This window comes from Sapajus apella, unplaced genomic scaffold (assembly GCF_009761245.1).
Source record: "Sapajus apella isolate SASKATOON/1434 unplaced genomic scaffold, GSC_monkey_1.0 scaffold78, whole genome shotgun sequence".
Taxonomy (NCBI): Eukaryota; Metazoa; Chordata; class Mammalia; order Primates; family Cebidae; genus Sapajus; species Sapajus apella.
In genome coordinates this window covers 4,639,002-4,711,090 of record NW_022437018.1, presented here as the reverse complement: position 1 = coordinate 4,711,090, position 72,089 = coordinate 4,639,002, and the positions used below count along the sequence as shown (strand labels likewise).

General features: G+C 40.6%; 1 long non-coding RNA gene across 1 annotated transcript; it reads left to right on the top strand.

Annotated features, from left to right (window-relative positions):
• The first annotated feature begins 35,170 nt into the window (after positions 1 to 35,170).
• Positions 35,171 to 63,817, top strand: LOC116532987. The gene is made up of 3 exons (XR_004261027.1): positions 35,171 to 35,276; positions 59,668 to 59,827; positions 60,294 to 63,817. It is a non-coding gene; the product is annotated as an uncharacterized LOC116532987 (long non-coding RNA).
• The last annotated feature ends 8,272 nt before the right edge of the window (positions 63,818 to 72,089 follow it).

The following is a 72,089-nucleotide window of genomic DNA, read 5'->3' as shown; positions in this document are numbered from 1 at the left end:
CTTCTATGTCATCCCCACCTCATCCCACAGGCCTCCTCTCCCCAGGCAGCTGAAGTCATTTCAGTGACATTATTGAGTGTGCCACATTATTTCACTTCTCTTGCCTTTGCGTGTGTGTCCTGTCAACTGGATGCCATTTCTACTCCTTCGTGGCTGGTGAACAAGCATTTCTTCCTTTCCATCAAAGCAGAGCTGTCCGTTCTGTGCCCTTTTCACATAACTGCCTATCAAGCTAGAATGCATCATATCTTAGAAATCTGCTTGCTCTCCTAGGCCATGGATAGTCAAGTGGCAAATAGGATTGTGTTCAGCTGCAAGTAATCAAAAGCCCAGATAATCAATATATTAGATGAATTAGGGGACTAATTGTTTCTAGGTAGTCAAGGCTACCATGAAAACTCTATGATTAATCATTAGGGCTCCTGTTTCCATGTAGATTTCTGCTCAGCTGTCTTTAATTTGTGGCTGTTTTCTTTATGCTTGTCATGCAGTGGTCAGAAAATGACTGCTCTTTCTCCACATCCAACTTCCAGACTGGAAGAAGGGAAGTTAACAAGGCATTCGCTAACGAAGCCTGCTCCTTCTACAGAGCTTTCCTGGAAGCTGCACTTAGTGACTCTTGCTTCTCTCTCCTTGGTCAAAATGGGACTGGATGGATATCCCTAGTGGCAAAGAAAATGGGAGATATATTCGTTCACTTGAATGAATTGAAATTCCAAATACAATCAGTATTTGGGTCGTAAGGCAGAAGGGGAGAATTGATATTGGATAAGAAAGTATCTACCGTATGTGGGGATTATGTTGCATTTTTAATTCTCTCTCTGGGACTTAGCATAAGGCATGGCACATAGTAGGTACTCAATAAATAAATGTCCAAGAAAGAAAGGAAGTGACGTTTTGTAATTTCCCAGTCCACTGCTATTTGCATAGTGTGACTCAGCACATGTTTGAGCTTTCAGATATGAAGCGAAGCTTTTTGGGGGGTGGGGAAGAACAGCAGGGGGAGAGCTTCCTGGGTGGCAGAGTTCCAGCCAGAGCTTACCTTTTCCAGCTGGGACCATTCAGCTTAGCAATGCTTAGGAGCTAGGAGCAAGGAAAAAGAGTCCCTTCATGATGTGTACAGCTGAACCATCTCCCCCCCCCATCTCCATTCAAAAAGAACGTGTTGGTCACTATGTGACATTAAGAACCTCACTAGGTCCTTGGGACATCCCTTCCCAGTCCCACACCCTATATTGAGATTCCTCAGCTAGGGAGCCAGGCCCAGCCTTGGGTCCTCTAAGGCCAGGTGCTATTTCTGTGTGTCATGTTTGTTTCCAGCTTTTCACAATTATAAACAACTTTTCAGTGAGCATCCTTGAAATACATCGTTAGGATCATTCTTGTACATTTTAATTATTTTTTTCTGTAGTCTAAATTCCAAAAACAGTAGAAATTCTGGGCAAAAGGGTATGTTCATTTTTAAGGTTTCTGGGGAAACATCTTGTTGCTTTATGGTCCCATCTGTCATGAATGGAAATGCCTGCCACCATTCTGGGGGTGGGTGCTGTCCCCCTCTGAAGGCTTCAGTTGTCAAGCAATCGCTTCAAGGGTCTAGTCCTTTCTCCCTTCTGAAACAACGGCAGAACAACTATAAACCAGAAACAAAAATGGAGGACACAAGAAGATAACATGCCTTGATTCCCCTAGCTGATTGTAAGTTTTACTCTGGAAAAAATGAGGATCATACACTCCATGTGCATAAAGGGAGCATTCATTAGATGCTAGGGGAGGGAGCTCTGAGATGGTCCCATGGGCCCAGCGAGGGTCCTGGGGGCCCTTCTTGACTTCTTCCTATTATTCTCTGTCAAGTCACCAAGTCCTGTCAACTCTACCTCCTACATGCCTTTGTAGTCAGCCACTCCCCGCTTCTAAATCTCCGTTGCTGCTACCTCTGACCCTGACATCCTCATGATTTTCCCCAGTGAGCTGCTTTCCCATCCTTTTCTTTGCTTCCACCCCTTCAATCCTTTTTGCATATAGCTCAAGGTGTATTTTTCTGAACACCTATGACCATGTCACCATTCAGCTTCATTCCTTGTTTTAAATCCTGCCCCTACAACCTAGCAGCTCCCCAACATACTATGTTCCCTCATGACTGTGAGCAATGGGAATTCCACAAGCAGAATTTATTGCAGGGAAGCCCCCCTGTCTACTCTTCCTACTGCCGTCTCTCCCGAAAACCATCTTAAAAACCATCTAGTTGAACTCTCTTGCATTATAGAAGGGGAACATGGAGAACTTGTGCCTAAAACATCCCTTCTTTCTACTTAAAATAGCAAATTTACATTCCCTGTTAAAATCCAGCTCATCATCTCTTCTAAGAAGACCTGGGCCACCCCCTTTTTGTAGCCCAGGTTAGGGGCCCCTTCTACATATGCTCACAGCACCCTGTGCTTACCAGCTCTGTATCGTGACTATTTATTCATTTGTCTTCCTGCCTCCCTCAACTAGACTATAAACCCTTGAGGGCAGGGATTGGGGCTTATTCATCTTTCTATCTCTACAGACTAGTGTACATATTAAGTTATTGCTTCATGGCTGTTTATTGAATGAGTAAATGAATATTGGTTACAGATTGGAGGAAGGATTCATGCTGTAGAGAAAGCACATTGACAGTGACTCCCTCTGAGATGTGTAAATTGAGGGGTCAGCTTCCCTGTCTCACATTCACATGGCTTGGGTGCCTTCCCTTCCATGAAACACCCTAGAAAGGCATGTCCAAGCATTGTTTCCATTTGGATTGGAAACACAACTCTTCCCTTGTGGAATATTGTTTTAATATTTTTATGTGTGTGGTAGAACCAAGTGAGGACGTAGAGCATGTGTCTCACCTGTGCAGAATAAGACAGGGTCTGAAAACATTTTTGCTTCAATAGCTATGTTTTTTAAAGCTACCATTTATTAAGAACTTACTGTGTATTGGCCCCATCTAATCCACTGCATACATTTTTCACCTATTCCTTACAACAATCCTGTGAATTCAGTGCTATTCTTTTCCCAAAATGACAAGCAGAACCTGAAGGGTGGAGAGATTAGAAACCTAGCCAAGGCCATGCGGTGAGGTATCAGTTCAAAGCTGTTCTTTTAGTTTCTACTGCAAACACGCTTAATTATGACATGATACCCATCCATGCCAAGCACAGCCGGGCTTCTTAACCACCCAGTGAAATTGGCAGGACCTGTGCCCCCTCTTCCCACTTACAGATAAAGACAATGAGCCTGATTGGTAACAGAACCTGATCTACTAGAACTCTTGTCGGTTTAGTAGACATAATTTTTGAAAAAAATGAGAAAAGTGCAGCTTGTGTTTATTCAGTGACAACCCGGTGCACAAGTAGGTGGCTGCCCTGCTCCCCAAACCCCCAGGCTGGCCAGGCAGGGGCCTCTCACACAGGCATTCTAAGGAAACAGCTCCCTCTTTAGGTCGACTGGAGGAACAGCCCCCAAACTGCCTGGAGCATCTGCCAGCTTGGTAGACATCTCCCAGGTATTTTGTGGGCATCTTCAAACAACTCGACTTACAGTGTTATTGGTGGTGTTGTATGCCCATCAAGAAGTCATACTTTATCCAGGACTCTGCAATTGAGAAATGTGGTGGTTAGCATTAAGTTGCACATTATCTCAGCTCTTTGTAATTTCTATCTGTGAGAGAATCTAATTCCCCTTTTCTCTGTCTCCAGCATAATGGAAAATAGAGGGGAGGAGAAAAGGTTGGAGGTGAGAGCAGAGGCTGCAAAAAGAGAAGGGATGGTCTTTCTGAGCCACATCCCAGGCTGACTGGATGGAGGAGGAGGAGAAGGGGCTGGGTACAAGGCCCTCAGTGGTGCAGACCCTCTGCTGCATCTACGGAGGAGGAGTGAGAGGATGGAGGAACAAACGGGGCATGACCTGAGCAAACATGAAAGGCCAAGGGAGAAAGCACAGGTTGCAATCTCTCTTCCCCACTCAGCACCAATTCGTATTCATGGTTGGACGCCCTAAACTGACTGATCTGGAAGGATGCTAGGGGTATCAGACACAGATCCAAAGTGATCTCCTAAATCCTCATCCACTCATCTGACACAATGTTCCTCAAAGAGTTCATATTCACTTTCTTTTAGAGGCGATTTTAGGATGTCTAAATTGGGAAGCAATTTCCTGGGTGGAGAGTTGAGAAGTCATAAGGTTATAGCCAAAATACAGAGCCTTGCTATCAGAGAGTCCTCAGTGACACAGCTTGAAGCTCTTTATTGTGCCATAGAACAAGTTGCATTTCCAAAAATCGGATAAACAACCAATACCAGCTCTACACTGAAGCCACCTGGATAACCTGCAGGTGCCTACACACCCTGATGATGATGCAAACACTTAGTGGAATGTGCTCTTTCCCCCACTGGCACAGGGACTCCCAGATGGAAAAGTAACATTTTGGGCCCCAATGCGTAGCACTGGGTAAGCCCCGTTCATTCCTGGGCCTTATTCCTATATCTGAAATGAGGGGGTTGACAAGATCGGGGGTTTCCAGCTATGCTCTGCAAAATCTAGGGGCGCCTGGGGTGCAGCCCTATCAGTCTTACCCGGACAAGGTAAGTTCCTCTTGCATCTGTATCACATTGGGTGTCTACTGAATAGTTTGAACAAAGAGCCCACAGCTGAAAACATGTTTGAAAACTACTGTACCGGATGAGACCTGCTGTGGTCCACTCATTTATGCACTCATCCGACAATTACTTATTGAGCACTTGCTGTGTACCAGGTACTGTTGTAATGTCAAGGAAACAATGGTGAGCAAAATCCGGATTCTCTTGTGCAATATAGACTATAATTTTAAATTGAGGCATTTGGCCTTTCACTGTAGACTTGACTTTAGACAGAGACCGCATCCTCATCCTCAGAAGGGCGACCAGCATGCGTACTTTTGTAAACATGTAACTTCCTGTTTTCTGGTTGTCCCACTTGCCCGTGAAAACCTGAAGCTTGCTTGTTGAATATATGGTATTCACAGAGTCCTGAAGAGTTAAAGAAACATGATTTTCCTAACCAGGAATTAGGACAATTGAGCTGATGAAAGAAGTTTTCTTTTGTTTTTCAATGTTTTGTTTATTTGTAGAAAATTATTCTGAAAGATAATATATTATGTTTATTGCATCTTACTAGATGAATATTCTCTATTAAAAACAGTGAGATTTCATGGGAAGAAATATCAAATTTATCATAACAAATTAGTTAACATATTATTTGTGCAGTCTTTTTCATCATTTGTCCACTTGTAGTTATTGGAGAAAAAAAGCAGCTGAGATTGATTGAAGCCCTGCTCTGTGGCAGGTATTTTTCTAGGCATGTTCATATTGCATCTCTTGCCTCACTTAATCACTTAATCTTCAGAGCAATCCGTCGAGAGCTATTTACCAATTTCTAGAGATAATGAAACTGAAGCTTAATAACCTTCCAGAGTTCACAAAGCCAGTAAGAAATTCACCTTTAAAGTTCACGGCAGTTGGATTCTAAAGCCCATCTGTACCCTTCCTACCAGGTAGTACAGCCTCCCTTGCTCGATATTATTGATTCCCAGTTATTTGCAATCACTTTTTTGCACATCTCTGAGTAATCATTAGGAAAACTAAGTGATATTTCATTGTTTCACAGGTCATCAAGTGGCTTCTCTAACTCCCTTCTTCAGCAGTGAAGGGACAACCATGTACATTTTCTGATTTAGCAATCAGGAAATTTGCCAACAGTCCAGGCACCAATCTGCTGATCTGTAGACATTTTCACCTTGTCTTTTAAAAGTCAGACTTTATAAAGGTGTGTAAAAATAAGAAAATAATTTTTCCCCCAGATTACCCCACTTAAAGCTTTTTCTCTTCAAATCAATTGGAGATAATTGGTGAAGACTAGCAAGTTTTATGTCCTCAAGGTCTTCATCATTAAAACTATTCTTATATAATTTCCTTATAAATTTTTATATCATGGTAATCATTACCAATACCTATTTCTCAGAGAATTTTTACTTTGTAAAGCAAAAATAGGCTTCTGTCTTCAAGATTCTTGTATCAGCACACATACTCACATTTGTTTTCCAATGCAAGCATTTTCTATTTCCCACCCTCTATTCCCGCTCCAATTTTGACAATTGTGTTGTGAAAATTAGCAGTAGAGATACAGAATACTCAAAACAATGTTGAAAAAGAACAAACTTGGAGGACTCACACCTCCCAAACTCAAAACCTGTGGTAGTCAAGATAGTGTGGTACTGGCATGAGTGTAGATAAATAGATCAGTGGAATGGAAGTGGGAATCCAGAAATGAACTCTTACACTCATGGTCAATTGATTTCTTGACAAGGATTCTGAGACAATTTAATGGAGAAAGAAGTTTTTTCAACAAATGGTGCTGGAATAACTATATACCCACATGCAAACAAATGAAGTTGAAGCCTTACCTCATTCAATATGTAAAAATAAGCTTAAAATGTACCAGAGACCTAAATATAATAGCTAAAACTATGAATCTCTTATAAGAAAAGATAAAACAAATCTTTGTGACCTTGCATTAGATAATAGTTTCTAAAAGTAACAATGACAAAAGAAATAGATAAATATTACACTTCATCAAAATTAAAACACTTAGAGAACGAAAGAAAATGTTTACAAATTAAGAGACTTGACAGACTTTTATCCAGAGACGTAAAGTCTTATAACTCAACACTTGCTATGGTTTGACCGTGTCCCTTCTGAAATTCATGTTGACACTTACTCCTGTTGTAGTGATATGAAGAGATGGGGCCTTTACAAAGTGATCAGGTCATGAAGGCTCTGCCCATATGAATGGATTAGTGCCTTATAGAAGGGCTTGAGGAGGCAAATTTGTTTCTTCCGCTCTTCTGACAAAACACAGTGTTTGTCCCCTTTTTCCTTTCTATCCTTTTTACCATGTTAATGGTGTCTTTCTACCTAGATGGTGCCATCCATGAGGAATAAGCCCTCGCCAGACACCAAACCTGCTAGCACCTTGATCTTGGATTCCCAGCCTCCAGAACGGTGAGAAGTAAATTTCTGTTGTTTATAAATTACCCAGTCATATGTATTTTGTTATAGCAGCACTAATAGGCTGAGACTATATTAAAAAGAAAAATAACTGAATTGAAAAATGAACAAAGGACTTGAATAGAAATTATATCTAAAGAAGATAAAGGAATAGGCAATCAGCATATGAAAAGATGCTCAACATCTTTAGCCATCAGAGAAATTGCATCTCAGAAACTGTTTTATTAGGTATGTAGTGGTATCTCACCACATTGTGGTTTTAATTTTCATTTCCCTAATGACTAAATGTGTTGAGTCTCTTTTCATTTGCTTGTTTGCCATATGTATATTTTTGGTGAAAGATCTATATAAAACTTTTATCTAATTTTTAATTGAGTTGTCTTCTTCTTATTGAATTGTAAAAGTTCTTCATAAATTCTGCTACAATACCTTATGAGAATGTGATTTGCCAATGTTTTCTCCCAGTCTGTGGATTATCTTTTCTGTGTTCTTAATGATGTCTTTTGAAGCACAAAAATTTTTAATTTTGATGAAGTCCAGTTTACCAGCTTTTTCTTTTATAGATCATGTTTTTGGTGTTAACTCTTTGCCTAACCCAAGATCATAAAGATAGCTCTCTAAAAGTTTTACCATTTTGTTCTTACATTTAGGTATATAATCTAATTTGATGTAATATTTTTATATGGCATGAAGTTAGAGCCAAAGTTCCTTCTTATATATGTGGATATTCAGTTGTCGTGCACTAGTTGTTAAGCAGACAATTCTTTTACCCCATTTAATTACCTTGGCACCTTTGTTGAAAATCAGTTGACCATAAACATAAGAATCTGTTTTTGTATTCTCAATTTTCTTGCATTGTTCTATATGTCTATTCTTATGCCAGTTCCCTGGTGTTACCATTTATGACATATCTTATTATGACAGAGGCAACATTTTATTTTTTATTTTTATTTATTTATTTTTTATTTTACTTTAAGTTCTGGGATACATGTGCCAAATGTGCAGGTTTTTTACATAGGTGTGCATGTGCCATGGTGGTTTGCTGCACCTGTTTATTTTTTTGAGGCAGCTTTTTTATACTAATGGTAAACCAAATCTATTATGATCGTGAGGTATTAATATTTTGCCCAATACCTTGAGCTTCTGGAGCAACAATTACTTTTGTATTACTCATATTCATTAAAAGTAGGTTTCAGCAAGGTGGAAATTAGAAGTGAAGTCTAAATGCTTGGAGCCCAAACTATGTTTTACAGAATTATATGTGATTTGCCAAAAACCGTATTTTAAAAGACATATTTATAATAAATTCCTCCAATTTAACACTGAAAGCAATAGGGCTGAGAGCCAGCTTATGTTTATCTAATATAAGAAGTATTATCAAAATTTCTACTTTGGACAACATTTTCTTCACTATTACTGTATATATTATTAAATCCAAGATGCCATTAATTATAAAGTACACCAATTATTTATATATCACTAAGAAATAAAAAATGCTTTCAGTTAGAATATATAGTAATACCAATTGAAAAAGATAACGTTCTAATTTCATAGATGTAAAATTCTAAGTAAATGTGCATCTTAAAATTGATGAAATATATCAGACACAAAATCTTACTTTTGAGTTGTCACCTTTCTTCTAAAAGGGATTTTCCTATTACAGGATCTCTTTAAGGATCTATTTTCTTTTTCTTCTTTGCTTTGTATACATTTTCAAAGTAAAGTAAAATTCTGTAATAACTCCAATGCTTTTGAATGTGTTTCAAATTATTTTGAAGTGGGAGATTGAATTTAGCCAGCTTTAGACACATGGCATATCTGTTGGCTCAGTGAATCATTAATATTTCCTCAGCCAGCAGGAATCCTGTCTTTCAAACCCTTGTGCACCCTTACTGTAATGCCCACTAGTTTGAATTATTTTGAAACTATTTACCAAATATTAAAACTTCTGGGATAAATCAATGATTTATAGTAACCCTGGAATGGAATAATTTGAAATCTGGACAATCCCAGAAAATTTAGGATGTAGACTCCCTATACCATGGGCGTTAGTCACTGGCGAGACTGCCGAGAAGCCACAAACTCAGCCCTCTGTGGAATGCACATTCCGAAGTAGAAGCATTGCCAGATGTCAACAGATGCTATAATTTGCTCCAGGATCTAATTCCTCCCATAGAGCTGGACCTGCACATAGGTAGTCTGAGCAGCTGCATCTGCAGGGTCATCTAAGGGGCACTGAAACCATCCTCACTATCCTCAAATCTCTCACTTGCTGGCCTGCCCCAGGGCCTTGGTCTCACCTCTTTGAGGTAAGACACTACCAGAGAGTCCCTGTCTGTAAGAGGTGACACCTAGTAATACATCATCACTTATTACTGGCCTGGAGGAAAATAGCGTCTTCAGGGGAGAACACAGGGCTTAGGGCATCAACTTCTCTAGGTTTTCTGGTTATAAGAAAGCTGAGACAACCAGTTGGTCCACCTTAAAAAGGAAGAGGGGCTATTGTAGAGCACTTATGCTAAGGAAACATGGACTGAACCAGGAGTTTCGAAGTGGTTCAGAGGCTAGTGTTGCTCTAGAGAAGCCTCAGGCCCACATTCTCTGGCCTGCAGGGTCTCCCTCTCATGTTGAATCTGCTGCTGCCTGCATATCTGCTCCACTCCACTCTCACCTCCTACTAACTAATCTTTAATATACCTTCAAAAACCTGCCAGAGTGCTTATCCTAGCTAATGATATGAACCCAACTGGGGAAAGCCCTTCTCACCTGGCCACCTAATGGGCCACACAACAAGCTATAACCAGCCCATGGACGGGCCACCCTTGGGCCAGATGTTGTCTTAGACCGATCCGAGGCAAGCCCATGGCCACCTCCAGCTCAGAGCTGATTCACTTAGTAGGGGGTTGCCAGTGGGCCAATCCCTGCTGGAATGAGGCATTGAGCAGGTTGGGAGCTGTCCATTATCATAACAGAGAAATTGGCCACATGGGCAGGATGGGGGCAGGGATGGTGGTAGGAGGGTGCATGGGGGTAATAGAAGATGCTGACACCCAGGTCGAGAGTGAGCAGTTGAGAAGAGAAATGACGGGCATCACAGATGAACTTTGTCTTTGAGACCCTGCATATGAAAATGCTTTGCGCACAATGAAAGTGCTCTGAGGACTGTGATTGAAGATCATCATGTTTCAACTAGCATGCAGTTTTGCCTCTGAACAAGAGGAGAGTCAACACCAGGATTCTTCTGAGAGCTGGACCCTGCTATGGGTGGCTGGTGTTTGCTCCCTTCAGGGCCGTATGAAAAGCTTTATGAAACATGGTCTCAGAACCATCTGCATGGAGGGCAGAAGAAAGATTTATCCATTGGATTCTATCCACTATTGGTCAAGGGGGCTCCATATTTCCATGTTACCCATATATGAGTCCAGAAGTGAACCTTCCACCTGCAGGTCAAAGAGGCACTGAGAATTATCACCGCAGAGCGGTCTCATTGCACCTGCAGGAGGCTCCTCCAAACCATAAGGAAACTGGTTTCTGCTGTAGCATCTGGAATAAGAGGTGGGGCCACAGAGATATGGAAGCACATAAGAGGCCTCCAGCACACCTAGTCATGATCACCCATGTGAGTAATGCTTTCTCTGAAGGAAACACGTTTATTTTTTATTATTTTTATTTTTATTTTTATTTTTATTTTTTTTTTGAGATGGAGTTTCGCTCTTGTTACCCAGGCTGGAGTGCAATGGCGCGATCTCGGCTCACCGCAACCTCCGCCTCCTGGGTTCAGGCAATTCTCCTGCCTCAGCCTCCTGAGTAGCTGGGATTACAGGCACGTGCCACCATGCCCAGCTAATTTTTTGTAGTTTTAGTAGAGACGGGGTTTCACCATGTTGACCAGGATGGTCTCGATCTCTTGACCTCGTGATCCACCCGCCTTGGCCTCCCAAAGTGCTGGGATTACAGGCGTGAACCACCGTGCCTGGCAGAAACACGTTTTTATCTCTTCCAGGGTGTTTAATTCTATTTGTCATGCAAAAATAATCAACTATGTCCATTTCTTTCATTTCCCTAGAAAGAAAACTCAAAAAATACCCACACTTCACTTGCTTATTCCTTGAGAGAACTGGTCTCTCTCTGTCTTAAATAGTGACACACACACACAAGGGAATCCACTTAACATGAGCCACCACTGTGCTGCACAGCTCCAAAATGCACCATTCACGTCCTAATCCACGGAATTCCGCAGAATGGGGCTGTTCCCAGTGGCCCTACTCACAACACTTCTCCTGGATTTTCCTACGGATATGGTTAAAGTAGAAGCTACTTTTAGGTCAAAATCACCACCAGGAGGTACAAAATCATTAGTCCTGTGTCCCTTTCTTAAAATGCTCTCAAACTTATGAAATGCGAGCATACCTCAACGGGATGGCAGATTTTAATCTGCCATTAGTCATTTTCGTTTTAGTAAAGTGAAGAAGTAAGGCATTGATGGGAGTGAGCGTGGGGAAGGGAAACAGGTCACTGAGTACTGGTGGAGAAGTGGTGGAGGATGTGTAGCTACAGTCCAAAGATAAATTTTAGTCACTTCATGGTTTGAGCTGGAACTGATCTTTCTCAGGCTGGTATGAATCTAGTTCACTGTAGCCAGAGCTGTTTAATTTTCCCAGGACTTCATGTTCAACAACTTGGTATCAGTCATCTTTGTGGCTACATCTAGGCCTTTGTGGAATCTTCAGAAGACACATATAATGAGACCCTCAAAGCTAAGGGCCTTCTCTATGAATACTCCCTGTGACAGCATTTGAAGGTGATCAGACAGGAATACTGACGGTGCTTGAAGTCATCTACGAGCTCTCAGAGTTTCTCAAGGAGTTTGCAGTGCAAGATCAAGCAGTCCACACAGATTCTAAGAGAGACCAGTAAGTAGATAGTCGTGTACCAGAAAAGTGGTGTTGGATCAAAGAATGAAAGAGCAAGGTAAGAGAAGTCAGAAAGATTATCCTGGAACTCAAGCCATGGAGGATTAGCAATCCACAGGCCAAATTTGACCTACTGTCAGTTTTTGAAAATTTTATTGGTACACGGCCACACCAACCATTTACATGTTGTCAATGGCTTTCTGTTCAGCAGCTGTGACAGAGGCTATGTGGCTTGCTAAGACTGAAATATTTACTATTAGTTCTTTACAGAATGAATTGACCCTTGGGCAATCTTAACCTCTGTGTGTGCTGATATTCCTACCTTGTTTCCTCATAAGACATCGCCTCTTGAATTTTCAACTAAGTCATCCCAAAACATTAGGTTGGAGCATTCAGACCACACTGCCTCAAGCTCTCCATTTGAGGATCGCTTCCTAGAGGGGCAGCAGCATTCATTCCACCAGTCCACAGACCCAGAGCATCAGCCAAGAGCCACGCACCCCGCTAGGTACTGGGAATAGGCAGATGAGTAGGACACGCTCAGCTCCCTGCTGGGAAGTACTAAATTAAACTGCAGGTCTGTGTCACTGGTAACCATAGAGGCTATACAAGGCCATGCAAAGCAGTTCTCTGTGGCCTAGTCTTTCTTTCCTCACTTTCTTTCTCTCTCCCTTTTTTTTGGTAAAAAAATCTCTCTTTCTTCCTTGCCTCCCTTTCTTCCCTCTCTCCTGGCCTCCTTTCCCTTTCTTTCTTCCTCTCTCTTGCCTACATCTCAGGCCTGCCACTGCCACCCAGTGGCTCTGACAGGCATTACTCAGACTTACTGACTGCCTCAAGGTTGGAAGTGACCATGGGGAACGGTCAGTGAGTGTCTATAATTAGGGATTTCAAAGCAATTAGACAGGTCTAGTGAGTCTTTGCAATTCTCTGAATGCTCAAAGCATTAGTATTAACTTTTAAAATCATTTATACCTATATAAATGAAGGAACCCAAGAGAGGTTTGTTAAGGGGAAAGAGATCAGGAAGGCCCTAATGATTAACGTTAAAGAGGTTACTGCATATTGCGCTGGTGCAATGTTTCACGCCTATAATCCCAGCCCTTTGGTAGGCCAAAGCAGATGGATCACTTGAGCCCAGGGGCTCGAGACCAGTGTGAGCAACATGGCAAAACGCCACCTCTACAAAAAATACAAAAATGAACTGAGTGTGGCGGTGCATGCCTGCAGTCCCAGCTACTCAGGGGGCTGAGATGGGAGGGTTGCTTGAGCCAGAGAGGTGCAGGCTGCAGTGAGCTGTGATCACATCACTGCACTCCAGCCTGGGTGACAGAGTGGTGATAATCTGTCTGAAAAAAAAAAAAAGGCTACTGCATACTGTTCTGAGCAGAAGTTTCATTTGGTATAGCTGACAATACTGTATTATACACATAAAGGTTGGTTAAGAGGATGGATTGCCTGCTAAGTGTTCTTACCTCAATTTAAAAAATAGGTAAATAAATATGAAATTGCATTTGAATGGTTTCAGGGGTGTTATTTAGTTAGTATGTGATATGGATGTAACAAAATGTGAAATGACAGATTTATGACTGTAACCAGCTTATTGACCCATTTTAATTCTTACAGTGAATTAACATAAAATGATAGTATTTTTCTTGATCACCATAATTGTGGTCTCTTTAGTTCCATTTCCTGTCCTTTAATGACATCTTAGGTGAATCCAGTGGCATCAAGGGAATGGCCTCTCGCGCAGAGGCTACCCCTATGAGGCTTTGGTGGCAAAACCCTCCGATTCTTGCAGGGCTGAGCTGAGACCCTTGTTGGTTCTCTCTCCCCTTTGCACACTCTTCCCATAGGGAACGGATTGCAGGAGTGGGATGTGTGTGTGACTGTAGTTGATAATGGAAGGGCTAGTTCCAGGGATACTTAATAAATGAGGGGACGTGTCTGGCTCCAATTTATAGCCACTGTGATTAGAAGGTGGGGTACTGAGCACTTGCTGTGTGGGACAATTCTGGGATAGCAGGATAAAGTTCTACTCATCTAATCATGCCTCAGTGCAAACAGCCTCACACTGTGCACAGGTGAATGCACATTCGTGCCAGGGTGGCTGTGGCACCAGGCTGCTGCCTTTCCACATCATCCCAGCATGGATACTGGTCATTATAAAGTGATGCTTAAACTGTGACTATGATTTTCTCACCTACCAAGGTGATTTTCTCCAGGAGGAATCTGTGTCTCAGAATTCTAATATTTCAAAAGCCACCAAACTTGTATAGGGTCTAATGGAGGTTCTGGATGGCACCATATATTAGTCTGTCCTCACACTGCTATGAAGAAATACCTGAGACTGGAAAATTTATAAAGAAAAGAGGTTTAATTGAGTCACAATTCCACAGGGCTGAGGAGGTCTCAGAAAACTTACGATAGTGGCAGAAGGGGAAGCAAACACATCCTTCCTCACATGGCGGCAGGAAGGAGAAGAATGAGGGAGGTACCAAGTGAAGGTGGGGGGAATCCCCTTATAAGGGGATTTCATGAGAACTCACTCACTATCATGAGAACAGCATGAGGGTAATCACCCCCATGGTCCAATTACCTCCCACCGGGTCCCTTTCACAACACATGTGGATTATGGGAACTACACAATTCAAGATGAGGTTTGGTTGGGGACACAGCCAAACAATATCACACAGCAGTATTAAGTGTGAGAAGGCAGGAGAAGGGGCCACTATCTCTCCATTATCGTTACTGGTAGGATTAACCTCACTTCTGGGCCAAAAAGTAGTTATTTGGACCACAGTGATATTTGAAATGACTTCTTCGTCCTAAACCATCTCTCCCACCTAGGTGCCCCAAGGCCTAAAATTTCACCATGAGAAATTAACTCTTTTGGGTAAAGCCTTGTCCTCTCCTTTGTGACTTCTCTTAAAATGAAAATACCCTAGAGAGCTTTCCCCATGATGTCACTAACCACCTAGGACTATGACTTCTGAGATGACACAAAGTAATAATGGGCCTAGCACTTCAGAGCCTTCTTTGAAACTATTGTATTAGTACCTTGCATTTGAAAGTTTAACTGTTTGCATATAATAAGCTGTTTAAATTAAATTAACAGTTAAATTTAAAATTTAACTTCCCAATATAATTATCTATCATGAGTGCTACATTTTAAACACTTAAAATCTGGTACTTTTGAAAGATGAGAGAAACAGCAGTTACCTGGTTTGAACATTGGTTGTGGCTTCTGCTCTTCCACTTGGAATCACTGACAGGAATGTTGAGGTGTTGTAATTTAAATACCATCACCCAGACCCAGCTCCAAGGGAGAGTGAGGAGATGCGAGCAGAAGGGGTAGGAAGAGAAGAAAAATGAAAGATTTGCTTTTCTCTGCATTTGTGGATTTTTTCATTAATTAACAATGAAGGCAGCCATGGTTTATACTTGACTGCTTCGTGACGGATTACACCTGAGTGTCCACAGAATAAATACTAGGCGCTGTTACTCATGATCCCCACAAACTAGCCTGGCACCATGCTTTTGTTGATCTTGTAGCTTCTACCTAGACTGTCTTTTCTCTGGTTTCCTCTTCTCTAAATAAAACCCTTCCTTCAAACCCTTAGAAAATTTTACCTCTAGACTTCTCTAGTCCCAGAGCTATCCTCCTCCTAAATGCAAAGCATGATCTGCACAAATCTCTTGGCATTTAAGCCATGATTACACCATAACTTCTCAAACACATTGCATTCCTATTTAAGTTTCCATTCATGTAATTTAGTACATGTATGTATGTATGTATATATTTACATATATATATGTAAATATATATATAGTTTGTCTACCTGCATGTAAATTTAACAGTGTTAGAATCCCCACAGTGTCAGGTACAGTGCTGGGCATGTGATAGTTGCTCAATAATATATTAAATGAATCAATTGAAGTTAACACATAGACCTCTGCTTAGATGGAAGGTAACATACATTTTGGGTTCCCTATTCTTTGGCTACTTCCAGAGGAGATATTTAACAAACTGAAAACATTTGGCAGCTAAAAATACTCATATTTGGTCTCTTTAGAATCAAGGAAATAACACAATTGGACGTGTCTGAGAAGCTCAGTTTAGATGAGGTGCTACCTTCATCTGCCATCATGGTTATTCTTGTTCTGTCAGTATTTGAAGAGAATAATGATGACAGTTGAGGGGACAAAGGACCACTGTAGACCTTGAGCTGAACTACAGGGAAAGTACCCTGTGAGTCATTCATGATTGGAACTACCAGGAAAGGCTTTGGTCAGGAACATGAATATCAACTAGAAATATACTATAGCTAGAAAACTGATCATTAAGCTTGAATCCTGGTTCGGAATTATATTTAACCATATAAAATTGTAGATCTTTGGCCATTTCAAAACTACAAAACGATTTCCACGAGTCATCCTAATATTAACCCCCATAACACTGAGTACATTGTTCTCATTTCCTTCCTCAATGTGTTAACGTTATGGTTCCAATTCTATTTGGTTTGAAAATTTACTTTCACATGGCAAATCATAACGATTGTAGTAATAATAGAATGTCAGCTAGGACATACCTTACATTTAACCTTGAAAGGCATCTATCTATTTAGAAAGTCTTTACTCTTACAAGCATATATCTGTTTAGAAATCCCTTCTCAGTAACCCCTGCCTCTCTAAAGCATTTTAAAGCCATGCTCCATCATTGATGAAATATAAAGCCATTCTAGATGGGAAAACCCATTTTGAATAGAATGGTTCCCAATTCTGCCTTTCTCCCATGATTTAGTTTCTTTTTTAAATGTAGAAGCTTGTTCTATTCTGTATTCTGTAATTTATTGTCTTGATATATCCTGTTTCCCAAGAGGATGATGTGTCTTCTTCCTACCCACTCCCTGCCACACAGACCATTACTATTCTATTTACCTTCTGTCTTCTCGCCCTAAATGAAAATGAAGATAATATTTGCTCGCCTTTTCTTTTTTTATTTCCTTTTTATTTTTATTTATTTAAAGACGGGGTTTCACCATGTTGGTCAGGCTGGTCTTGAACTCCTGACCTCAGGTGATCCCCCCGCCTTCTCCAAAGTGCTTGGATTACAGGCGTGAGCCCCCACCCCCTGCCTTGCTCACCTTTTCTTTGCTGAATGAGATAACAACAGCCCAACAGCACCCAAGCTGTGTAATGTCGGAGCTCATTTCCTCAGCAGTTACATCATAGAATGATTTGTGAGCCCCAGAGCAGACGTCCATGGTTCTGATGACTTGTCATCAGGCTCAGAATAGGAAGCTTTGAGTTCTAATCCAAGTTATGACAGTGACTCATGGAATACTTTTGGAATAACTTATTGAACTTCCAAATTGGCCATGTATTCCAATGATACTTACATGGAAATTCTTATTTACCCCCCTTTCATTTCTACCAGGTGTAGCTGATGTGTCAGCTTCCTCACAATTTGTGTTGTGTTTTATCCAGTGTCTCAAATTCCTAGAGTTCTTCGTAAATCTGTTTCTGTCTGTTTTTCTTTCTTTCTTTTTTTTTTTTTTGCTTGTTGCTGTGAAGAATAGGTTGACTTGAGAGCAAGTGACTAGTGAGTGCTTAGCATCATCTAGAATAGGCTAGCTCTTTAGATAGTGGCCCCCATGCAAGACAGTAGAGCAGCCTCATGGTGTAGTCCCTGATTCAGCTGAAGGATTAATTGGATCTCTGAGTTAGTAGGATAAGGGTCTGGAATGTTTCCTTGAGTCAGTGAATGATGTCTGCTGCAGGGTTCGGTCTGTTGGATGCCTCCCACTAAGCCAACACTGTTGTGCCTAGTAGTCATTATAAAATCTGGTCCTACTGTCAAGAAATTCACTTAGTTGTTGAGGCAAAAACAACATATATGGGAGGTATGGAGAAAAATTAACTTCTAAATGGCATAGCCCTGTGCAGACAATATTGTAATTACGTTTTTATTCCTTAACACTTGAAACTTACCTTGTGGGATCATGATGTGGTGAAACACAATGAGCAAAGGCACCATGGCATGTGTATATCTATGTAACAAACTCGCACGTTCTGCACACGTAGCCCAGAACTTAAAGTATAAAATACTAATGAGCAAAGGCACAGAGAGTCTAATTTTTAGGGCTAGTTTATCAGAAACCAGACATAAACTCTTAGAAAAATCTTCATGCCTTACATTAGGCAAAGATTTTTCAAATACAACACCAAAAGCCCAATTCATAAAAGAAAAAATAATAAATTGAACATCATAATATGATGTTTTATAGAGAAAATATTTTATAGAGCAGGAAGCTCTTGCTCTATAAAAAACACCGTTAACAGAATGAAAACATAAACCACAGACTGGAAGAGATATTTGTAAAACGTATATTGGATAAAAGACTTACATTCAGAATATATAAAGAACTCTTACAATTCAATAATAAGAAAACAACCCATGTTTTAAAAAATGGGCTAAAAGTTGAACAGGTATTTTTCCCACCATCTCTTCTTTCTTCATCGAACAAGATATACATATGGAAAATAAGCACACAAAAATGTGCTTAATAAATACCATTAGTCATCAGGGAAGTGAAAATTAAAACCACAATAAGATACACAACTATTTGGATGCTAAAGTTAAAAAATCTGATAATACCAAGTGTTGACAAAGATGCAAAGCAACTTGAACTTCCATACATTCTTGTTGGGAACACAGAATGGTGCAGTCACTTTGGAAAACACTGGCTGTTTTATACAAAGATAAGAACACTGTTACCATTTGACCCAGCAATCCCCTCCTGGGCATTTATTCAACAGAAATGAAAATATATACTCCTACAAAAAGCATGTATACAGATGTTTATGTAGCTTAATTCATAATCAACAAAATTTAGAAACAGTCCAATGTCTTTCAGCTGGTGAATGGTTAGACATACTTTAGGGCATCAGACAATGGAATACAAATAAATAAATAAATTTTAGCAATGAAAAGGAACTAGCCACTGTTTCATGTTATAACACAGATGATTCTCAAATGCATCATGCTAACTAAAAAATTCAAATACAAAAGCTACATGCAGTTTGATTTCATTTATATGCAGGCTAAGGTTTTTTGCTTTTTTAAGGAAAGAAAAGCAGAACTGTAGGACTGAATCTATTAGTAGTTACCAGGGGCTGGAGGAGCAGGGCAGGAGCTGATTATAAAGAGGCATCAGAGGATCTTAATTTAGACATGATGGATCTGTTCCATATTTTGATTGTGGTGGTTCTTATATGATTACATGTTTGTCAAAACTCATAGAACTGTAATACAAAAAAGTTTGAATAGTACCATGTGTTAATTGATACCTCTGCTTTTAAAAAGAGAAAAACGTAGGTTCTCTGGTTTGTGTACATATTTGTCAAATGAAGTCCGTGCACTGCTGCTGCTGATCATGATGATGATGTATTAAGCTCACAGGGTTTTTGTGAGCTTTTGTAGATGAGAGAACGTCTGTGAGTGCTTTGAAATGCATGAAGTACTTGCTTTACAATTGCTGAATACTATTATTAAATTTTTATTTTGGTTTTGTATTCTGTTACCTTGCTCAACTCTTTTATTATTTATAAAAGTTTGTCCATTGATTCAACTTTTTAATGTAAATTATCAAATAGGCTACAAATAATGACAGTTAACCTCTTTCTTTCCAATCTTATCATTTCTTTTACAACTTCTTTTTTTATCTTCCTGTGTTGGTTAAGACTGCTAAGTCAATGTTGAAGAGCAGCTGTGGTAGGAGGCATTCTTTCCTTATTGCTAAGCTAAATAAGAATGCCTATAAAATTTCAAAATTAAATATGATTTTTGATGGGTTTGGTAGCTATTTTTGATAAACAAAGCAAGTTTCTTTTCATTCCTGTTTCTCAAGGTTATTTCTTATTTTGTTTCTTATATAAATGGATATAAATTTTTATTGAATATTTTTCCTGCACCTATTTAAATGAACATATCATTTAATGATTTGATTGAAATATTTACTTTCAAGCAAACCTTAGAGCCGACCTTTTATGTTCTTGCATTCTCTTCTTTATTCATAAAGAGCATGATGTTGTCTTTTTGTCACTGTACCTCTGTCACACAGCACAGGTCTGATGTAAATAATACATTTATCCCCAGAACTTAACTCTTATCTCTGGAGAGAAGAGAGTACTTAAAATACACGATCGAGGATTAGAGGCTCAGAAGAACACTTCTCCCATAAGATTTTTAAATGCCGAATTTTAAAATTAACCTCAGCTCGTTTCATCATTTATATATCTATCAAAGTTTTGGTTTCGGGCTGGGTGTGGTGGCTCATGCCTATAATCCCAGCACTTTGGGAGGCCAAGACAGGCAGATCATGAGGTCAAGAGATTGAGACCATCCTGGCCAACATGGTGAAACCCCGTCTCTACTAAAAAAAAAAAAAAATACAAAAATTAACTTGGCGTGGTGGCGTGCTCCTGTAGTCCCAGCTACTCGGGAGGCTGAGGCAGGAGAATTGCTTGAACCTGGGAGGCGGAGGTTGCAGTGAGCCAAGATTGTGCCACTGCACTGCAGCCTGGCGCTCGGTGACACAGTGAGACTCTGTCTCAAAAAAAAAAAAAAAGAAAGTTGTGGTTTCATTCTTTGTGCCTCAAAATGGACCTGGATGTAGATTTTTTACAATAATTATGACTACAAATATTTTTTCAGGCTTCCCTAGACCCTGCTGCTATTTTATATTTTAATATCTTTCTTTACTTATCAAGAGTGGGTTGTAGGCTGGGCCCAGGAGCTTTAAGATTTATTCTTTAAAGACCAGGATGTGAGCAGAGGAGAAAAAGAGCCTAGTAACACCTAGAGACTTGTAGGAAGTTTCCATTTGTGACACAGGAGTGTCAGCAGGAGAGTGGCAGGTAGTAGGGTGGGTGGCCAGCTTCAGGCTTGCTTTAGCTGAGTCCCTTGAGAGTTCTGCTCTCAGGGAAGACTGGGGAGAAGGTACAGTGTAAGAGGGAAAAGGATGGACTTTGGACACAGGTAGCGAAAAGTTCAAGTCTTGGCTCTGACAATTACTAACTAACTGGGCAACCATAGATAAATCACTTAACCTCTCTATTTTTGGTTTCCTCATCTCTAAAATTGGGAAGAAGTAGGTAGTTTTGAGTGCCTGACACACAATAGACTCTCAAAAAATGTTCACTATAATTTCAATAGCAGTTGCCTAGGCATAATCTGATGTAACAAAATAGGTTTTTACATGAGAGGGCACTTAGAGGTTTTTTTGTTTGGTTTGGTTTTAGACATCTATCATGTGGAAAAAATATGTAATTTTTAAAAATACAGTTATAAAGATACAGAACAAAGAGAATCATGACTCATGTTTTGCAGTTTACATAGCTTATTTATTGTTTCATGTTCTGCACTACTTCAGACAGTTATATAATTCCCCCACCCCTGTTAGGGTGCCAGGATATGACGTCAGGAAGATGGAGAGAAAGAGTTTTGAGGGGAGGCAGAGAGAACACACATGCTTCTCTGATGTGAATGTCCCACCACTTACACTGGGTAAAGCAATCTCAAATGCTGACTGATACCACAGAACAGTTTTTTCCAGTGTGTTTATTCTAATTCTAAAATGCTACGAGACCCTTAGATAATGTTAGAAGCCTTTCTCAGTCTGGCCTGCTTTCAAGCACTGGATTTGAATCCTTGGGTAATCTCCAGTTAAGTGGCTTCAAAATCTCTCCAATTCTTGAAGTCATAGCCTAAACTTCCCCCACTTCTCTGGGAATAAGTTTTCTCAGACACGGATTTTCCTATGTCATTCCAGTCCCGAAGGCTACAGTTGTTTCATCTGCAGGAAGATAAGACTATTCATCAGACTCTGTCCCTTTGATTCCGACCCACCTCTCTGAACTTCATTGCCTTATCTCCCAGCAGGCTTTCCTCTCTTCCAGCCAGTGCTGTTTATGCACTGCTTTCATCTGTGTAGCATCACCTCCCTATCTCCTGGTTTGCATGAGGGTGATTTCTCCATCTTGCTATATTATCTCTTCCTCCCTTTCTGGAGTCATGAAATGGAGAAAATCTGAGTTTCCTAACATCTTTGGAAGGGATTTGCTATTAGGTTCATTTGTTTTTGCGTTTGTTAGTTTAGAAGAATCACTTCAATATGCTGGGATTGAAATGAGATTCAAAGAGAAAGTTCAAGTGAAAGAAGAAAGGTAATTACTAAATTGCATTTAAAGAAAGGAAGTCTTGTTAACTGACCTTCTGTCCAGATCCGTGATAGACAGATCATGATGAAGTCAATGCCTAATGGCTACTGCTGGTGCACTGGCTAGCTTCCGAGTCAGATGTTGATTCAGGGGTTACCCGGTGTCCTGGGGAGGTCTGTGTTCTGACTAAATGTTTACTACCACTTGAAAAGAGTTTCAAGACTTAAGCTTTAAAAAACAAACTTTGCTGTCAGTGTGAATTATCAATGACAAATTTGCTTTACAGCCCTTGCTTCCTAATTTGAAGGATGCCAATCTTGGGATACTCTTTTTGTTTTCTTTGCTGGGAGACAAACATATTTTTGAAAACAAATTCCAGTCTGAATAGGAAGGGACTATTTATTTGGCAAAGCAGTGTGTGTCCCCACATGGGAAATTATATATAGAGAGAACACCAGACTATGCAGAGAAAAAAAGTTTTAGGTTCTCTAACGCTGTGACCTGGGTGAAAGAACAGTTTTCCCCACGTACTTGGTTTGATGGCCATGGAAAGTTTGCATTCCATGGATTCTGAGCACCGGGCGGGCCCCAGAGTGCTTTCACAGCCCTCTGTGGTCTGTGGTCTGTCATGATTCTACCCCACCAATCCACTATCTCTCATTCCCCAAATGCACAGACTCCATTCCAATCAACTGTTTATCCCACTAACGTAACAAACTTTTTCCTTGCCTGTGCAGTCTCTCACGTCCACCGGGTCTGTTTCTAAGCTCTCAGATCCTGCCCCCTTCAAGTCCAATCTGGTTGCCCCTCCCCAGAAGAACTCTCTCCGGCTTCATCACTGGTTCCATGAGTTTCCCTTTCTTTGAGCTGCTCCTCCTTCTCTTCTCTCTGAGTCCACCTGAAACTTGAAGAAAATCTTCCCTTGTAATCCACAGTATTTTCCCCAGTGCTTCTTCTCTTTCCTGATGAGGAGACTCAAAAAATACTGAATGTTACAATTCTTGACTCAAGAATTGTATTAGTACAGAGAAGTAATAATAATTTTAGGGCTGCTTACAATCCACAAATTTCCAGACCATGGTTGATTTGAAGTCAGCTTCTTTGTTAGGGACCCCGGGCCACATTAGCCCTTGCTAACATCTGTGGTCATCCAGCACATGGAATAAGTTAGTTTGGCTCTCATGGGTAAATTTTTCATTCCCAGAAAGTAATTTTGTTAGTGCCAACTTTAAAATAATAATACATTGTCTTTGGAGAAGACTTTTTTTTCTTCCAAGTAATGCAAGTCCCTTTTTTTGCTAGCTCATTCAGTCTCATAAAAGCTTTCTGAGGTAAGACTCACTCCCTCTTTTTTAAGGCAAGAAAAAGTGTGCACAAAGAGAAAGTTGGAGAGAGAGGACCTTTTAGGTCTAGATATAGCAAGGAAAACCAGGGAAGTCTCACTTTCACAACAAGGCCACCATGCGTAGTTCGCTGGATTGCACACTGCATAACATCAGAGTTTATGGGAATGGTGCTTCCTGAGTGGTGCACAGCCTCTTTAGACAGATGTGGTGGCCCCGTGGCCCCACCTAGACAGCCTAGACTGCGGTAAAGTGGAAGCCAGTGCTGGATACTAAGCAAGAGACTAAAGGGTGCTGCATTTACCTGTCTTCTTGGATATCCAATCTAGATGGCCCCCACTCTCCTTTTATTCTTACTTAGGCCACAGGAAGGGGAGAGTTTATCATCAGGCCTGTCTTCTCAGTGCCTTTTTAATGAGGCTGTCATTTCTACAGACGCACCAAGCCAAAATTGTTTAAAGGGTTGAGCTTTCAGACGCATATGGTCACGGTGCAGCAGCCTGTGTCAGAAACAGAGAGGCCACATTTCTAAAAGAGTGAGGCCAAGATATATGCATATGGACTTAACTCCTGACACATTTGGCACAAGTTGAAAAATAAAAGGAAAAAAAACACCCACTGTCTCAAGAGGCCTTGGGCAGGAACATACAAGGCAAAATGTTTTAGTTGTAGACAAGAAAATTCTGGAGAGTCAGCAAGGGATGAGCTGGTCAGGAAATATCCACTTCCTGTGGACACTCCCAAAGTTCTCCCGCGCTGGCCAACTCCCGTTGCAAATGATCCAGCCAACAAAACGCTCCACCAAAGCAGCACTGTTGGCTCAGCCAGCTCAAGTCAGCTGTGCCAATGACCCCACATGCCCAAGTGGAACCTTCTGGGTTCCTTCCTGAGGGATGTTCAAATAAACCAACAAGAAAGATTTGGATAGGAAATGTGGCATTCTGGAGGCTGGGGTGGGCAGATGTGTAAGGCTGAGGCTAAAGATGCATTTCCTGACCCTCTCAGGCACACAAACAAGGAATTCAGGTTGACTTTACTCTGAAGAAATGCCTTAAAAGAAATGCTTTTTCACTAACGATGGATATTTTTCAATATATGGCAGAAGAATATGGTGACTCATCTCCATTCAGATGAAAACCTACCCCTGAAATTTGCTGCATTAGATAGGAATTAGCATGCTAAGTCCATAAACCACAACCACTGTTTTCAGTGTAAATCAGACTTGTCTCTTAAATTAAAAAAAAAAAAAAAAAAAAAAAAAAAGCAATTGCAGCAAGGAGTCACGATGAGATGCCTTGCCTTCAGTGAAAAGGGAAGTATGTTTTCTCTGGCCAGCCTACACAAAATCAGATACTTAATATGATTACTGAGAAGATGGAAAGATTTTCAGGGAAGACTCCTTTTGCTCAACTCCTACCAGCCTTCAAAGAAGTCAGTAGGAAGTCCAGAGGACCAGCCCCCTAGAATGAGGCTGAAAACAGGATCTTTGATTCCACCGAGCAGTTGTGTGGAAGCAGAGCATGTGAATGGATGGGTTAGGCTGGCAAGAGTTTCCACCAGCCAACTAAGTAACTTACTTATTTTTAAGCACCTACTACAGGAGGGTGCTCAAGGGTAGGGCTGCTGCTCTCAAGAAGGGATTGCATTTTGGGCCTTTGGCTAACCAAGAAAACAAGAAGTGCTACAAGCATTTCCAACAGGACTTTGTTATGGAGGTGATAGAAGAGCTGAGATGCCAAGAAAGGACAATCCAATGGCCCAGAGATGGGCACCGTCAGGAGGCCTCCATGGCCCCTAGGTTAAAAAGCAGCATTTCCAGAGGCACTGAGCCTGGGATGAGGAGGCAGAGGTGGAACCACAGTGGGTCTGATCTGTGCAATCTGGAGCTATGGAGGAGACCCTGCTGTTGCTGGAGAAGGAGTTTGAGGCAGAGAATGAGAGGGAGAAACACCCAAACTTACACTCATTTCCCCCTACCAATGCCTCGCCAGTGCCTGTCGTTGACTGCACCAGGCAGAAACCATCTGACATAGAAGCCTGGGGAAGGCAGCCTGCAGGGGTCAGCCCCACAGTGAGGCATAGCAGGAGAAGGGCCAGGAATAGTTATGAGGTCAAACGGGCCCAGGCCTGGCGTGGTGAATGCATTTGGGTCATTTTCTACCTTTACCACAATGACCTCAGCTTGCCCTAGGCCAGAACATGACAAATCAATTGCAAACCACAAATGCTGGCTGAGATGGACTCTAGGGTGAACCTCTGCCTCATCCTCTTGCCAGTCATTTAACCCAATTTGGGCTTATCTCAAGATCCTAAGGAGGCCCCTTAATTCTTCCAGGAATTAAGGCTCATCCCTGTAGCCTAATATAAATACTGTCTTTTCACAGAAGTCTTAGAATTGACTGTTCTCACTCTTGTTCCCTGTCGAGAATTCCAGGATCTAACTGGCCCCATGGCTAAATAAGCAAAATCCTGTCTGGCTTTGATTTCATCTATGGCCAGCTCTGCCAAAACCAGCTCTATAAAGACTCGATGGATGCTCCAGGATGCCTAAATTGATGTCGCAGGGCCCTGGTGACTAGCCAATGGCAGCCCTCCAGCCTGCATATTTCCGAGTTAATGTTCCAAACCCATCTTGCTAAATTCAACCTTGTCAATATTACCAGTGCAGAGGCTCTGGTGTTCCTTATCATCTGGATAGCCTCAGAATTACTTAACCTCTTTAAATCTCTATCTCCTCATCTACACAGTTGCAGCAAATACAGGTCTGTTGTGTGGATTAAATGAGATGACACCTATTAACATACTTATTCACTATCTATTAATAATGACATCTATTAACATACTTATACTAGTGCCTGGCATGCAAGCAGTGCTCAACACGTGACACAGTTACCTCTGTATTTGTGAGTTTCTTCTAGTGGCAAGGGACAGAAGCCTAGTTCAACTTAGCTTAAGCAAAAAAAAAAAAAAAGCCAGCGTCTGGGTCAGGACCTCATTCATGGTCCTCACTGTGGCATCTCTATAAATCACTTGGCTCTGTAGTCTCTGATTGGTTCCATTTGCAGGCAGACCACCCCCATGAGATGGCAAGATGAATGCTGAGACATCTTCCCAGCTGAGCAACCACAGGAGAAAGAGATCCCAAGAGTTTTCTGAAGATTCTGGAATGGGGTTTCATTGCCTGGTTGCATCACACTTCCAGCCCTGAGTTAGTCACTGTGGCCAGGGGATGGAATGCTGTAGTTGATTAAGCCTGGGTTTTGGGTCCACATAGATTGAGAGTAAGGGAATGTCAAGTCTTCAAATGGGGAAATAGCTTCTGTAGTGGAAATAGCTTGTATTTGCTTTCTTTCTGTCCACTAGGAGGACAAATACAAGCTATTTCCACGACAGAGGCTATTGTGACTATTGTTAGGTTGGTGCAAATGTAATTGCAGGTTTTGCCATTAAAAGTAATGGCACCAACTTAGTGTTGTTATTACAACTTAGTCTTTGTGATGGACGACTAATATCACCACCATCCCTGCTACTTTACACTGTACAGCTGGGACAAGAACTACACTGGAGGAATATTCTAGTGAAGAACTAGGTTAACAGCGAAGTAAAAAAAGATTTTGGATAGAATGAAATAAAAGAGCTCTTAGTAGTAGAAGAGAGATAAAGGAAAGCAAAGCCTAAAGTGATAAGTTCTGGAAGATGAATTAAGCATGTTTCAAAACCAAAACCTATCTAAATGGAAACATGTAAAACATTTTACAGTTGCTACATTAAAAACACCTCACTGTGATTGTTTAAATAAAGCTTAAATGGCCACACAAAGCATGCATGTTGTATGATGTTCTCTTTCAGCACTGACACAGGTATCTGTGAAGCCAGCAGAATTCCCTGCACAGGAAGGCCAGGTCTGTAAATATCTTATTGCAGACACAGTTAGCAATGCATTCCCCACAAAAGAAATCTTATGACATTGGAACGTTCTAATTTTTTCCTTTTCACTGTCTTAAGTAAAATAAGTATATGAATTTCTGGGGAGGAAAGTTCAGATGCTATCACCAATAGTGAAACATCGTTTGGCTATTTGACAATGCTGTAGTATCCTTAAACAACTGGTTTGCTCTAAGATTAGTGATATTTACAAATATATAAATACGTAATAGACTACTACTGTGAAACCAGCAGCTGTGAACTTGAACTTGAACCTGTCTTCATTTTACATACAATATGCTCTGCCAACAGAATGATCTAGATTAAAATGCATTATACAGAACATTGGGAAAATATTGCACATTGCCTTCCTATGAAAACTGAAATCGCAGAAGTTTTTCTGCTAAAAATCAATTAAATGTTACAACTGATATGCTATAGGATTTACTTAAGGTGAAGCCTCTGCATGCAAAACCATGGGATAACTGGTTGAAGCTGGTTATTTGGGCCATCTGGGCATTTCACCTGAAGAGCATACAGACCAAGTTGGCTAGGGCCCACCCGAGTGTAGGAGCTCAGCTGACTGGGAGAAGCAAATCATTCAGCTTCAATGCTAGCAGAATATAAGTCCCCTGTTTTGTTTTTTGTAAAAGAGAATGTGCAGTCATTATACTATATAGTTTTATACAGTAAGTTTTGAAAGGGAAAGAATGCATGTCTAAGGTGAATAAGCCTCCTTGAGGGGATTGGGTAGTGTATTTTCTCAACTATGGAGTAGTGTTTTGGGGACTATTAATATTAAGATATTAATATTAATATTAAGTCCACCAACTGAGGACTATTATGGAATCTGATGGGCTCACCAAACAGAGAAGAAATAATATGACCTTACATTTCTAGACTTTATTACACATCTCAGACCATCCCCCGCCCACCGACAGGTAGGGCTGACCCCGAATTTAGTGGCCATCCTTCTCCTGCACACTCTTTTCCATCACACATACAGAATGAAAACATTCTTCACCCATGTTGAGAAAAACAGTCATTTGGTTTATGAAGGATATTTTTTTCTTTCATATTTTGAAGGGTGGTGTAGACCAGATTAAAAAACATGGCTCAAGGAAGCAAGAAATCATTCCCCCAAGTGTTTATTAAGTGAATCACAAATTCATTCAGCATGACTGTTTACCCAGAGAAATAAAGGCAAAATGGTAACAAGCTGTGAGCCTCCAAGTACCTTCAACTTTAGGATCTCCCTGGGAAAGGGTCACAAGTGTAATCATTTTCAGCTGTCCCTGCCTCGCTTCCGCTGTCGATGGAAATATCCAGGCAGGATGAATACACTTTCTGACTAGACTCTGGACTGACCTAGACAGCTTTTGGAAATTCAGGATATACTTTTCCTAAAGCTTCTTAATTTTTCCCATCCCTCCCTGATTGAAAACATCATTTATCCCATTACAGCATGTGGAAAGAGAGGGGAGGGAGAAGCAGACAGAATCTGAATTTAGGATAAATATTACTTTGTGAGATTATTATTCTCATTCATAACAGATGACAATTTTTATGTCATTTAGCTGATTCCAGAACAGAATCACCCAAAGAGATATTAAGGGCTATTTTTTCATACTATTTATTTCAAAAGATGTACAACAAGACACGTATCCTACATTTAGTAGCTAGCCATCCATATCTTGCATATTTCCTGGAAATGTTTTGATATTTTGTCAAGTTCAGTTAGCTGTTATTTCACTGGCCACATGTGAAAGAATTTGCCTCCTTCACTTATATTGTGGTGGGTTCCAAAGACTGAGACTTCCTCCAGTGTCTGAGAACTGTCTGAAGATGCTTTTCTAAAGAAATCTGTGGATAAGTAGTTTCTGATGTAACTCTATTCCTCATTTGTTAGGTGGCAGCTACTTCTTCAATAGCACAGCTCCACCATGAGCTTGCAAGTGGACTCAGCCAGCTCAGATTTGGAACTCTCTTTGAAATTCTAAGATGATGTGTCATTTCAAGGGTAAAAAAGCAACATTACTATAAATATGAGTGGATGCTAGAGTCCCAAAGACTTTCAATACCCTGAGGCTTCCTACCTGCTGACATCAGCAACATGGTTCTTACTATAAAGCTGGATTTCAGACTGTGGGACTTCCCAAGAATCATTTCCAGTCTATGTAAAGAACATGGACTCAATGCGGTTTCCATGGAGTTAATGGATAAGATTTGGAATGGCTCCCTCTCTCAGCCATTTCTGCGAGTTAACAAGATGACTCTGGTCCACTAACCCATTTCCAGGGACTAAGATAATGTGAAAGAATTTGATTCTGTCACCAAACTGGAACTGAAATTGTTCAGCAGTTAATACAGTTAGCAGCAAATATACTGGATGAATTAGGACCGTCTACGGCAGTAGCATGACATCTGTAGCTATCTCTTCCCTCTCCCTGGGCTCCTACTTATTAGGCTTCTAATGACACTGACATTTCCTTTTTGTCAAATCTGCTTTTGTATTGTATGGGGCTTGGGTTTTTTTTGTTTTTTGGGGTTTTTCTGAGATGGAGTCTCACTCTGTCACCCAGGCTGGAGTGCAGTAGCACGATCTCTGCTTACTGCAACTTCGCCCTCCTGGGCTCAAGCGATTCTCTGGCCTCAGCCTCCTGTGTAGCTGGGATTTTGGGTGCCTGCCATCATGCACGACTAACTTTTGTATTTTTAGTAGAGATGGGGTTTCACCATGTTGGCCAGGCTGGTCTCAAAGTACTGACCTCAGGTGATCCACCGGCCTCGTCCTCTCAGAGTGCTGGGATTACAGGCATGAGCCACCACACCTACCCTGTTTTTTTTTTTGTTGGTGGTAGTTTTTGTTTGTTTGTTTTTTAGAGGCAGGGTCTCATGGCACTGTCATCCACGTTGGAGTGCAGTGGTGCCATCACGGCAGTCTCAAACTCGGGCGTAAGCAATTCTTCCACCTCAGTCTCCCGAGTAGCTGGGACTACAGGTGTGTACCACCGCGCTTGCCTAATTTTTTAATTTTTTTTTTTTAGAAATGGGGTCTTGCTGTGTTGTCCAGGCTGGTCTGAAACTCCTGATCTCCTCCCAAAGTGCTGGGATTACAGTGCTGAGCCCGTGCACCTGGTTTATTTTATGTTTAAAGCCTGCTTTTGCAGAATGCATATTTCATATCAGCAGTGAAGCACTGAGGAGTCATAGAGGTCTCTCCACTCCTCCACCATGGCAAGGTTGAAAGGCTCCTTGTGCCTTGGTTTGCTCACCCAAGAACTTGACACATAGCACTAGTCATGCTGGGGGGCTCTCATGTTGTAGGAGGCCTTGGTTTACCAAATGCAAGACCTCAAAGCTCAAAACCTTCTGCAAACATATATATAAATCTTTCTTTATATGAGGAAGTTAAGGAAGTAGAATCTAATTTTGTGAAGTTTACATCTTTTAGGATGATGATAATTTTTGCTATTCAAAAAATGTATATAATCACTATTTCTGTAAAAGAGAATGGACACTATTTATGTGTGTGTGATATATATCAGCATGAATATGGCTAAATCTGGAAGGTTAAAGAAAAAATTAAAAGCAGTGATTACTCCCAGTGGTGTTGGTGATGAAAAAGTGGGAACTGAATACCTGGAGTAGGTGGGAGGGAAACTTTTCCTTGAACACCTTTTCTTACCTTTGGTATTTGAAACATGAGAACTTATTGACTACTCAAAAATGAGTTAATGTGTAGAAAAACAAATGCTTTTAACTTTTACCTTGAAGGGCAACCAGAGGCCACAATATCACCATAAGCTTAGTCAGTTGGGAGTTAGGTTAGTCTAGAGACAAACAGGCAGTAAGCAGCAATTAAAGGCCTAAAAGGGGATGGTTTCCTTCCAGGACGTACAGCCTGTGTCACACCAGCAGAGGCATAGGAAGCTGACATAACAAGAAAGAGCAAAATTTACCCAGTTGTGTCATATATTATCATGCTGTCAAACCTGGAGGGCATTATATTAGGTGAAATAAGCCAGGCACAGAAAGACAGATACCACACTGTATCACTTTCTTGTGGAATCTAAAGAAGTTGAACTCATAAAAGCAAAGAGTTAATAGAGGTGACCAGAGGCTGGTAGGAAAGGGGAGATTGGGAATAGGTTCAAGACATCTAACATACAACATGGTGGCTATCGTTTACAACAATGTATTGTGTTCTTGAAAATTGCTGACAGTACATTTTAAGAGTTCTCACAACCACAAAAAAATGATAAATATGTGAGGTAATGCATGTGTTCCTTAGCCTAATTTAGCCATTTCATAAACTATACATATTTCAAAACACATGTTGGACATAATAAATGTATGTAATTTTTTTTGTCAATTAAAAACATTAATTTTAAAAACAGGTTCTCAAAAAAAGAACAAAATACAGGATTGCTGCAGGACTTCTCAGAGCCTTTAATATGCCATTTTGCATTAAGACCTCCCAAGAGGAGGTGGGTAATGTTTCCTAAAGTTATTTGACAATGGGACCCTCCCTTTCAAGGGATATCTCACAGGATTAGTGTTTTACAGAATGCATTTTGGAAAATGCTGGATTGTCAATGACTCATCAAATAAGAGATTCTGTCTAAGCTATATGTAGAAAGTAGCAGAGTTTTACAGAGAAGGATTATGTTATAACCAACACATTCACCAGTGTAAGGTGTCTTAGATGAAGATTTTCTTTTGGATAAAATGTATACATTCAGTTCGACAAACATAGTGGCTATATGTGCAGGTGCAATTCTGGGGACTCTGGAGCCTGCAGAAAGGAATAACGAAGGTGACTAAGTGAGGTAAAACATAGTTCCCTGGTTCTTTCTGCAGCAGAAGAGGGCATCTGAGCCACCACAAATGTCCAGTTGTAATTCAACAGGTGAGATGTCCTTCTTTATTTCAATTTTCAAAGTGTTTATTCTGAGCTATATAGCTCCTTACATTTTGTAAGTGTCAATATTCACTTCTGAATTGAATGGTATATTTGCTCTGGCATTTAGCAGAAGTAGAGCTCTAATACTCTTCAAAGCAGAGCAATGTTATGACCTGCAGGAATATGATGCTTACTTATCCATGGTATGGGCTGCGTGGAGCATTTTCATCTATGTAAATGGGAAACTCATCTCTAATTTTATGGCTGAAGACCTGGGGGACCAAGTGATTACTCATACCGTGCTCCTTGACTTGTAACAGGGTCTGTCCCCAGGCACATCATGGATGTCATTTGTGTCTACGGTGAAGTTGACACTCAGGGTCCACTTTATCAGCCATGAGAAGCTGGGAGATGTCAAACACATGATCTAGAAGTGAGCCTTTTAAGTTGGCCTATGCACTGAAAATAATAATTAACAGAGGCAATAATTAACAGACAGACCTGAGCCGATCTGTTGCCCAGGGACTGGGGACCCCTGTCTTAGGTGATTCCATTCACAGTTTTGAGGCTTAACAGTACATTTTTACATATGTCATTGCCCTTACAGTCTTCACCACAATCTTGTGAGTGAAAGGGGTTCTCACATCTTCATTTTAGAAAAAACAAAAATGGAAACTCAGAGAGCCTCATTCACCTGCATCTGGTCACACAGCCAGCATGTGATAATTCTGGGAATCAACTCAAATCTACCCACCCTAGTGCCAAAGCCCGTATCCACGTCAGTACACATCAGTTGCATGGACAGAATCATTGGTCCATGAATGGTTTATTTTAAAAGCTCACTAGTCTGGGATAGTACTAGGAATTAAAAAGGACCTCCTTCCTAGCTTTATCATGCCTAATTTTGTTCTCTTCCTGGGAGTTGTATCTACCCTCGCGTCAGAAACACCTTATCTTAAGGTCAGGGACCTCTGAATTAGGATTGATCCCTGCACTGGGTGTGATAAGGACCAGGATTTCTCTAAGGCAGTGGTTCTCAAACATTGATGGTCATAATGATCACCTGAGAAAATGTCAAAACTGCAGATTGCCTGCCTTGTCATCAGAGATTCAGGCTCACTAGGTCTAAGGTAGAGTCTGGTACCTGCATTTTTCACAAGTCTCTTACGTCAGCAGTCCCCAACCTTTTTTGACATCAGGGACTGGTTTTGTGGAAGAAAATTTTCCCATGGATGGGGGTTGGGGTGGAGATGGTTTTGGGATGAAACTGTTGCACCTCACCTGAGATCATCAGGCATTAGTGCACTCATAAGAAGTGCACAGCCCAGATCCCTCACATGAGCAGTTCACAATAGGGTTCCAGCTCCCATGGAAATCTAGCCCCTGATCTGATTATTCCTAAGTGGAGCTTAGGCAGTAATCCTAGCTCACCCACCACTCACCTGCTGCTGTGCGGCCCAGTTCCTAACACCACAGACCTGAGCCGGTCTGTCGCCCAGGGACTGGGGACCCCTGTCTTAGGTGATTCCATTTCACAGTTTAAGAAGCGTACACTTCCATTTTAGGACCCTGATCATATCAGAGTAAGTCTAGTGTTAGAAATAGTTATTCATCCTCCCTGTCAATAACTCTTTGGGTTTAATTTCATAATAATAGAAAATCAGTGATCTAACCCAATCAGTGAGTGATTTAACCCAATCAACAATCAATTCAGTAAACATCTCTTGTTTACTTCACACAAGATACTATGTGCAGCTCTTTGTATGTAAAGATGAACAAAATATTATCTCTGTCCTCCACAAACTTATTAGGAGAGACAGAAGTGTGAATAAATACACATAATCCAATGATTTAAGAGCAGAATCATTGGGGTTCGGCTGAAACAGAGCAAAGAAAGGACTCATTCTGCCTGGACACCCCAGACTGCTCCCAAAGGAGGCTGCTTTCAAGCTGAGCCTGGTTTCAACAGTTACACATTTTTTAAAGGGCATTTTAGCAGGAGAGCAGAGATAAGGAAGTAGAAAAACATAGGGGAGTCAAAGGACTCTTGAGCAAATCATGTGTGAGTAGAATACGGTAGGAGTAGGTAATAAAAATGGTTTTCATTTTCAGGGTCTTTTTCTATTGCCTTTAATCCTGTCAACTACCTGTTACATTGAAGAATCATCCCTATTTAAAAGAGGAACATACTAAGTCAAAGATTTGTTCAAGAACAAAAAGCTTGCAGGACCTACAAGAAAGACCAATTTTTGGTGTGGGGGGATAATGGGATCATAGGATGTTGTTGTTGTTGGTTTTGTCAATGTGGAAAGATATATTAGGGACTGATAAAGCCGCCTACTCTAAGAAAAGTAGCCTATGGAAACATACTACACTAAGGTTCAGCATTCTATGTAAACTCTCTCTTACTTTCTCCACTAGAGAAAGATCCTTTAAAAGGTAGTGGATTCCATGTCTTGGGGTCAGGGAAATGTCAGGATGAGTCTGAGACAGCATGCATATTTTTATAAAATGCCAGAGGCAATGTTCAAAAGGCAAAAGAGTCAACTTAAAGAGGCTTCCTTTAGCTAGATTGAACTCAACAAAATAGAAAAGATAAAATGAGTAACATAATGTTTCATCAAAGTAGGTTGCAACTCTCTAGGAGACATTTTCAGTTTCTAATGATGCAAAAAAGTATATGAAAATATAAAGTGTATAAAAACATCATTGTAATACAAAGAGGGTTAATATGATAGGCTGTTTTAATTTTTTTTTGCTTTGTAAATTTAGAATATATACTTAAATGTAAATGTTTTGTTTCTTAATAAGAAATAATTCATAATTTATAGTTCATTACCTGTTATTTTCTGTTTCAGCAGGAAAGAATAGAGAGAACTGTATGTAATTCTGAGGAAAGTAGGTATGTGCTATAAGAAGAATGAGAAAAACCAATTAAAACTGGCAAAACGGGGTCCCACAGTTCACCAGGAGTGCTCACACAAAATAATCAAGTGGAAGGTACATGCCACAGTGTGTTCTAAAGGACGAGTTAGCTGTATGTCCTAGAGAAGAAGAGAAATGACCACCCCGACTCCGTCTCCCTTTTGGAGATGAATCCTCCTGACCAGTGCTTCCCAAACCTTTCAGTTCATGGCACATAGAGAAAATGATAGCATGTATCTAACAAAACATTAACTCATGACACAGTGTAAGGCTATGTTTGATACCCCCTTTTCCTTCTTCCAGATTTCCCAAACACTCCAGGCTCCAAGCAGCTCAGGGTAGAAGGGATCTATCTATATGGTGGCACCCCAGTGATTCACATAGGAATGGGGAATTACATAGTATGCTGGTTGCAAAGTTCTGCTCTAGATAGTCCTCTTAGGTATAATAAAATCTAATAAGTTTCATGTTAAATAAAATACCAGTAAGATTTATAATACTGTTTCATAATGCTAATAGGCAGAATCAATATATCAAAATGGCAAGTCAATGTGTTAGCTACTACCAGCTGTGCCCAACTAAAGAATAAATCATTTTTGGAAAAACACTAGGTTTATAATATTTAAATCTGTGTAAAGACAGTTAAAACTGCTGTGATGTAACAAATGAAACTTTATCATAAAAAAGGAGAAAATGAAAACTACCTTAGATATTGCAACAGATCAGATGTCAATCCATTCATTACCCAGGTACCATAACTGTCGCTTTTTGAGACTGATCCTTTTCCTTCAGTCTACTGAGATACAAAAATACTAAAACTACAGAAATGTAAGGAAAGCAAACCTGAAAAGAAATACAAATAACTTGCTGCTACTTAAGTCTATAATATTAACATTTGGAGAACTAGTTTTAGCTTCAGGGTACAAATTAGTTTTTATCCCTTTAATAGTGTGTGTTTGTGTGTCTTCGTTTTAAGCGTTCAAATTCTAAAGATAATAGTAAAATTGTAGTTTTAATCAAATATTTAGAAGTATTTGTATTAGCAATCAATATTTAAATATTTGGGAAATTATTTGATGGATCTATATTTTAATTTTTTAGTTGTAAGTTATGCACAAATATTTAAGGGAATGTTCATTAATGATTAAAGAAATGCTGATTGTTTGATAAACTCATAAGACTATTAAACAGAATATTAAACAAAGCATGAATAGTAGTGAGTTCCAGGGGATGTTTAAACATCAAATAATACTCTATAGTTACTGTGATGGAGTTAATTTATTTAATGAGCAAACATAATTTTTAAAATGAAAAAGACTTGAAAATGCAAATTAACAATTTCATCTTCATTTGCCCCACCCCCAATACACTGTAGATCCCACCACAAACACAATACAGATGGATGAATCAACAGTCACAAATGCTCAGAGCTGGGGGTGTGACTGTTATGACCTAGTTCAGTATTCTTGTCTACACCTCATGAAATGGTGTGACAGAGATCCATGTGATGTGGCACTTCGTCATGGAAGCCTTTGGTGATCCTGGTGAATTCAGACAGGCAGTGGGATACGACAGAAGACACACCCAGAAAAGGATTGGTGGATACTTAGGTTTATGAGTAACCAGTCTGTTACCAGGAACAATCTCTTAACTTCCTATGCCTCAGTTTCCTTATTTGGTTAATATAGAGTTTAGAATTTCAATTTCCAATGTCTCTTCCAGTTCTCTAGGTTTTTTTCTCAGCTCACTGCAACCTCTGCTTCCTGGTTTAAAGTGATTCTCATGCCTCAGCCTTGCAAGTAGCTGGGACTAGAGGCGTGTACCACCACACCAGCTAATTTTTGCTTTTTTTTTTTTTTTTTTAAGTTTCACCGTGTTGGTCAGGCTGGTCTTGAACTCCTGACTGCAGGTGATCCACCCACCTCGGCCTCCCAAAGTGCTGGGATTACAGGCGTGAGCCACCGTGCCCGGCCCAGTTCTCTAGTTTTATGAAATATCATGAAGAATGCTTATTTATTTCAGGAACAGAGGGAGACTTGCTACTCCTAAGGCTGCAGCTCCTCAGGAAGCTGCATCAAGCAATTACTAACAGCAGCACCAGTTCCCTTGAGTTGTTCCAAGAAGGCCCCACAGTTTTTTGTTCTCTTCCATTTTTCAGACATTAATTGAAAGAGCTCTTGGGTCCTTTCCATTCTCTTTGCTCTTATGGGTTACTCTTTTACTATTACTTTATTAGACTTTTAAAAGGCAGGGAAAATGCTTAGGTCAATCAGCCGTCTTAAACTAGTATCTCATCATTTAATTCATATTTTTAAATTCACTTTTGATTTTTGGTAGTATTGACTTCCCAGAGCCTGGGTTCCTACCTCCTCTTCCTGTGAGAGACAGTCTAAATCCTGATAAATGGATAAATCTAGTTTTACTTATTTGAATTTAGACAATGCGTTCTTTAAAATGCAAAGATGTTACTACCAGCGTTTAAGTGTTTCAGATGTTACTTGCCAACATTTAAATAATAAATATCCCTATTCTTCCATTTTAGAGCACACTAGGAAGAGTATCATGGATTTTAGAAGCAGTAAAAAAATTGCTGTAATCAGACTTTGGTATACATCCAAGGTTCATACTTTTTTTTTTGAGGCCAGATCTCTCTCTGTCACACAGGCTGGAATGCAGTGGCACAGTCACAGTTCACTGCAGCCTCAACCTCCCCAGGCTCAGGTGATCCTCCCATCTCGGCCTCCCAAGTAGCTGGGACTATGGGCGTACACCACCACACCTGGCTAATTTTTTGTTGTTGTTTCTGTTTTGTTTTTGAGATGGAGTATCACTCTGTGCCCAGGCTAGAGTGCAGTGGCGTGATCTTGGCTCACCACTACCTCCGCCTCCAAGGTTCAAGTGATTCTCCTGCCTCAGCCTCCCGAGTAACTGGGACTCCAGGCACATGCCACCATGCCTGGCTAATTTTTGTATTTTTAGTAGAGACAGGGCTTCGCTATGTTGGCCAGGCTGGTATCGAACTCCTGATTTCTAGTGATTTGGCCGCCTTGGCTTCCCAAAGTGCTGGGATTATAGGTGTGAGCCACAGAACTCAGTGTGGTTTGTAAGTTTCAACGTGCATCAGAATCACCTGGAAAGCTTGTTAAACTATGTACTCTGGGACCTAATTCTAGAGTTTCTGATTCAGTAGGTCTGGAGTGGGGCCTGAGAATTTTTATTTCTAGCAAGTTCCCATGTGATGTCAATGATGATGGTCCAGGGACGACACTGAGAGCCACATGAAATACAACATTCAGGCATTGAATGATATGTGTTGACTACCTACTCTGTGTCGAGTATTGTTATAGACACCAAGGATATAGTAATAAGCGAAAGAGATAAAGTTCTTGCCTGTGAAGACCTTTCCTGATGGAATTTTCTAGTCGTTACCTGAGGTTTTGGTTAGAAGTCTGCTAGCAGAGAAGTTCTCTTCACAATGCTATAGCACATTGCACTCATTCCTTCCTCGTTCCCTATCCTAATTTTCTTACCCAGAATGCCCCTCCTCTCCTTCCCCTTCCCTTTCTCCCCAGCCAATCCAAGTCTTGTCTATACCTCAACTCCATCTCCCTGTCTTCCTCCCAGCTTCTCCCTCCACGTCCACCACAGAAGCTGAGCTCTTAACATATCCTTTACTCTGTTCTGCGTTTTTATCTGTTCCGTTTGTGCCCTCAGTGTTGAGACATCTATAAGGCAATGGGCCATGTATTATATTTCTTTATAGCTCCAACTCTCGGTTCCTCAGACAGCATGTGAAATACTCCAGGAGCTAAACCTAAGCTTGCTGATAGATTCACTTGTCGTCCAACCTCCTTCTTGGAGGAGGTGGGGTAGGATTAAAGTCACTGCCACCAACAACAAGCAGTCAGACCACACTGTCAGACTGTGTTTGTGGTGGCTGGGGTGGAGTAAAGGGTTTGGAAACCAGGGGGGAAATCTGTATTTGTTTTAGGATTTTACTAACTGGGAACAAGCCAAGAGTGGTTAATTTCCCCTTCAGGACAGAGTTCATCTAAATGGGGTTTCTTCCTAAAATATAGTCAAAATAAGCTGCAGAGTAAGTTATGGCATCTTACGGCCATTGATGTTTTCTTGACTGGTATTCCTCAATTTTACTCAAAATTAGTTCTGAGTCACTTATAATCGAATTAGTAGGTCTCAGCTCACATTTTGATCATAATTGGATTAACTGGAAATTATCTGTCACAAACTGGTCCAAATGTACTATGATAGCAATGAAGCCCTGTTAATCCTGAAATGGATTGCTATTTAGAAATACAAGAAAAGTATTTTGTAGCTGGAAGAATCTTTGAGATCCTGTAAAAATAACAGAATCAAGTAGTAGTTCAGTGTGTGGGCTCTGAACCAAGTGTAAACCAGTTTGAGTCTCTGTCCTGCTGCTTACTAACTGTGTGATCTTGGGAAAGTTTCCTAGTCTTTGTGAGCCTCGGTTTTCTGCTCTGCACAGAATAAAGCAAAAAAAAGTATTATGTACTAAAAGAGCTAATGGAAGAAATAAATGGTGGTGTAATAAAATAATGTGTATGAAGCTCTACATTCAAGGCCTGGCACATAATAATAGCTCAATAAATTGTAGTTACGACATGGTCCAACTTTATCATTTTACAGATGCAGAAACTGAGACTCACAGTAATTGCAGTAATTTAGGGACAGAGTTAAGACAAGAACTTAGGATTTCCGAATTCTCAACACTCTATTCAGGGTAACTTACCATTTGCCATTTACTCTGTAATTTGGATTTTTCTAGCATGTAATTTATGAAAATTTGGATAGCAAACTTTCCGTGAAAAATGGGTTTCAGTTGAATATAGTTGGGTTACTGAACAGGTAACTCACTTATGAAAAGGACTAGCTTAAACTCTTTAATAGTATTACTTAATAAATCAACCATAAATATTATTTGTAAAGTAGTTACAAGTCATTCTTAACTATTTAATTGAAAGGTCCTATTCTCAGCAACACTAATTAGAGTATTGGGCTGCGGTATACATTTGTGTAAACACTTCATCTTATTGGGTCAAAATTAGAATCATCAGATGCTAAGAGGCCCTCTAGTCACAAAACCCTATGCATACAGGAAATGACTATCCCAAAGGGTCCCTAGAAGGACCCATTGTTCCTTACGGAATAGTTTCAGTGAGACCAAAATTATTACACCCAACACAGCCAGGTCTATGTTTTAACTCTTGTGATGATCAAAATGTGCTTTGAGCTCTCAGATAATCTTAATCCCACAGATACATAGCACCTAATATATTCCAGAAGTTATGACCATCATTGGTCAACCTACCAGTTCCTCACACTTTTCAGTAATAGATCCTGGAGACTTTGTACTTTTGTTTACTTTGCAGTAGAAGCACAGTCAGATTCCAGCAGTTTACCTGGTCCAGATGGGAGCCAGTTGGCTTGGACCCAATAAGTGCTCATGCCATAGTAGTTGATTTGCAAAAGTGAAAGATGTTTAGCAATTCATTGACATTAGGAGTGTCGATAAAAGTGACTGAAACCTCACTGTAGGAGGTGATTCTGCCAAGAGTATGCTCAACAAGAAGCTTGGTTCCAATAGAGGAAAAAAGAGAGCTGGAAGAATTTTCTTTCATGACCATGTGACTCTAGATTACAAATGGATTAGAGTAATTTAGGTTATAAGAGACAGCAACCTTCTTGAGAAGAGAGGGGAATTATGTGGGCTCATAAACCCCAGGAAAATGGGATGGGGTGCTGAAATCAGGCACTGGAGGGCTACTTTCTCTAGCCATTCATTCACACAGCAGCCTTCCCACAAGGCTGGAGCCCTGTCAGCCACCAGCCATCAGTTCATAGCCTTTACAGCCTTGTGAACAGAGAGAAAAGAGACCCTCTTCCCGTGCTGCAGTTGCGAAACTTAGGGAAAGACTAAAAGGCCTGACTTGAGTCACATACCCAACCATAGATGATTGTCATGGCCAAGGATATGAGTTGCTCTAGAAATATCCAAAAGAAAGGGAGTACCATTATGAGCACACAAAATTGTCCACCATAGCTAGCATCTTATAGAACGCTTTCTTTATCCTAATAAATATGTGTGCTCATGTTAACTTCTAAAATAAGAACCATGATCATAGGAAGTGTCTATAGGGTCACATTACATTGTTCCGAGGGACACGAGGGAGCCTGCCCAGAAGAAGGGGAGCCCTAAGTCATCAATGAGAATGAAAAGCTGAACCCCACAGTAGGGTGCCTTCTCCTTTCATCCAAATCAACAAGAACAAAACCCAAAAGGCGATCCCCATCTATCCCCAGATGCCTGTCCCAATTGATGTGGGTTCAAGTTTCATGGGATCTGAAGTGTGTATAAGTTGGGAATCCCTTTTTAAGAAAAAGAATATCAAAACATTTTACTTTTGCACATTTTACAACATGTGACCATGTAACCACAATGTTAGTGCCCCTTAGCTATGTCTATGTGAGAGAGGAGTCTGGAGATAGAAGCCTCACTAGCTTCATGATAAATCTGCCTCTGATAAGAACCTCATGGTTCTTGTCCATTAAATGGACATCTGTGGTTTCAAATACCCAGTCTTCTCCTAGAACACTACCAGGAGGACCCTTCCCCACTGGCACCTGTCATTCAAGACCTTCTGTAATTTAGGTTCTTAACTAATTTGGATTGTCCTTCTACCCCAGTTAACTAGAATCCTGAAAATGTATCATTTTTATAATTATTTGATTTTGACTTCCAGCCATCCCTCAGGTGAATTTTTTTTCTTTAACAAAATATGTCCTCTGGCTAGAGAGAAACGGGCTTGAGAACAACCCTTATTCCAAGTCAGACTCTTTGGCCTCAGTGTCATGGGCTTGAACCTGATGTCCCCAGCCACGGCATTGCTGAAACTGATAGTCTAGTCATGCAGGGGATTTTCCTGACTCCGTGTCTGTCTCCCCATGGCTGTTTATTTGTACTGCTGTCTGCTTGAGTTTGGGACACTGACCTTATAAGCTGCTTCCCCAGCCCAAGCCTGTAGCCAGAGAACTAGGAGTTTCCCTCTGGCACTGCTTACGGCCAATTGGAAAGACCTGGCTATTGATTCACTGTGGAACTGGCTTGGGGTAGGGAGAGGGGGAGGAGCCTTTAGAGTGGTAAGAGGAAAGGAGGGAGAACGAGAGAGAAGGAGGGAGAGAGAGAGAGAGAGAGAGTGGGGTGGCGGGGAGGGAGGCTTTTAAAATCAATGCCAAGCCAGCTGTGGCTCTGGACAGCTGAGTCATAGAGGATTAGGCAGTTCAGTTGGAGGAGACTTGTGCATACTAACTCTCGGATTTCAGCTGGAGCGGGGGAAAGTAAAATTTAAAAAATTAAAGAAAAGAAAGCCACAATTTAATTTCAGATAGCACTTCATTCTGAGACTCCCCGTGATCAGAGGTGAAGGACAAGAAGCTAGTCTCATTTTTCTACAAATGAGACTTAGTCCTTATGTGGTGAAGTCAAGAATCTTTTAGAGAAATCTGAATGTTGCTATTTCATTTTTTGAATACATAAATTACAGTAATTGCTGGAAGACGCTGGCTGCTGGCTTCTTACTGGAGTTAGTTAAAGGTTGTCTTCAAATGTTGGCCACTGAGTCACAAGTTCATAGTCAGCTGTGCTGTGGCCAGATTTGGCAGTTCCACTAGGCACAGGAAGGTCATTATTACAGAAATAATTGGGGGGATGGTTGTATGTCTAAAATTTACCCAAAACGAAATAAAACATTTATCTCTAAATGATGTTATGGGAGATTTGAAAGGAATCTAAGAAACACAGATATGGGCAGAGTGAACCACACTCTCCTAGGCAGGGAATTCACTCCAGGTAGAATAAGGCATGCCCCTCACAGTGGGGTCTACTCCTTATAGTCATCACTGGTTCACTGGATTTGTGAAACAAAGACCATCTGCATGGAATCCATCAACCGGCTTCTCTTAGCTATCAATTCTCCTGCTAGCAAGAGGCCTTGTGCCCATCCTGCCTGTCCAAAGCTCTGAGTAACGCATAGACCTATTCTTTCTGCTTCCATGCACGGAGTATGGGAGTGTTTCAGAAGAAAGTCACAGGGCCATGTTGACGGAATTTTCCACAAATCCATGCTAGCAACATTTAGCTAGGCCCAAGGCTGGGCAATAATCTTTTTATCCATCTCTTCTTACTTCTGGTCTTATTCCCACCAAGGGATTTCTCCCCTTGTAGCCATAGAGGAGACCGAAGAAAGGAGTGTGTGCGTGTGTGTGTGTGTGTGTGCATGTGTGTGTGAAGGAGATAAGCACCATTGCCTCTTCTCTGCTGGTGCTCTAGGCACCACTTGTCCTGAGGCCTCTGCTGCCATCTCTTTTTCTCTTTTCTCCAGTTCCAGATCTTGTTTTGCTGTAGGCTAGTGGTTCTCCTCTCTGGCTGCACTAGAATCACCCAGGCAGCTTTTCAAAGTATAGGCACTGGGGCCCCATCTCACCTCCAACTTCTCAATAGATTTAATTTCTGTAGAGTATGGGTCAGACGGGATCATCAGTAGTATTGATAAAGCTACCAGTGGTTCTAATGTGAAGTCACCAGCCACCTCCTAGTTGCTTCCTTACTGAGGCCACAGCAGCATCTTGGTGTCTGTCATATCAATGTCTTATAGCATTTAGCAGAAGCTCTTATGCGTACTTAGAAAACATTGGTTAAGAGACATTTCTGGCTAGCATAAATTAAATTCATTTTCACTTTGTTTCCTTCCAAGGAGAAGCCAGAAAGTCTATATGTAATGTGGTCCAGACTCTGCCTGTACAACCTTGGACAAGTAACTTATCCTCTTTGGAGCTGTATTTTCTCTTCTAACAAAGTGAATTGTTTAAATTTGGTATTCTTTAAGACCCTTTTCAGTTCTAGGCTGTCACAACCATGAAACCCAAAGGCCTTTTATCAGTACTCTCATTTACCAACTGTGCAAACTTGAATGGCTCGTTTATCTTCTCAAGCTCCTCAGATTCCTCACATGTGAAAATCAGATGGAAAGATCAGGCCAGATTTTCCAAATCTGGAGTCTAAGAGATATCCCACGAAAACTAAGGTTCTCTGGGCATAGCATGATAAGGAGTCCAGGAAGCCTAAAAGGTAACAAAACTAGGTTAACTCTTTTTCAACCCAGAAACTCCTGAAGTTTATTTGACCATGTAGTTACTGTCCTTTTATAAATCTTATTAAGATCCCGCAGAAGTATTACACTTGACGTTCAGATCTCTTCCACTTTTATATTTCACTATTCTGTGGTCAGGGCACAATCTTGTTAGGTAAGAGGGTGAATAACATGCTTGCTCCCTTGACCTGTAAAAGAGAAGATCAATTGTTCCTTGCCTGACCCCAGCCTGTGGCTGTTTCACAGGCACAGATGTAATTTAACACAAGTATTTCCTGGGGCTTACATACTTTTGAGAAGACTTTCTTTTTGAGTTGGAGTCTCACTCTGTTGCCCAGGCTGTAGTGCAGTGGCACGATCTCAGCTCACTGTGACCTCCGCCGCCCAGGTTCAAGCGATTCTCCAGTCTCCGCCTCCCAAGTAGCTGGGATGAAATGTTCACAGTCATTCTGGTTCAAGACTAAAATGAAGTCTGATTCTTCGCTATTACCCATATGAGGCAGGTCATTGTAAAAGAGAAATGAATACAACTTACTCACTGACTCACTTCCATTGATTCGATTAAAAAAGACCAATTTTGCTTAATCAAAAAAGTTCAGAACTGGAAGAATCATCTAGGTAGAGGCAACATAGAGTTTCAAAAGTGAGTTTGGAGTCGCAGGTCCACTTGCCAAGTGACCTGGGCATCTTACTTAACTCAAAGCCATGGCTTTCTCATCTGTAAGATGGAGAAAATAACTGTCCCTATAAGGGTGGTTTCATTCTAGGAATAAGTGATTTAATATGTGTAAGGCACCTAGAACAGGCTGGTACATGGTGAGCACTCATCAATCTTTATTATTATCTGGACCATGGATGAGGACTGCGTGATCAGTGTCAAATTCAGCTTGCAGACTTATCTGGCCCACAAAATGGGTATAATTTTAACATTGTTTGCCTTTAGTTAAGGCATATGCTCTCGAGTTTGCCTCAGACTTCACCTCTTCCTACTGTGTCATCCCTAGCCACTGTATATACATGTGTGTTACTTGATCCTAGAATGCAGATTTACTAAGGCAGAAATTATCAATATCATGTTTCAGTGCTGACTCATCAGTGCTTAGCAGATACATGAAGCTTTCTAAGCGTTTGTTGAATGAATGAATGTGTGTGTGTCTGTGTGTGTGTGCGCGCACACACACACAGACACACACACAAACTATAAAATCCTTTAATAGTATCTTTTGCAAGAGGTTGTCCAGCCTCTGAATCAACATCTCCATGAGAGGGTGTTCACTACCTCCCGTTTTGTGTTTGGACATTTTTGCTTATTGGTAGTTTATTTGAGCAGAGTCCAAGTCTACTTCTCAGTAACTTGTTTTTCTCCTTCAACCCTCTGATGTTTTGAGACTGGAAGGAACACTGGAGGAAATCTAGTCCAATTCTCTTACTTGACAGAGAAAGATGTAAGGACCAGGGGAGGCCAAGTGATTCTCAGAAAGTCAGGACCTATTGTGATCCCAGTTAGCACATACATTTCCCCTTAGGAATAAACAAGCACCTTTGTGGTTTGATTTGGGAGTCTCTAGTGCCTTGAAATATCAGTTCCTCTGACAGTCAAATGCAATGAGTTTCTTCCTATCACAGCCAGCACCTCAGTTATTAACTAACGCTTTGGTAAGGATGAAAATGAATAAAAGAATAAGAGGAACAAGGCACAGGCTCAGTTCTGAGGAGGAAAACCCATGTTTAGCGGTTGGAGGCTCAGAAGGGAGAACAGAAGAGGAGGGAGGCATGAAGCCAAGGCTCACCTGCTTCCCACGAAGGCCAGACACAGCCCAGATCCACATCTGGCCTGCTCAGCTCACCTGCTTCCCACGAAGGCCAGGCACAGCCCAGATCCACACCTGGCCTGCTCAGCTCACCTGCTTCCCACGAAGGCCAGGCACAGCCCAGATCCACACCTGGCCTGCTCAGGCTCACCTGCTTCCCACGAAGGCCAGACACAGCCCAGATCCACACCTGGCCTGCTCAGGCTCACCTGCTTCCCACGAAGGCCAGGCACAGCCCAGATCCATACCTGGCCTGCTCAGGCTCACCTGCTTCCCACGAAGGCCAGACACAGCACAGATCCACACCTGGCCTGCTCAGGGTATCTCTCAGTATTCTCTGGGGGAGTAGAAGCAGGTGAGAGACAGGCAGGGGCTAATTGAATACAATCAACATGCAAAAGGCTTCTTTTCACCACTGAAGGAATAGGAAAGGAGAAAAAAAGCATTACCCTTTAGTATAGTTTCTAGAATCTCAATCTTAGCGGGAATGGTTTCAGGGAAAGTGAGATGATGCAAGTCCAGCTCAACCAGAATCACCCTCATTCCTTGGCTCCCCCCCAGACATGGAAATCTTTCAGCAGAGATTGCATCTCTTTCTTTTTCTCTGTCTCTCTCTGGAGCACTGGCTCTTAAACTCTTTTAATCACAGTCCCCTTGAGAGGCTGGTAAATTTATGAATCCTCTCCCTGAAAATAATGTACAAACATGGAGACTTTTGCATGCAACCCTAGGCAGTACTCTCACCCCTAAAACCAGTGCTCATGGACCTAAGGTAAGAATCCCTGCTCTTTAATGTCTGAAAGAAGTGTTAAGATCTGTTTCCTCCTGCCTGTTCACCTGAGGCATTTTGTGGGGATCAGGCAAAGGCAAGTGTGTCTTGAGGGCTTTGTGGTCATGGGAATGAACCCAACCAATTCTCTCTGCTTGTGGCCAACAAAAAAATCGGCTGGATTCACACAGCACATATGTGGACAGGGTTTACAAGGAAAAATGCAATTTGGTTCTGTTCCTTTCATCAGAGCTATAAGACACCTACTTTATAGCAGTCACAGTGCCAGACACTGGGACGTCCAAGATGAGTAAGACACAGTTCTCTCTCAGAGTGAGTCTGGTGGGGAAGACAGAGTTGCTGTGTTTGTTATCTGTTGCCGCATAATGTTAGCCTGAAACTCACTGCTTCTAACATCAAACATTTATTATCCAACAGTTGCACTGGGCTAGTAACCTGGGAACTGGTTAGCTGGGTGCCTCTGACTCAGGGGTTCTTAGGAGGTGGTAGTCAAGCTTTCTGCCAAGGTTCCTTCGTTCCCAAGACTCCACTGGAGCTAAAGAGGCTGCTTCCAAGTGCAGTCACACAGTGCCTTGCCATGCGGGCCTCTTCATAGGATACTTGAGTGTCCTCATGACATGGTTGGTGATGATTCAAGAGAAAGGAAGCAGAAAGTGCCTGAGACGGAGGCCACAGCCTTTTATAACCAATTCTCCAAAGTGGCATCCCACCACTTCTGCAAGTCACTAGGTTCAGCTGATACTCGAGAAGAGGGAATCTTACAGATGTGAAGACCAAGAGGATGGGATCAATTTAGAGGGTGCCTGACACGCCAGCTGACGGAATTCCAACATGATGCAGAAATGCCATGGAGCTTTGGCTTGGCTGCTGTGGGAACACAGCACGAAGGGGATTAAGGAGGAAGGGTACTTAGAAGGAAAGGAGGAAGGTAGACAAGGAAAGGAGGTAGCCAGGCCACAAAGAGGAGGAGACGGCACAGCTGGAACAATCCGAGACATATGAAATGGCACACATTGTTTTCTGAGGTAGACTGGCCCACTGGCATAATTGCTTTATTGACCGTTATTAAAAGAAAGCTTTCTCACTGATAAAATTAAAAGACTGGAAAGAACTCTGAAAGTGAGAAATGAGAAACAAGTCATTCACTTGATCTGGTAGTAGACACATGGGTTTGTCTAAGATGTGAAAACCTCACCTCTTCCCTTCCCTTTGCTCCCCCCCTCCTGCTGCACTCACACCATTCTGGCCAAATTGAAGGACTTGCCTCCCTCTGAATCATGTCCTCACAGCTCCCTCCACCTGGGACATCTTCCTCATTTTGGACATTTTCTTTGCCTAATTCCTTCTCATCTTTAAGAACTCAGCTTCAATATAACGTAACTGGAGTGCCTTCTCTGAACGTCCCAGTTTGAATAAGGAACCTGGTCCTTATAGTCATTCATGCCAGCCTGTGTCTGTTCCTCTGCTGGAGCTGACCACTCTGTATTAGAACTGTCTGCTTATTTGTCCATGTCACTCTCTGTGAGCTCTCCAAGGTCAGGCGTCAGGCATCAACTCCTGTGTCCTCATGGTTGTAGCCTCAGTGATTGGCCCATAGTCAGATTTCAATCTGTTTTTGAGAAAGGACAGAAAGAGGGAAGTGAGGAGGGGAGGAAAGAAGCAAGGAGGGAAGAGAGAGAAGAAAGTTATTCACGGGGTTCTCTAGAACCCTTTAAAATTTACAATTGAAAGTGGGTGAAGTAGGTAAGAAGGATGACTTGGATTTACAACACAGGTAGTCCTTTTTTATGTGTGTCTTAGTGCATTCAGGCTGCTATAACAAAAATACTGTAGACTGGATGGCTTACACAACAAACGTTTATTTCCCACCATTTAGGAAGGTGAAAGTCCCAGATCAGAGTATCATCAGGTTTGGTGTCTGATGAGGGCTGTCTTCCTTGTTCATAGGCAGCCGTCTCATCCTGTGTCCTCACATGGTGGAAGGGGCAATAGAGGTGTCTGGGGTCTCTTTGATAATTGCACGAATCCCATACATAGGGCTCTGTGCTCATGATATAATCACCTTTCCAATTTTATACCTCCAAATAGTATCTTATTGAGAACTAGGTATTGGGGATTAGGTTTATAATATGAATTAGGTTTCACATGTGAATGTCGGAGGAATACAAGCATTCACTCCATAGCACATGGTCAACCATCAGAGGAAGACAGGGCTAGCTATTGATCTCTATTTGATTGTTTTTGTAACATTTATGTCCTTGGGAAAACAGCCATGATGTTGGACCTATTTTAAGACCTGTGAAAATAAAAGAAAATAGTTGAAGTAATTGAGAACCTGACTAATAAGATCAAAGATCTTCGAGAATTCAGAGATGTTCAGCTAACCGAGAGTTCAACAGCAAGTTTGCCTTCTCCCTCTCCCATCCTGATTTTGCTGAGGAGCAGATGGGGTGAGAAGAGGACCTTCATGATGAAGGTCCTGTGATAAATAAGACACCCAGTGGAAGGGTGTGTGTGGTAGAAGTATTCTCAGTCACAAAAGACCTGGTAAGTCAGCATCTAGTCTTGACTCTCTCATCTCCATTAGCTTTTTCTTTTTTATATATAATAGTTTTAGTATTTATTGATGATTACTATATGGATCAATGATTACTTTGAAGGTTATAAAAAGGTGGTCTTATAGGACAGGCATGGTGGCTCATACCTGTAATCCCAACACTGGGAAACTGAGGCAGGTGGATCACTTGAAGTCAGGAATTCAAGGCTGGCCTGGCCAACATGGTGGAACCCCGTCTCTACTAATATCCAAAAATTAGCTTGGCTTCGTGGTGAGCAACTGTGGTCCCAGCTACTCAGGAGACTGAGGCACAAGAATCTCTTGAACCTGGGAAGCAGAGGTTGCAGTGAGCCAAGATCGCACCACTGCACTCAAGCCTGGGTGACAGAGTGAGACCCGGTCTTAAATAAATAAATAGGGTGGTCTTCTATAGTTCAAGTCAAAAGCCCTTTTTGCAAGTGGTAGAGACACATGTCCTGAATGCCGCAGTTGCGACTCAGCCTTGGGGCAGAGATCTCCATGTAAGTCCACGTGGGAGTGGTCTCCATTAGCTTCTTTAGCACAAATCTGTTGAGTTTATCCTCCCAGCCTCCACTTACATTTACTCTGGTAACTATACAATGGTTTTTCTTTTAGGGAAATGACTGTACTCAAACTCTAAATTCTAAGTCTGTGTGTTTCTGGTCACCTGACCCATCCCTCTATTTCTGGAGGTAGCTTCAATCAGACCTGGCCAATCCAGGCTGCTGTATTGTAGCCTTTCAGTCACAGTAATTGACTTTCAGGAACCAAGAGACCAAAGCCTACGTAATAAAAGGCAATCATGCAGTTTTTGCAGGAATTGTTAGAAAAAAAAAAAACTCTCTTTCCATTTGACTAGAAACTAGGAGGGTATAATCCTCCAAGGATCTGCAGGAGGCCTTGGATGGAGAAGGCAGGTTTATGAGCGGAGCCAAGGCAGAGGAAGACAGAGAGAGATGAAGAGCGCTCAGGCCCTGAAGGCTGTTTGAGCCCACATATTCACCTCTCCTAAAGTTTTGCAGGCCTTTCTGTTTGGTGAACTTTTGAGCTTAAGCCAGTTTAAATTGGGTTTCCGTTCTTATGAATAAAGAAGTTCTGTCTACCCATTTTTGATCTCTCATTTTTTGGTAAGAACTTGCCACTGTAGCTGATTTCCTCTCCTTATTTTATTATGTTAATGTTATTTTCTTGGTGTCTCTGTTTTCTATTAGAGCATGGTTAGTAAGAAGGTATTATGACAGTGACTGTTCCCAGAGCAGGGTCTCTCGTTAGACCATTGGCCAGGAAACTGTCCTTGGGGTTTGGGGTTTTCAGGAGTGCAGAGGACCATATGGAAGGCAGGAAGGGAGCAGAGTCCTTTGTCCAAAGATATTAGTATGCACAACTCCCGTGGAGGAGTTCAGCGTCTATGTTAACACACATTATGCAGCCTGCCAATATGGTATCCAGCATAAGACATGCCATTGGTGGTAAATTGGAAAAATAGTAGAGTGTACTTAGGAATAAAGATGGTAGAAGCATTTAGCAATTTTGGAGGCAAGAATACCAGATTACAACAACGGTTCCTAGAATAACAACAAATACAACCGCCACAACAAAGATCTATGTCTATATACCTATAAATGATTTGAATTTATTATGTAAGCTAAATTAAATTTAACAAATTATATGTAAGAAAACACAATATGTACAATATTTTTTCGGTACTATTTTTATTCACTCTAACCCTGCAAAACTTTTTAAAGATTTGGCGTAGAAAGAAATAAAATGTGACTATCTGGAAAATTGGCTTATAAACACCTCTTTCTCTGATGATGACTAATAAATGAAATATTACTCTATTGGAGATTGTCCTGCCCAAACATGAGTTCTTCAAAAAGTCCCTCTGTAAGCCTGTTCTAAAGGTTCCAAGGAAAGCCATATCAGGACAAAAAGTAAAGCCCCTCACCAATACCACGGGACCAAATGCTAATGGCCAGCGTTCACAGCAATAGTGGGATGTCCAGTACTGGTTTCCCAAGACTGTGTCTTTCCTCTCAGCCAAGGAGTCCCTTTCCCATCTGAGGCCCAGGAAAGTGGGCCTCTGTGACATATCAAGAGAAACGAAGAGCACAAGAGAGCAGGACATCTCACAACCTTTGACAGCTGGGTAAAGGGCTGTCTATAGGGTCATAAAGACTCTATTTAAAAACAAGAAAATGAAGAAGGGACTAGCTTGGGCCCACCCAAAGGAAAAAGCTAAAGATGAGACTCCGAAATTCCTGGCTTGGAAAAATAGACCTGCTGCCTTTCATCAGGTCCTACTGCCAACCAAGTGGTGACAAATTGAGGCCTTTAAAACACTCCAAGACAGATGACATGCCAATCAGCACCACCTAGTGGAAGAGAAGGATTAATCCACTCCCAACATTTCAACACTCTTGCAGGGTTATTGATTCACTCAATAAAAGACTTGTGGGGCCGGGCGCGGTGGCTCACGCCTGTAATGCCAGCACTTTGGGAGGCCGAGGCGGGTGGATCACGAGGTCAAGAGATTGAGACCATCCTGGTCAACATGGTGAAACCCCGTCTCTACTAAAAATACAAAAAATTAGCTGGGCGTGGTGGCGCGTGCCTGTAATCCCAGCTACTCAGGAGGCTGAGGCAGGAGAATTGCCTGAACCCAGGAGGCGGAGGTTGCGGTGAGCCGAGATCGCGCCATTGCACTCCAGCCTGGGTAACAAGAGCGAAACTCCGACTCAAAACAACAACAACAACAACAACAACAACAAAAGACTTGTGAGAGAGCTGGGTCTTCATTAGGTGCCCCGCTGGACAGGTAGGAAAGTTACAAGGAATAGAAATGAATACGCCAAAAGCTGAAATATTCTGGCCTATTGAATGTTCCAGAGATGCGGGGAGGAAGAACTGAAATGGTTTAACATCATCAATGATCATTGGGACTTAAATTTATAAAATTAGAAGGCATATACCCTAAAGGATTTAGGGAAAGTATTTTTTGCATTTTAAGGTAGAAGTCATATTTAAAATGCAATCTCATGAGAAGGAAAGGAGAGAAGGTGGAGAGATTACCAGGGACTCCCTGGGTTTGGCTTTGCCCATTTTCCTCCATTTGTATTCAGCTAGTAAAAGGAAGGCCACGAGACTGTGTTGATGAACAAGTGATCAGTGTGTACAGGAGCTAATGTAGCAACTTCCTGTTGAAGATTGTGCCCCAATCTTTAACACAGAACCAAAAAACCTGTAATTCCTGCCTATACCTATCTTAATTGAAGTAGGCAGATTGGGAAAAAAATTATAACTGGAATAATTACAAACTACTCCATTGTCCCAGATACTATTAGGATGGACTGATTTGATATTTGCTTTTGAACTCCCAAAAATGTATGTACAATTAGGATTTTTAAGGGCAAGTGAGTGGAAGCCCAACCTCTGATCAGGCCAGGAAGGGAAAGCTTATTGGAAGGTTTATAGGCATGTTTTATATAATTAAAGAAGTAGTTAAATAATCAAACTATGAAAGTAGAAGAGGTGCGTTTGGGTTTCAGGAACAGTGGGAACAGTACCTGGGTTTTCTTGCCTCTTCCTTGTCTCTGATGTCTCTGTGGGTCAGTATCATTTTTTCTCCCAGCGAACCAGCTTTTCATTTGTGGTAGGAAGTATGACCACTGATACTATTCAAATCTCTCCTTTCGCAGCTCCTGCCACCTGAAAGAGGCTGGCCCTCTTTCCTCAGCCCTGATTTTTTAAGTTCCATGGATGGATTGATTGGCCTGGCTGCTGAGAAGCTGATGGGATGCCTTGCTAATAATGTTGCAGATGCTCCTACAGAATATGAAACAACGGTACATTGGGGTCACCACCTCCACCTCCTATCAGAACTCACACCAGCCAATTGGGGAATCTTACTTCATTTAGGGGTTCTCCCCTAAACACCTGCTACAGATCCCTGACCACCCAGAATTCAACAGGAGTGGGTCACTTACCAGGGATCACTGAAATTGCCTGCATGGAGCAAAGATAAGATGCTGAAGGCCCAGCCCACACCCTTATTCACAGTGGAGTGCAAGATAGTTCTAAACATGAAGAATGTTGGCTGGAACTGAACAGAATCTTCATGTTTCATGTTGGGCTAAAAAGATAAAGTATTTCAATCTGGGCTTTTTCTACCAGGAGAGTACCAGAGGAAGTGGAATTATACCTATGCCCAGGTTCCTTAGGTGGTGAGAGGGGATGGATATCTTTGGAGGGATGTCACAAGATTGAGTTTGAGAACAGCAAACCTAGGATTTCCTGGGCCTGCAGGTCCTTCCATTGGTCACATCCCATCCACAGCACGGTACTACTTTGAGCTGTTGTCTATTTTGCCTGGAAACCGGACACATTTTCCCCTTTACCATACACTGTAAGTCTGGACACTTTTGCAACCAAATTAAGTCCTACTTGAGTCAAACAGTTCTTGACAGTAATAACAAGTGGAAACAATAGTTTCAGTCTTCAAATGGTTGAATTAGTGTGTTCTTGTCCTAGTTTTCAGGTAATGTAGGTAACTGGCCCTGAAAATCAATCTAAGATAAGATAGCATTCTAAATTATGAATATGATTTGTCAGAGTATAAAAGACTCTGAGACAATATCAATTTTCTCCTTTTCATTCAATTCAGAAGAGGATTTCTTAGTCAGTAATTGCAGTGAACCCAGAAAAAGGGGTGATGGTGAGAGGAGAGGAGATCAATTAAGGAATAATACTTAAGAGCCCAAAGTATGAATAACTAATTCCACAATCATTGTGAATAGTTATTGTATCCAAAAAGTAATAAATGAGATTTAAATGGCAGCTCATACAAGAATTGAAAAAGCATTAATGCAAAGATAAAGAGATTTCATCTTTGGTGGAAATGTTATCATTAAACCAATAGGATGATAAAATTAAATAAAACAGAAGGGATTATCAGCAGAAGGGGTCTTCAAGGGAAGTGGGGCAGGTTACATTCAGGACACGTGATGAGGCCAACAGTCTAGCAAAATGAAATTCTGTCTTGGATGGGATTATAGTTAGTGTACATGTGATGAAGAGGTGGAATCAGGGATTCGAGTATGGATTAGATCACGTAAAAGAACAATGTTGGTTGTTGTTGCAATTAAGTGTTGCAATGCAAGCCCTGATTTTTGTCTGTCAAATACCTTCTTTTTGATACCGAAGAGTAGAATTCTTACTTCAACACTTGGTACTAAAACCGGTATGACCATTTAGAAAGTAAACAACCACAAAATAATTCAAAGTCAACTGTTTGAACATATAAATTCATAAACCTACGAAAGTATTAAAGATAATAGAACTTCTCCCTGTGAGGCAATGGACATTCATATTTTGATCTGAGACACACTGAAACTTCATTTCCTCTTCGTCAGAACTTGGCATATGCCTAGTGTGTAGAGGCTTTGTACGGAATAACCTTTTTATGAGTCCCTTGCAATGATGCTGAGGAGAGTGTTTGGTGAGGGACTGAGAGTACCTGGATAACGGGAAAACACAGGAAGGAAGCAGAAAAGAGAAACACTGCCTTAAGAGGGTAAGATAGGGGTTGTTGCATCTATATTATGGCATTCCATGTTAAAACATTTTTATTTGTTAATTATTCGTCAAATATATACTTGAAATATGTATGTGATGGACTTCAGAGACAGAAATATAAAAAAGTACACCAGAATTTTCTCTGTTCTCTAGGACCTCAAAAACTTAACAATTCACTTCACCCCTGTATTAGCTGGGGACTCTTTGATTGCAAGAAACAGAAATCTGCTCAAGCCTCTTAAGAAAAGGAATCAGAAGAACTACAGCACTGAAAATGGGGCCATCCGCAAATATCCCTTTCTATACCTGTCTCTTCCTGACCTTATTCCTTTGTTTAAGGGTGACCAGTAATTGCTTTCCCAACACTGGAGCCTCAGCTTTTGAAACTATTGGACTTGACAGTTGTAGCATATGCTGATAACTTAGTCTCTTTGGGCCCAATTTTAAATCAACAAGAAAGAAGCTCTGATAGACATAATTTAAATCAAGTATTCATTCCTACATTGAGCACCTAGTATGTGCTAGGCATTATTCAAGGTCTTGGACTCCCACAGCGGATAAAACAATGTCCATAACCTCACAATGCTTATACTTAGGGTTGGGATGGGTGGGGTGCAGCCCAGACAAGAAAGATCTACATTTATAATACAAGCTCAGGGATAATAAGTGTTACATAAAGATGGGTGGGAAGTAGAGAGTGTCAGAGAGATGCTATTTTAGAAAGATGTTCTGACCAAACGTTGCTGAGGAGGTGAGAGTTGAGCAGAGGTCTTAAGGAAACAAGAGAGTAGGCTATGAGAATAAGTGGGCAAGAGCAATCTAGGTGAAGGACCAGCAAGGGCATAAGCCTTGAAATGTGCCCAACTAGAAGATCCCTGAGACTGAAGCACAAAGAGCAAGAGGGAGAGTGGGCTGAAAGGAGGTCCCAGATGGAGCCAAAATGCACCCATGTGGACCGTGCTAAAGTCTTGGGGAGCCATGACAAGGATTTGAGCAGCAAGAGCCATGACCTGACTTTTATTGTAAAATAATGTTCGCCCAAAGTCATCCAGCCAGTAAGTGTCAGACCAGGATTGAAGTCCAAGCAGTCTGGTTGGAGAGCCCAGGCTCTTAGCCCCCACGTAACTGCCTCCCATGATGATACTGGGTCGCTTAGAAAGGTTTTCATGAAGGTGTTCAGACACGCTGAAGGCTGGTCCATGCTTTTAAATACATTGGATTTACAACCTGGAGACAATGATAGAATTTGGTTTCACCTAGCAATTGGGGCCCATTTCACGCTCAAAACACATATGCATCTTTGCTATGACCACTCCATTTATTTAATTCACCGTTCAAAGTCCTGGTGTAAGCTGCCAACTATTTTTGGTATTATTCACAAAAAATTTTTCTCCATCTCTTATCACTCAGTCATCTTCACCCTATCTTCTACAAATCAGCATGTGGATTACTTTTTATAAGCAAGAAAAAGCAACAACACTTAACCAGGGTCATACAGCAGGGTAGTGATTGTGCTGGTAATAGCATTTCAGAAAGAATGAGAGAAAGAAAACGGCAATTGGACGCCTTCTTCAAGGATACTCCCCTTTCAGGAATCTCTTTGAAGAGTACATTAAGAAGATTGGAACCTGCTTTCTTTAGAATTGAGTAGTTCAAAGGTTATGCCCTTTGTTGAAGAGCGAATGTGTTTACCTGGCGTAGGCTCAGGATAAAATACTGCATGATATAAGAAACAGCACACAAGAAACCAATCATTTTCCTCAAATTATAGGAAACCTTGATAGCCAGATGGACCACTTCCAACTGACCAGAAGCCTTAATTTGCTGAAATTATAGCTCTGTGTCTATTTGCATAAGGAAGAGTCAGGTAAAATGGCAAAAGCTGTATTATCAATAGCTCCAACTCCAGGTACCAACTAATAGGTGACAGGAGTGTCACCCACACAGATTCAGCCCTATGTATTTGTGGCAGCAGGACCAAATAATTAAAACTAATATGAATTGGATTTATTCATTCGATAAACATTGTGTTAGTGCCTACTATATTCCGTGTACCCATTCTCAGCCCTGGAGAAACAACTCTGGATATACTAGAGTCCTCTCTTATAGAGCTTACATTCTATGGGAGAGGGGTGGACAGAAAGTAAACAAATAAATTTGTAATATAACAGTTAGTAGTAAGTGCTGTGAACAGAAAAGTAGAGCAATGCAAGGAGAGAGTGGGAGTGATGGTACTGCTTTACCCAGGGTAGCCTTAGGATGACTTTGTGACTAGGTGACATTGGAGCAAAAATCTGCTTAACACTATAATATGATCAGAGAAAAGGTTGTCTTAGTCACTATATTCTGCTAAGCCAATGGACAGAGTAGATTCCTTTCAGAAATAGTTTTAACAAAGTTTTCAGAGGAAATACTAACCCTCAGGTAATTAGAAAATCCAATTTGTCACAATTCCTCCTAACCCTATTTCTTAGACACTGTAGTCAAAAGAAGGCAATATATACATGTATGTATACAATATATACATATAAGCATTCTTAATTGTCTACTCATAGACAATGTACTATAGTGGAAGAATAATTATCTTCAAAATCAATGCAGATAAGAGCTTGTGCAATTGGTAAGTTCTCCTTAGAATGCCCATGATATCTCTTTGTGATTTTGAGTCAAATGGATGACCTTCCCAGATTTCACTTTATTTGTGAAAACATGATAACAACACCTAGCCTTGAACTGACTACAAGGATTAAGTCAGGTGGCATATGTAAGATCTGGGCACTTAGTGAGTACCTAAAAACATGTTAATTTTATTCCCCCAAGGTGCCTAGAGAATGACTAATTTATGAAGAGTGTCATAGAGCAATGCAATAGACATAAAATTTCATTTCTTTTCCTAGCAATAGACTTGGAAATTTTAGCATGTCCAGGAAAATAGTGGTTTAAATGTACTTGGGATTTATTGAAATGATTATTCTACATGGTCAATGTCAGTATCCCATCTGGACTATTTGCTTAAAGTCCTTTATTCCAGCTAAATATCAGCTTAGCAGACAGTAATGAGAATGAGTACCATGTCTGGAATTTCTCTGGATGCCGAGCCCTAAGACTATAACAGCCGGTTAAGTATAAGTATATGAGGCATATGCTCAGATACAACCTCTCATTGTCTGCAATATTAATTTCTTTTTGGGCCAGTAGTGTGGGTCCAATAAATGGACACCCACAAGTTTTCATATAACATTCATTATTAACACTTTTATAAACCCAGTACCCACTTAGTTGAATTTCCCCAAAATAGAATGGATGGGACCCATTGGGTTCTATTTTAGACTTGCTTGTGTATTCTTCTTCCCTTTACTGCCTATCTACAGCACTAGGACTGGAGGAAAATGTCTGCATTCTATGTAGTACCTAGTGCTCCATGTGGGAGTTTCTTTAAAATATATGAATGGGTTATTTTCTCATTTTGTTAATTATTTCATGAGGCTAGTGGTAAGATAGCTTGCAGGGTTCCCATCACTCTATCATTTCCAAAATTATTAAGTTTTCCATGAACAAATCTAGGAAATACAGATTGAGCTACTATTGAACACCAGTATGCTGTTCTTATCCCATAACCTTTCTTATAGGAGGTCCATTCCATTTTTACTGATGTGATGTCAAGAAAATGTAAAGGTAAGAGCTTGCTCTGTTAACAACCCACTTCTAACATGGGCATGATTTCTTGTTAAACCAGTATTATGTGCAGACCTGGAATGAACCCCACTGATCCTGACAGCTGAGAATTTCTCTAAGCTGACAGACCCAAGAGGAAAGGCAGCTAACCCTTGGGAGAACCAGAACACCTGATCCTTGCCTGCTGTGTCAGAGACCAATGTTTGTTTAACCCTGGCCTAAGTTGATATGTTAGCTTTGGTCTCCAATACTAGGTGTGAAATCAATGGAGAACCTAGTTATTGGGTGGGCATTTTGATGCAGTGATAGTTCTTAAGAAATGTCTTGGGTGGGGCATCGTAGAATATATATAGATATATATCATCAAATATATATAAAGATTATCACTGAAATGAATATCACTTTTAAATAATACTTTGTACCTTAATATTAAGTTTACACAGCACTTTCTATGGTATTAGCTTATATATAATCTCTATAAATCAATGTGAGGAAAATTATCATCTTCATTTTGCATATGAGAAAATCCAAGATGGAAGAAGTTAAACAGTTTGTCCAGGATTACACAGCTAGTAAATGTCAACTGGAACTGTTCTGCATGTGTTCACAGTTCAAACTTCCTGCTATCCTCTCTGCTAAGGTCTTCCAATTCCTGTATTCCAAAGACACACTTACACATTAGTTCTTTACATTAGCTACCTTCTTTTTCTTTTTATGCTATTTTATACTATCTCTGGACTTTTGATTTTCAGGCAACTGAAGGACCATGGATCCTCAACAAATCTCTAAAAGTCCAAGGTTGATTCTAAATTGAAGAGGATGGTGTGTTTTCAAGCAAAAATTACATCAGAATACACGTATCTCTGGACCAAATGACAAAAGAAGAGATTCAGTTATGTCTTTTATTCCTTTGTAAGATTTATATCAAACTCTTCTTGTTCTTTGAAATCAATCCTGTTCATCCCCAATCATAGCGATATCCTTCAACATTGACTAGACCATTTGCTTGGTAGTTCATCATGAATTGCATTTCGTACCTCATGTGCTATTGACTTGTAATGTTATTATTGTCTCATTATTATTTAATTTTCCATTCATGAATCACCTCCCCATTGAAGGCTAAGCTGATAGAAAGAAAGCAGGGGCCATATCTTAAACTTTTCTCTGTTCCTTAGATTTAAGACTGACTTTAAGAATACTTATAAAAAAGAGAACCACGGAAAATACGTTGTTATAGCTGTTAATTTTCTACCCACTCTTCACCTCTTTTGGCTAACATAATTGTGAGTTTGTTGGACAGTTATGTGATCCAGAAATGCCAGTGAGATATAAGTAGATTAGTTCTGGAAAAGCTTCTGTGTTCTTTTATTATGAACAGGGAGAAGAGATCTTGCTGGCCCACTTCTCTTTCTTTCTGACTTGAATGTGGATATATGGTTTGCTTCTGTGGCCACAATCAGGTGACATGAGGCACCAACCATTGGACCGAAAAGACAACAGCCAAAGACAGAAGAGCAGAAAAATAGAAGGAAAAGGCCTGTGTTTTGATGACATCAATGAGCAATAGTACCAGCACCAGCAGTCACCTATTTCCGGCCTTCTTATGAATGAGATACTACAGGTCTGTAATGCTTGAGCCATTTCTAACTCCAGAATATATTTACAGTTTCATACTGAAGTTGAACCACACTTCTTTGAAATTCCTAACAAGCAAAACAACTGCATAAAAGAGATATTCAATTAGTTATTATTTGTCATTGGCGTTGAGGAGAAAATTGATCAGTTCTTTAAGAGAAGTACTGTTTCTTATGAAACTTAGTTCTTTAAGAAATGTTTTGGGTGGGGCATCATAGAAGGACACTGAGTTATGGTGAAAAATGTATTCAAATCATATCCCCATATTAAATACAAAATTAGTTTTCATATACTTGTTTCTTATAGTACCTTTTAATGTAAACTGCAAATATAATATCAAACCCTAACACTGTGAAAACAATTATATAAGAGATTATTTAGGACATGCAGTCTAAATAGCTTTTTGTTGGGCTTTGCAGCCATTTAAACAACAACTAATATTTTTTTATTTTCTCATCTAAATAATTTTGATCCCTCTAGGTTGTCATACAATCAATGGACTGCAAGACATAGTTTCTGTGTTATGTAATACAAATTTTCACAATGGAAACAAATCAACTCTCCTAAAGAAATGTCTCAAAATATTGCTATGAAAGAAAGAAATTTTAGAATCTGAATTTATATGCTTCACAGTCTTCTCTGATTCCATTAATTAAATAATTGCTTACCTCTATTCTTTTCCTGGTGAGAAAGAAGGTCATTCAATTGGGTCTTAGTCTATCAGACAAAACCAGCTGGCCCATTGCTGAATTAGAAAAAGAGGAAATACTGACTCAACCCATTTAAGCAGAGAGCAGCGTAGGCAGAGAGGGTCAGCCTTACACATCTTTTATTGCAAAATAGTTCCAAATCTCCTGAGACTGGATGAGTGGGAGAAAACAGATTATACTTCTGAAATAGAAGCTATCTAAAAGGACAGGAAAACAGTCCTTTGCTTTACCGAAGGATGGAGAGCCTGCCTTCCACAGAGGCCACCATTTGATCATTTGGTATCTGGTACCTTGGGGGCGTTTCCAAGCCTTAAGAATTTGAAATTATTAGCACAAAACTGGAACTCATCTTGGCCTTGGCATTTTGTCTTGGGAACAAAATTGGCCCTGAGATCCATAGTGACTCACTGAGGAAATACTGGGGCATGCGGCACAATGTGAGGGCAATATTTGAACAACAGGCAAACATGTATTACATGGGGAAGAATTATAAATGAAAGGAAAATTAATTAAGGAGTCAAGAAACCAGAGGAAGGATCACAGCAAGAGGCAGATACCATTACCCTGGAAGTGAAACGCCAGCACTTTGGAAACAAAACATATGTGCTAGAATCATCAATGAGCTTGAGTTGAGACTTGAGAAGTAACCACACCAGTTTGCCTTCACTTCCTTCTGTGCTTTCTGCATGCCAAAGAGTTGAATATAAAGTATCCTAATGGATGTAAGAGCATTTTATAAATTAAGAGCTCTGAAAATATATGCCATTATCATCATTAATGAGGAAAAGCAGACCACCATGTTACTCAAATCATGTCTACTAGCCAAATAGCTTGCCCAGAAGGAAGCGATGAAGCCCAGAACAAAATTGAAAAAAGAGAAAACAAAGACAACTCAACAGTTTTTCAGTGTCTGGTCTTGAACTGGGTTATAGCCTGTTACCAATAAGAATCTCTTTTAACATTAGGATTGGTAGAATTACAGTGCCCAGAAGGGAGAATGTTTGTACTTTTCTGCACTGTTTCAGTGGGGCAGAAAGCATCTGAGCCATGGTCCACAGCTCCTAGGCCAGGGCTGGCAAGTAAGCAGAGTGTTCCCCTTTTCCCTCCAATGGTCATAGCAGACAGTGATAATCCATCATGATGCTCTGCTAATTTCATCAACAGCCTTAAGAATCTGGTCTACCCAGCTTTCTAGGAAGCTAATATCAACTAATCAGAGTTGGAACACTGAGCAGCAACCTACTTGCCATCTTGGCCCTAGCTGTTATGAGTGCTGTTTTAGGTGTATCCACCCGGCCTGATGGGAGGAGTAGCTCCAAATCTGTGGAGCATATGAAAAAAAGATATCCATTTAAGGAATTATAATTATGATGATGATAACAGACATGAAGAGCAACAATAATGATACTGGTATCTGCCATTCAGTGAGCCCTTACTGGGCTCTAAGAATTGGTTGAACTGTTTCACATGTTATCCTTAACTCCATTTTACATGTGAGAAACAGAGACAGAGGAAATTACTAACTTGTTCGTACTAAACCTAGTTCTCTTTGACCCCAGAGCTCACACTGTTATTCCAACCATTGATAGAACTCAGGCACAACCAGGGGCTTTAGAACGTGGTTATTTATCTACATCGACTTAAGGTTTTCTGCCATGTGGAGAAGAAACTCTCCCCCTCTTTTTCTTGATGAAGCTGGTGGCTGCAGCTACTTCCTGAAAAATCAGCATTTGCTGGAAGTTTACTGTTACCCTAGACAGTGCGGAAAGAAATCCCAGTCATCTCAGATTTCAAAGTATTTATTTAAACTCAGCAAAGTTCACACAGTTTACACAAACAGCTTTTGCAGGAAATGAAGATGTCATCTCTTTTTTACACATACAGTTGTCCCCCACCCTACCCCTCAACCCTAGGGCATGGCCAATTACTACACAGGCGGAGCATGTACAGGTCTCAGTCAAGGCAAAACAGACTTCACATGCAGCGAGAAAACCAGTCAGACTTTCGGGAGCTACATGAGCTATTTTAGCAAGGGTTCTCTCGGAAAATGGGAGTTTTATACAGATCCTAGATAATATTCCAGTCTTGGTCACATCCGGGACACGACTTGAGTTTGGTCTTTCTGGAAGCATTATTACGGATATGGGAACATAGCCAGTGGGGGAAAAAGAAACCCAAGAATTCACAGCTTTCCAAGTCTTACTGGTGGTGAAAAAAGGCAAAATTAAGACAACCAACTTCAAAGTCATGACACATTGCATTTTATCACTAAAACCCGACATCTTTAGTATTTCCTGCTCTTCAATAAACATTACTCAGAGTGTGATAAAATAGGACACAGAATAGCCGGCCACCAAATCATTTTCTTATTACTTAATCTTAGCAGGACCAGGTAAGTTTCTTCTTTTACTTTTTGTTTTCTATATTTAAGATGTATAGTATGATGCTTTGATATACAGATATCAAAGTCATTAGTACAGTAAAGCAAAGGAACATATTCATCACCTTATACAGTTATCTTTCTGTTATTTATTTATTTATTTATTTTTTTTGAGGCGGAGTTTCACTCTTGTTGCCCAGGTTGGAGTGCAGTGGCACGATCTCAGCTCACCACAACCTCCGCCTCCTGGGTTCAAGTGATTCTCCTGCCTCAGCCTCTCCCTCCCAAGTAGCTGGGATTACAGGGATGTGCCACCACGCCTGGCTAATTTTGTATTTTTAATAGAGACAGGGTTTCTCCATGTTGGCCAGGCTGGTCTTGAACTCCTGACCTCAGGTGATCCACCCACCTGGGCCTCCCAAAGTGCTGGGATTACAGGTGTGAGCCACCATGCCCAGCCATCTTTCTTTTTTATATGTGTGGTAAGGGTACCTAAAGTCTACTCTCCAAGCAAATTTCTAGTATATAATACAATATTCTTAACTATACTTCCCAAGTTGTACTTTAGATCTCTACACTTATTCATCCTACATAACTGCAACTTTGTGCCTGCTGACCTACACCTTCCGCTTTCCTCACCGCTGGTAACCACTATTCTAGTCCATTTCAATGTATTCAATTCCTTTTTGTTGTTTCCACATGTAAGGGAGGACATGCAGTATTTTTCTTTCTATTCCTGGCTTATTTCATTTCTAATGTCAATTAGGTTCATCCATGTTGTCGCAAATGACAAGATCTCTTTCTTTTTTAAGGCTGAATAATATTCCATTGTATATGTACAATATTCCATTGTATATATACACTACAATTTCTTTATCAATGCATACATCGACACTTTAGTTCTTTCCATATCTTAGCTATTGGGGATAATGCTGCAATAAATATGCAAATGCAGATATCTTTACAAGGTGGTGATTTCATTTCCTTTGGGTATATACCCTGAAGAGGGATTTCTGGGTCATGTCCACCACCTCTATTTTTAATTTCTTTAGGAACCTCCATGCTGTTTTCTGCAGTGGCTGAATCAATCTACATTCCCACCAACAGTGTGCTAGGGTTCCCTTTTCTTCCCACACTCACCAACACTTACCTTTTGTCTTTTTTTTTTTTTTTTTACACTTTCCAGGTACGTTTAACCTTTTGTCTTTTTGATGAAAGCCATTCTAATAGGTATGAAGGTAAGTTTTCTCTGATGGAGTGGGCAAAATCGTGTTTAGCAAGTTCTGTTTTTATTTGTGTTCTCTTCCTTTCTGAGCGTTCCTTACCTCTGCCCAGCACCCTGAACACCCCTATCATTCTTTGCTGCTTCTAATTCCTTTTTCTATCTCAGCTTTAATGTTCCTGCCGAAACTCATCTTTCCTGGATCTCTTTTTCTCTAGGTCCTACTCTTTGCTAAAAGGCCAATGAATTAAATCTAGCCAAAATATGAATTCAGATTTGATAATCTTGATATTTATAGCAACATGTCAGGGCTAGTTGGAGAATGAGTTGGAGCAGGAGAAAAGGGCTTGCAGATTCTCATCTAAAAAAATCAAACCAGGCAGGTGTTTTCTCTGCCTGTGAATAAGGACAGCACCAATGCCTACCTTGCAGGCGAACTGAGGTGAATTCTAACACTGAATTTTATAGACTCAAGTGAGGAAAGAGCTAAAACAATGATTTCCTACCTAAGCAGACCTTCAGCCACTTCTCCCAACCATCTTCCACCTCACATAGCTAATAAGCTAGAGGCAAAGGTCGCTACCAACCCCTACCAACCCCAAGTAGAGGGCAGCTTCCGTAAATCTGTTGCACTGTGGAAAGCAGCAATCCCTGTCATGCTTGCTGGGGACATCTATGGCTGTACTGACAGTTTAACTATTAAGAGGAACAATTACAAGGCCCTGCTAACGTCAATACTTGGAAAAGAGCTCTGCCTGTTTTAAAAAGCTGTTATCCATTGTATTAAGCAACATCACTTAAAGTAATCGAGATGATCTATATTTACAATAATAATCAGGGTGCTTGCAATGTGTGTGCCTGCTTCGCAAGTGCATAAAAGCAACAGGCTAACGAGAGTTGCTTTGCTCCAAAAAGTTATTCTAGGAGGCTTTTTTCTCTGCTCCTCCCACTTCCCTGTGCCTTCTTTTTGTTCCTGATCTTGATTACTTTTTCTTGTTTTTGAGCCCAGATTATATATGTATTAGTCTGTGCTTGTGTTGCTTAAAGAAATACCTGAGACTGGGTAATTTATAAAGAAAAGATGTTTAATTGGTTCATCGATCTGTAGGCTGTACAGGAAACATGACGCTGGCATCTGCTGGCTTCTGAAGAGGCCTCAGGAAACTTACAATCATGGCAGAAGGCAAAGGAGGAGCAGGCACATCACATGACCAGAATGGGAGTGAGATAGTGAAAGGGAAAGTGCTACACATTTTTAAATGACCACATCTCACAGGAACTCATTCACTATCACGAGAACAGTACCAAGAGGATGGTTGTAAACCATTCACAAGAAATCGTCCCCCCGATCCAATCACCTCCCACCAGGCCTCATCTCCAACAGTGAGAATTACAATTCAACATGAGATATGGGTGGGGACATGGATCCAAACCATATCAGTATGGTTCTGCAGGCTATACAGAAATACATACACATATGTAATACACACACACACATATTTATAAAATCTCGATGAAGAAAATCTTGATATATATTTTTAAATCGTTTCGGACATGTACTCAGAAGGTATGCATTATGCAACAAAAATGGGAAAGGAGTTGGAGTTTGGGGTGGGAGTAAAAGGAAGACTGTATTTTGTATCAAACATACTTAAATTCAATTTACTTCATCCATTTCTGTAACCAAATATAAACCTCAAGGACTTGTGTTCTTTGTGCAAATACTAACATGACAGCAAAATAACATGTAGCATACTTTTTAAATCTTTCACAACACAGGTGTTATTTCTATGTTACTAGGGGAGAAACTATGGCTGCAAGAGGTAAACAGCTGCTGTTTCTTGAACCCTTCTATGCCAGGGATACACAAAGCATTTTACGTACCTGTGACAAAATTTTATGAGGTAGGTCCTGCTATGAAGCTCATTTTACAGAAGAGAAAACAGATTCAAAGCTAGAAGTGCTTTGAATACTGCTGCAATAAACATGGAAGTGCAGATATTGCTTTGACATACTGATTTCAATTCCTTTGGATACGTATCCAAAAGTGGGGTTGCTGGTGGGATCATGTGGTAATTATATTTTTAATCTTTTGAGGAACTTCTATATTGTTTTCCATAATGGCTGTACTAATTTACGTTCACACCAACAGTGTAATAAGTTTCCTTTTTCCCCACATCCTCTCTAAAACTTATCTTTAATTTTTTGTAGTAGCCATTCAAACAGATATGGGGAGATATCCTATTGTGACTTTAATTTGTATTTCCCTGATGATTAGTGTATTGAATATATTTTTATATGTTTGTTGGCCATTTGTATGTGAGACTGATTTCTTTCATTCAGCAAAATGCCTTTGATATTGATGCATGTTGTTGCAAGTATCAAGCATTCATTCCTTTCTATTGCTGAGTAATATTTTATTGTCTGGATGTACCACAGTTTGTTTATCCATTGACCTGTTTAAAGACATTTGGGTTGTTTCCAGTTTGGGGTAGTTACGACTAGAGCTACTATAAACATTCATATACAGATTTTTGTATGAAATATAAGTTTTCATTTTTCTTGGGTAAATACCTAGGAGTGGGACTGCTGGGCCATAAGTTAAGTGTATGTTTAATTGTATAAGAAACTTGCAAGCTGTTTTCCATAGTGCCTATAGCATTTCTCATTCCCATCAGTAATATATGACAGTTCCAGCTGCTTTGCATCCTTCTCAGAATTTGGTCTTGTCATTATTTTTTATTTCAACCATTCTAATAGGTTTGTGGTGATATCATCGTGGCTTTAATTTGCATTTCCATAATAGCTAATGGTGTTGAGCATCTTTCCTTTGCTTATTTACCATCTATTACATTCTCTTTGGTGAAGTGTAGTTCAAATTATTTGCCTGTTTTTTAATTGGGTGGTTTATTTTCTTACTATTAAGTTTTGACAGTCTTTATATATTGTAGATAAAAGTTATTTGTCATATATGTGACAAATATTTCTCTTAGTATATAACTTGCCTTTTTATTATCTTAGTATACTGCAGGGGAAATGTTTTTAGTGTTGATAAAGCCCATTTTATCCCTTTTTTAAAAAAATGGATCATGTTTTTGGTGTCATATTTAAGATGGCTTTGCTTAACCCCATGATTTGTAGATTTATAGCTTTATTCTATTTTATTTTATTTTTTGGAGCTGTAGTAATTGCTATTGATAAAGATTTTCTTGTGTGTTTTCTTTCAAAATTTTTATAGTTTTACACTAAATTTATCATCCATTTTTTTTCCCTCCAACTTTTATTTTAGAGTCAGGGCGTACGTGTGCAAGTTTGTTACATGGGTAAATTGCATGTCACTGGGACTGGGTATACAAATTATTTTGTCCTCAGGTAGTTTTTTGATCCTCACCCTCTTTTTATCCTCCACTCTCAAGTAAGCCCCTGTGTCTATTGTTCTCTTCTTTGTGTCCATGTGTACTCAATGTTTAGCTCCCACTTAGTGAGAATATGCAGTATTTGGTTTTCTGTTCCTGCATTAATTCACATACAATAATGGCCTCCAGCTCCATTCACATTGTTGGTAAGGACATGATTTTAATCTTTTTCATGGCTGCATAGTATTCCATAGTATCTATGTACTATATATTTTTTAACCATTTCACTGCTGATGAGCATCTAGGTTGCATTCATGTCTTTGTTATTGCGAATTGTGCTGCACTGAACAGATGTGTGCATGTGTCTTAATGTAGACCAATTTATATTCCTTTGGATATATACTCAATAATGGGATTGCTGGGTCAAATGATAATTCTGTTTTAAGTCCTTTGAGAAATGATGGAGCTGCATTCCACAGTGGCTGAACTAATTTACATTCCCACCAGTGGCATATAAGTCTTTCCTTTTCTCTGCAACCTTGCCAGCATCTATTATTTTTTGACTTTTTAATAATAGGAATTCTGACTGGTACAAGATGATATCTCATTATGATTTTGATTTGCATTTCTCTGATGATTAGTGATTTGAGCACTTTTTTATATGCTTGTTGGCCACATGTATGTCTTCTTTTGAAAAGTGTCTGTTCATGTCTTTTGCCCAATTTTAAATAGGACTGCTTATTTAATGCTTGTTGATTTAAGTTCCTTATAGATTCTGAATATTAAACCTTTGTCAGATGCATAGCTTGAAAAAAATTTCTCCCATTCTATAGGTTGTCTCTTTACTCTGTTGATAGCTTCCTTTGCTGTGCAGAAGCTGTTTAGTTTAATTTGGGTCCATTTGTCAATTATTGTTTTCGTTACAATTGCTTTTGGAGTTTTTGTCATGAAATCTTTGCCAGAGCCTATTCTACACTCTTTTCTACCCTATGCATCCCCCTTTCCCTGTCCTTTAAAACAGAAGAGTTTCTCTTGAATCCCTGTTTGACAGAAGCCAGTGTGCACCTTCAGATTTTGGGCTGTGTCTTAGTCTATTTGTGTGGCTATAAAGGAATGTCTGAGGTGAAGTAATTTATTTTAATAAAAAACTTTATTTGGCTCATGATTCTGCTGGCTAAAAGGCTGGGCATCTGGCAAAAGTCTCAGGCTGTTTCCACTCACACCAGAAGACAAAGTGAATGATGTGTGCAAAGATTACATGGCAAGAGCAGAAGCAAAGGGTAGGAGTGTCAGGCTCTTTTAAATCACCAGCTCACCTGAAAATTATTAGACTGAGAACTCACTCACCCCTCCACACAGGGAAGACATTAATGTATTCATGAGGGATCTGCCCCCATGACTCAAATGCCTCCTATCAGGCCCTACCTCCAGGAATGGGAATCAAATTTCAACATAAGGTTTGGAGGGGTCAGATATCCAAACAACAGCAGGCTGCCTTCGTGTCTAGGCTAGGTGATACTGGAGGAAAAATATGGTAAGTTCACAAATGATTTGACAGAACTTTGAATTCAAGTCTTATTCTTCAACCTTCATGCTACCATGTATTTTTCAAAGACGTAGTAGCTGGTCCTTGCATTCAGTCCAGAATTTATAGTTGCATTCAGTAGAGAGATGGTGTGGAGTGTGCTTACTTCATCTTCCTTGGAACCAGAAATTTTAAGTATGCTTTTAAAGTCATTTTCAAAAGTGCTGTTATTTTCATTTCATCTAAAATGAATTCATGACCCAAGTGTTGATTTCATTGGCCAACCTTAGTTCTGTTACAGACTATAGATAAAAATAGTCTTGGAGTCTATCCTTTTACATATGACATTGCCTTGGGAAAATTACTTATTGACACTCTCTGTATCAGTATTCTTATCTGCATGATAGGGACACAGGTCAGAGATAGCAATTTGTAATTAGTTAGAAATATATTGTAGTAGTCTAGGAAAGAAGTAATTAATAGTGGCTCAGACCAGGGCAGTCATCATAGTAACACAGAGAGCCTCTTAGGCTTTCTTCCATCTCACATTTATAGAGTCTATCCACCTTGATGTTCAAGATAAACAAGAGGATGTGGTCAAACAAAAAAGAGCCACTGTCTGTTTCAGTTCTTTTTTTTTCTTCCTGCCTCAAATGGAACCTTGATCTTTGTTAAAATTTAGTATGAGGAACTGGTTTTGAATATTCTAGAGAAGAGAAAGTTTAGGAATGGGGCTGGAATGGGGCTAGAAACAACATAGTTGTCTTCGAATAGCTAAAGGGCTGTTTAATAGAAGAAACACTGAATGTATTATAAGCAAGCAGACACAAATAGACTGAAAGGAAAGACAGTACAAGGAATCAGTTTAGCTTAATGGCAGGAAAAAGTTGGTAATGATTAAAGCTATCTGTATAAGTCTGTTTTGTATTGCTTATAACAAAATACCTGAAACTGGGTAATTTATCGAGAAAAGGCATTTATTGGAACAGCAGGAAAATGGTGGATAGGAGGCAGGACTAACTTGCAGCTCCCACTCACAGGGACAGAGCAGCGTGTGGAAATGCACATTGTAAACTTTTGCTCCAAAAACTACCACAGGAATATGCCTGGAAAGCCAAAAGAATCCACAGACCCTTTGAAGGAAGCAGATTGCTCCTGCAGGCCCCAGAAGATAGCCAAAAAAATGTGAGTGCCCAAAGTGTGAAAGTATGAAAGGGGGATTGTCTGCCCTTGATCATACACCTTCACTGGGGAAACTGAAGGTCCAGATCATGGGAGAAGGATTTGACTTTACCCAGTGTTGAGACAAATTTAGAGAGCTAAGCAAAACACAGGGGTAGAAGAAGTAGCAGGAAGAGCCCTGTGGGCTCTCAGTCCCCAGGTAAGCCATTTCTGACTTGGTCTTGCAGAGATCCTTGGGAATGGCTGTCAGAGGAACTGGGAAAAGACCATAGGGAGAAGGAAACTTCCAGTTGAACTTTGTAACTATTTCAGCTGAATGCAAATTTCCTTGATAGAAACTGGGAGAGGAGGTGAATCGGGAGTGCATACACAGCACAGAAGCCATGGCAGGCAGGGAGGCATGAGACCTGAAAACCCTGCTTGCTTTCTTAGTCAAAAGGTTGGTAGCCTGGGGCAAGTTCTTGGCCCGCTTACTGACTGCCTGGAAATAAACTCAGTGCTGTTGTAGGTCATGATGGGAGTGAGACCAGCCTCTTGGGCTGCATGGGAACTGGGTGAAGCCTGTAACTGTCAGCTTTCCCCCACTTCCCTGGCAACCTGCATGACACATCAGAGGTAGCCACAATCCTCCTGGGAACAGAACTCCACTGGCCTAAGAACCACACCCCCTTCCCCCACAGCAGCTGCAGCAAGCCCCACGCAAAAAAAGTCTGAGTTCAGACGTACCTAACCCTGCCTGGACCTGATGGTCTTTCTCTACCCACCCTGGTACCCAAACACAAAGGACATAATCTCTTGGGAGCTCTAGGGCTCCACCCACTGCCCTGATCCTTCCTATACTATGGCAATCGATGCTCTCTTGAAAGTGCCACCTCCTGGCTGCATTTTATACAAATACAGAACTAGTACAATAGACAAAACTATAACTAATGACCTTCACAGATTCCATTTCACCCCCCTGCCACCTCCACCAAAATAGGTGCTGGTATCCATGACTGAGACACCTGAAGATGGTAGGCATGAAGGTGGTTCACATCACAGGACTTTGTGCAGACACTCCCCAGTGCCAGCCCAGAACCCAGTACCTCCACTGAGTGGCTACATCCAGAAGAGAAATAACGATCACTATAGTTTTGCTCTCGGGAAGACACATCCTTAGGGGAA